Below are 69,888 nucleotides of genomic sequence, written 5' to 3' on the forward strand. Positions count from 1 at the left end.
CGTGGCAAATCAATCGATTCTCAAGTATAATTTGTTATTAATGAATCTAGTTCACTCTTGGTTGCTTCTTTCCAAAAAATAGAATCTAGAGATGTAATGACTTCCTTATATGATAAAGGATCTTTGTCTACAATATAGACAAGTCAATCATCTTCTATATATTTAGCCTTCTTTTATCTTTTTACCATTTTCTAATTGATTTTCATCAAAGTTGGTAGGTAAAGGATCATCATCATTTGATATTTCATTTTTCAGATAAGAATTATCAAAACCAACTTGATTATCAATTAAAGTAGATTTAAAGGGAAAAATATTCCCAAAAATTCAGCATCCCTTGATTCTGTAATATTATATTCTTCAAATACACCTTCTGTCACACCCCATTCACATAGAACTGGACCGGTGATCGGGTTCCCTTTGGGTAACACAAAACCACCAAGATCATCTGATACAATAACCACAACACAGCAAGCACAAGCAATCATGGGATATAATAATATAATACATCGGAAATCTTGTCGTATATGAATACCTGTAAATTTTCCTATATACTCTTGATACACAAATTGTTATACATAATATAATTACATGTGGGATTGTAGGCATGATATTTACACAAGAAATAGCTATTTAACTATCGAGAGCACAAAAGAGAAAATATACCAAAAGAATAAAAAGGAGTATTTCATGAAGAGTTATCCACTGTTGCCCTACAACACAACATTCACACGGGCAACCATCACTGTGATTAAATACTTTGGCGACCCACCAATCCCCCACTGGGGTTTCATCAATGGGACCCGGCACTGGTTCCTCTACTGAATAGCCTACAAAATCATCCAAAAATGAGTGTACATGAGGGGCGAGCTCACTAGCTCAATAAATGGAAAGAAAGATGCATACAAACAATTTCAATTCAAATAATACTATATGCATGAGATTTATTTTAATCCTATTTCACCTAAACAATCATTACTAAGTCATAGGTAATGTGCTACTCACAATCACAGTGCGCGTATGCCCCGGGTTCGAGACGCGTTCTCTATCTCGTGATATGCCCATAGAGTTGTCGAAGAAGGCCCAATGTGGGCACTTAAAAAAATAAATCATGGCCGAACCACAGCAGAAATGTAAATCGTAGTCGAACCACAACAGAAAAGTAAATCGTGGCCGAACCATAGTAGAAATTAAAAGCAGTACGATTGGCCCTCTGAATATATCACCAAGGTTTCCAACTGTCCTAATGATCATCCAGGCATACTTCTAACCACCACGGCAGTCTGCGACTAATGCTTCCCCCCAGTGATAACCCAACACGTAAAACCCCTATTGGGAAGGCTCGTAGCACGAGGGAATGTGAAATCCTAACCACATGCTTCTGCATGAGATAGTACAATTACATAGTACTTTCATGTCCCATTCCACGGTGTACCAATGCATTTGTTTCCAAGCCGACTACGGCATATAATCTAGAAATCCCACACATGTTCGGTAAATCATCACCATAACACAACATATGTTAATTCCATTCTCATGATTCCAAGCAAGTAACAAGCATTTAGAAATTTAAGATACAACATAGTCATTTCTCAATGCATCATTCATACATCAAGCATATGCATGTGAATGGTAATCGAAATGTCAATATAGTCTATGAATACATGGGATGCTAAAACATTCCGAAAATAAGATCAAAGTCCTCTCTCCACTTACTTATTCTTGTGGAGGAATCTACAGTCGCGGTACGGGTAAGATCTAGAGTGAAGACGAGAGTCTCAAAACCTAATATAGATAAGGAGGTTAGAATGCATCCAATTTGGGATCACAAATGACGTAGGATATGGTCATGACGCGTATAATAGCGTGAAGAATGTTATCGGTGAGTTTGAGTTCCATCGGAGCTCATTTGGGCTACAGGTGGGTCATACAGGTGGATAGAGAACCCACCTATGCAAGCTGTTTAGACCGGCTCATTTTAGTGGGTCTGGCACTTGTCGGTCTTGCCTGTTGGTAGACCCAGAGAAGACAGGTGGGTCACACTAGTAGATGTGGCACCCATCGATCTTACCCGTCGGTAAACCCAAACAAAATAGGCAGGTCACACTGGTAGGTGTGGCACCCGTTAGTTTTATCCATTGGTTTAATCATAATCTCAGGAAAGACTTAGGGGTCACACTGGTAGGTGTGGCACCCGCCGGTCCTACCCACTAGTATTCCGTGGGTTTTGCTATTTTTCTTATTTTCTTCATTCCACCTCTTTGAAACCTAATAGGTGGTTCCTACTTCATTTTCCACATATTCTAAGTCTCATCTACTTGATTGTTCCATGGATCTAAACCATTAACAAGATTTGGGGAAAGAAATCATACCTTAACTTGAAAACCTCAAAATCTTGGGATCCTCTCCCTAAACTCAAATGCCACTTTAATAGCTCCCAAATCTTTGTTTCCCTTCTTAAATCCTTCAAGGAAATCACACAATGGTTTCATTATTCCCTAGATTCAACCACATACAAAAATGGTTTCATCATATCTCGAGGGTTTATGGCGTTACTTACCTCAAAACGTAGATCTCAAGACACTGGTGACAATACCAGCGACGAAAAGGTAAAACGTGATTATAGAATCTAAGGGGATAGCCTTCTCCCTAGTCTTCTTCTTCTTCCTCCTCTTTTCTCCCTCCTCTTTACTCCTTTCACCAACTTGCTGAAACCATAAATGAGAAAGAGAGAGATAATAAGGCTATTTATACCCTAGCCAATAAATATCTCCTAAGGTCCATTTGGTTTTGCTTATTTATGAACCAAAACATATTAAATAGCATTTTCGGGCAAAGTAGCTGACATCTTCAGGTATACAAGACCTCATTACAAGGAGGAGGTCAAAATACATGTGCTCACCCAAGTTGGGCATGTTGGGGTCAATGTTACCCATACAGGTGGGTTTCACACTTACTAGTGACACCCACATGTTGGCCAAACAAGCTAACCTTTCTGTATTTTCAAGGAAAACGGAGTCTTAACACGTACCTCACTCTTGCCACGTGTTGTGGGCCAAGTTTCTATCATTCAAATATGATAATGCACCTTTCCTATTCGTACATAGCCTTGTAATATGTGTAAGGGCACGACTTAGGCGTGCGGATCACTTCGGGTACTGACTCAATCTTATCCGGTCACCCCGCATTTGACATCACCCTTGCGGTCATGTACCATAAGGCACCAGCATCAACCCATTCCCATTCGGATCCTGTAAGACCAAACCGAACCAACTGGTCAATAAATTGGGTTTAAAGAGCAGGGCTTTACATCTATCCCCCCTCTTTAAAAATTTGGTCCTCAAAATTGAAGTTACCTAGTTGTTCGAATAGATGAGGATATTTAGCCTGGATATCATCTTCTTTCTCCCAGGATGCTTCCTCAAGTGAATGGTTGGCCCTTTGCACCTTTACAAAAGCAATATATTGGTTGTGAAGAGTCTTTATCTTTCGGTCCAGGATTTCAGCAGGCTGCTCCTCATAAGTCATATTAGCCTCTAAGTACTTTGGTTCCATGGTTAGCATATGTGTTGGATTATGTACATACTGCTTCAACATTAAAAAGTGGAATACATTGTGTACGTTGCTGAAAGATGGAGGAAGGGCCAACATATATGCTACTGAGCCAACCCGTTTCAAGATCTCAAACGGGCCAATATATCTTGGACTCAACTTTTTCTTCCTATGGACTTGTGTAAGCCCTTGGTAGGATAGATTTTCAGAAATACCTTCTCCCCTTCTTGGAATTCAATATCTTTTCTACAGTTGTCACATAACTCTTTTGACAGGATTGGGCCGTCTTGATTTTCTCGTGGATGACATCAACCTTATCAGAAGTCATCTGTATCATTTTCGGCCCAAGCATTCATTGTTCTCCTACATCATCCAAATATAAGGGAGTCTTGCACCTTCTGCCATACAATGCCTCATATGAAACCATTCCGATCGTGGCTTGATAACTATTATTATAAGCAAACTCCATAAGAGGTATGTTTTCTTCCCAACTACCACTCATTTCCATTGCACAGGCTCTGAGGATGCAAAGCTATGCTTAGGTTCACCTATGTCCCCATGACACGCTGGAGGCTTTTCTAAAATTTAGATGTGAACCTTGGGTCTCGGTCCGACACAATATTCACTGGTACTGTTAGGAAACATGTTCACACTCCTTGTCATGTTTTAGTGTTAACAAACAAACATACATCTTTAACTTGATTGATAAAGTGTGGTTAGCTTGAAGAAACCCTTAGAAGGTCGAATCAAGACATAAAGCTTAAAGACATGAAACAACAAACAAGAAGGAAAGAAGATGAAGGGCCAAAGAATGGAAGATTCAAGTGAAGAAGAAGACCACTAGGATAGACTAGTTATTTTTAATGTGATTTGTAATTTCCACATACTTATATGCACTCACCTCATGCATGTGCATTGCATCATATTAAAATGACCATAGAGCATACCTTGACCAGGTATGGAAAGTTTCTAAGTGGTGTGGAACACACAGTAACCTGACTCAAGGGTATTTTAGAAAATATTAAGATTAGTATTAGGAGATGGATCTTTTATAGAAGTTGTAGGAAATTGAGTTGTGATTCCAAAGCAACTTATCTCAGTTCATTCTGAAGTCGGACCGAAAAGTTATGGTCAAAACACTGATGACTGGTCAGTATGACAACATTCTGTCAAAACAGAGCATGTCATGTTGGCGGTCGACCGGCTGGAAGCCCCGGTCGATCGGAACCACCCGAGACCATAGGCGATCGATCGGATGAAAATCCCGATCGATCGGTAACTGCCTAGAAGTGCCCCAACGGCTATGTTTTGCCTACAACGGCTCTTGGCGATCGACCGGCTACTGATGGCGGTCGACCGGTGGACCAAGAATATGTCCGTTAGAGCTTGATTCCCTGCCTAAAATGCTTCACTAAGTTCACCTATAAATACCCAAATCACTCTTAATTAATTATTCATTAAGAAAGAGCTTTAAGAGCATTGTTGCAAGCATTAAAGAAGTTTATTTTCTACTTGAGTTATTCTATTACACAAATCCCAAACAAGAGGCTCAAGTCTCAATCAAAGTTCTCTACTCTCTCCTGTGCAAGTCAAAGCCGTAAGAGAGGACTTTACAAAAGGTGTATCACTCATCATTTATTATTCATTCTCATTTGCACCACACTTGAGGTATTCCTCTTATTCCACTATCTCTTATTAATCTTTGTTTTTACAATTCTAGACTGTACTTAGGATTGTAAGGATACTCTTATCCTAAAAAAAGAAAGGTCTCTCTCTACCTCTAAAAGATATTGAAAAGGCATCTCTTTGCCTGGAAAGGAGATTTGTAAGGATACTCTTATCCATAAAAGGATTGTAAAGGTTTTCTTCCCTACTTACTGTATTAAAAGGGAGAACTAGTGGAATACCTTACAAGAGAATTCTTGTAGGGAGTGGACTAGACTCGAATTGAGTCGAACCACTATAAATCTTGTGTTGTGGTTGTTCTTATTTTATTTATTCAGCATCATTTTTAACTTACAGTCACACTTGTGATTTATACATCGAAAAGAGTTAAATTCCACTAGTATAACCTATTCACCCCCCTCTAGGTTATTTCAGGTACCCCATATAAGCGAACTATATTCTCCATGTAGAGTTGTGCTAGCTTTTCCATGGAGTAGGTAGTCTTGATTAGAATGAAATGGGTAGTCTTAGTGAGTCTGTCAACTATCACCCAAATTGCATCCATTCCCTTGGGTGAACAGGGTAGCCCGGTGAAAAAGCCCATAGTAATCATGTTCCATTTCCACTCTGGTACTGGGAGTGGCTGAAGAGTGCCATATGGTCAGTGTCGCTTTGCCTTGACCTTCTGACACGTGAGACACTGAGCAACATATAAGGCTACTGTAATTTTCATCCCTGGCCACCAATAACTTTGCTTAAGATCTTTGTACATCTTGGTGCTTCTAGGGTGAAGCGTGTACTCAAAACTTTGTGCTTCCTTAATTATCTTATCTTGTATCCTCTTGTCATAGGGTACACACAATCTGCCCCAAAACAGTAGTGTTCCATCATTGGCTATTGTGAAATCAGGATCATCCATCCTTTACTCATGGATTTTAACTACGATTTTCTGCAACTCAGGATCTATGAGTTGTTTCATGATTATTTCATACCTGATGGATGGGTGTACTTGTAAGACCACCAGAGATATGGTTAACTACTTGATATTTTCTGATTACTGATCAAGCTCTAAGGTCGATCCTTCATTCAAAATGATTTCATCCATCAACATGGCTTCTTGCTTAAATTATGGGCTAGTGGCTAAATAAGCAAGTGATACAGTCTGAGCTTTCCGGCTCAATGCATCCGCCACCATATTGGCCTTACCTGTATTGTACTATATATCACAGTCATAATCTTTCATGAGTTCCAGCCATCTCCTCTGTCTCATGTTCAGATCCCTCTGGGTAAAGAAGTACTTGAGACTTTTGTGATCACTGAATAGCACTTTTCCCCATACAAGTAATGGCGCCAGACCTTTAAGGCAAAGATAACTACCACCAACTCTAGATCATGAGTGGGATAGTTCTTCTCATACTCCTTCAACTGTCTAGATGCATATGCCACTACCTTGCCTTGTTGCATAAGAACACAACCCAGCCCAATTCTGGAGGCATATATGTAGACTGTCATTCCACCAGTACCTTCTGGTATCGCCAGCACTGGGGCTGACACCAATCATTTCTGTAGCTTCTGAAAACTATTTTCACACTCCTTTGACCATTTAAACCTCACCCCTTTTTTGGTCAAATTGGTCATTGGGGTGGTGATTTCAAGAAAAGTTTTCAATGAACCGTTGGTAGTAGCCTGCCACTTCCTAGAAACTTCTGATCTCAATAGCATTCTTGGGAGCTTCCCACTCTAGTATTGCTTTTACTTTTCCCCGGTCAACTGCGATCCCATCCTCAGACACTATGTGCCCAAGGAATCTAACTTGCTTCAACCAAAATTCACACTTGCTAGAAAGATTGACATAACACCCAAGGCTCAAGAAAGTAAATTAATTGTTAGCACACATACGGGCAAGGTGGCCCAATTAAATGAAGTGTATGGGCCCTGTCCTGTTAAAATAGGTGGAAAAGAGCTGGATGCTTAGCTTATCAAGTTTAACATGCAGAATTTTGAGGTTACATTGGGCATGGATTGGTTATCTACTCACCGGGCAAATGTCATGTGTGCCGAGAAGAAAATTAAGGTGGTGAGTGATGATGGTGAAGAGCTTGTGTATCAAGCAGATATGATAAAATGACCTAGAGAGGTTCTCATTTCAGCCTTACATGCGGTAAAGTTATTAGAAGATGTGGAAGCAAAGGTCACACCATTAGAAGAATTGAATGTAGTTAGGGAGTTTTCCGATGTCTTCCCAGATGATCTAACCTGGCTTTCGCCTGACAGGGAGTTAGAATTTGCCATTGATTTGATTCTCGGAGCAGCAGTATTATCTAAATCTCCATACAGAATCAAATAATACATAAGCTGGTATACTCAAGATAACTAGGTACTTGCTACGATAACCGGGCTTGGCTAAACCTTTTTAGCTAATAATGCATACATTCTTCCTTGAGGTGGACCACCTTGAGTCAAGGCAGGTCTATGAACAGACGATTGATTCTGTACCACTGCCAGTTTGTACGGGCAATCATTTACAAAATTCCTGAGTGAATGGCAAACATAGCACCTATTCTAAGAGGCTAGCACTGGTATTGGTGCCCTCTGTATCTGGCCCTGTGCAGTAGGAGGACAAGGTGGTCATAGGGCAGTAGGCACTATGCTAGTATTTGGGCAAAAAGAGGTAGTACCCAATCTACTGATCGACCGGGGCATATATCCCGATGACCTGTAAGGTTGCTGATATAATAGACCATAATTATATGGTCTATGGAAACTCTTATTCGGGCTGCCAGAATATGCATAGGGATTTGATCTCTTCCAAAGTCCAGGTTTGGTGGTAGACTCTCCCTTTTGCTTGTCTTCTATAGTCTTGACCTTCTGGACAATTTGACCAAAATCAGTCAAGTCCATAGCCCCCAAAATTATGGCAATAGATACTTTCAGCCCCTTCAGAAATTTCGTTGCCTCTTCCTCTGTTGTTTTCATGTGTGGAGGGGCAAAGTAAAATAACTCCTCAAACTACTGCTGGTACTCAAGGATAGACTTGTTTCCCTAGGTTAAAGCTGAGAATTCAGTTTCTTTTCGATCTCTAAAGCTGATGGGGTAATAATTCGATAAGAACAATTCCTTGAGCTATTCCCATATTGGTTCTGAATGGGTTGCCACTAAAATAAGCTTTTGATGTTTTGTACATTCTACCACCTCAAATATCTTTTCCATTTCTTGGATCCACCGATCTGGCTCTAATGGATCACTTTCCACCTTAGTGAAGATAGGTGGTAAGTGTCTCTTAAATGACTCCACCACCTTTGCAGTAGTGGCTACTAGTGGATAGTATGGAGGATATGCTGGATAATATTGGTATGGGGGTGGCACCATATATGGAGGAGTGGCATAAGGAGGGAACCGTGGAGTGGCCACATGTGGAGTACCCCCTGGTTGGTCCTGTGGTGGGACAGAAGGTGGTGCACTCCCTTGTGTCTCAACAGGTGGTGCTCGAGGAGAAACACCCCTCGCTTGAACTCTGACACCTAACACCATGTGAGGATCTAGTGGGAAAGGTACCCCACGAGGGTGTTGACCCATTTGCATAGGGTGCAACTATTGGTGCACAACATTTTTGAAAGTTTGCTGTTGTTGGAGTAACTGTTGTTGGAATGCATGTTGCGACTGTTGAATAAGAGCCTACAACATCATTAGGAGTAACAACAGGAGGAGGATCCAGAATTTTCAGTGTAGCTGAGTTCTCAACTATATCTTATTATCTAAGACTAACCTGTGGCTCGAGGGTTAGGTGGTTGTCCAACAGGATGGGAACCATGTGGGGCCCCTCTTGCACTACTGCTGGATCTAGTTCGTACTATGATGCTTTGTACCTGGATTGTATTAAGATTTGGTACAATTAAGTGCCACATTTATTTCATGTAAGTACAAAATCAACGCATATCATACCTCCCATTATGTATTCATAGTGCATTCCATCATCACGGCATGCATTCCACACAGTGAGTTCCATATGGTATCGTAATTATTTCACGTAAGTATGTATGCAGACTAATTGTGCAACAGCCTATAATTTACGCAAAAATAGGTTCTACAAGGCTTGAAAATCAAATCCCCAAAATTTGGGATTTTTCTGCCAAAAATTCCACACTAGCGGGTTATACCGCGGGTGGGTTGTCTTTAGGACCCACCGGTCCTTCGCGCGGTTCTGTTTTAAGGGCAGAAAAGCCCTTATTTTTAAAAACTCTTCACTTCTCTCTTTTCCCTCTCTTCTCAAATCGTCTAAGGCATCCAAGAGAAGGATCTAGGAGCCCTTACAAGCCCTACTCACGCCTCTATTCGGACTCAAAGCCTCTCAACTTTATTCTCAATCTCAAGTAAGTAGGTTTTACCTCTTCTCTTTGGGATTTTGGTTGCTTTTGCTCAATAATCTCAAAAACTCCATTTTCTTTTGATTTCTTCCAAATGAATTAAATTTAGTATGTGGGTTTATCATTCCTTTGATGTTTCTTATCTCTAAACATCACATATGTCATCTCTATGGATTGTTTAACCCTATTTTCTCGAAATTTTGCTGTTTTAGTTTTTCTCCCATTTCCTCTTTTATTTCTTACAAAATGTTTAATTCAATGAGTCCATGTATTCACATTTGATTGCATAATAGTGGTAGGAGTGCAACATTGCACATATGCATCACTTTTCCCTCTTTGGTATGAATTCTCCCCATTTCTAGGTTAGTGTTCTTGGGAAAATTTGGGGCTTTCACATACCTTGTCATCAATATGCCAAATTACACACATTTTCATGAAATTGAATCTTTCCTCATATGTTATTGCCAACAATTTACTCAATGCTTTGGATATACTAGGTTTATGCTCCTCTCTGTGAAATTTGAAAATTTCCCTCACCCTTTAGAAAATCTATCAATTTCCTTAAATGGTTACTAACTTGGTATTTACATGTACCCACGCATTACCTAATTGCTTTCCTCTCTTATATCATACTTGCATGAGGCTTCAAGTATTATGACTCCATGACATTCATTTGTCAATGCGTGGTTTTGTCAATCTACCACTTATATATAATTACATTGTGACTATAGGCTTTCACTAAAGGCCCTTTCTTCTACTTGTCATGCTACATACATTGCTCCCATTGTATGTTTTTTTTTTTCTTGAATGTCATTCCATTTTCTTTCTTCTAAATGCACTTATCTTTTTTATTATGCTCTTTTCCCACTTTTACAATTCTCTATCAGAAACTTATCTGTTTTCTTATGTCTTCTTCCCAACTTTTACAAGATGTCTTCTAGCAAAGGCAAGGGAACTGCTTCTTCATCTAGAAGTGGGCATGCTTCTAGTAGGAAAAAGAAGGGTGCTACCTCCAGTTCTTTTGTCTCTCGGACCCTACCTGTCAGAGATCGTTTTGAGGATCTTGAGGATTATGATAAAAATGTCTTTTGCAGCCTTGAGGCCTCACTCTCTTGGAGCACCTTCTCCAAAAGACCAGTTTTGATGGAGAAGTTAGTAGTGATGCAGGACTTCACTCGGGTTCAGTTGCTTGAGAGGTTCACAACCCTTGGTTGGGAGGCTATGCTATTAGTCGACTATCTATGCTACCCCAATCTCGTCCATCTATTTTATTGCAATCTAAAGGTGATGTACGACAATAGGATGTATACCCTCACCAATCAGGTAAAGGGTTGAGACATTAGGCTACCAATCGACTTACTGGCGAGGATTTTGGGCATCTCCATTGAGAGTACTTGGTATTATTATACCTCCTAGGGGTAAGGCTTTGGGTCCCTACATGAGCGAGGCCCTCCAGAAGCACATCTACCAGACCATTTGTGGCAGAACTATCCGTCCCAAGTCTGAGACATCCTTTATTACTGAGGTCCGAGTCTTCAGCCGTTTGGTGCAGTTCAACCTGTTTCCCCAGGCCGGGCACCAGAACCAGGTGAACTTCATGGCTGCATATGTAGCATATTGCCTCTACACTGCTTTGGGGAATCCCCCTCGTTTGTGCCTTCCATACCTGATTATGAAGACCATGGAGTACCATGCAGCCCATTCTGTTGATGGTAAGTACCTATATGCTCGGTCACTCACCAAAATCTTTGAGCACTTCTAGGTAGCGCTTGAGGGTAAGGTGGGTAGTGCCCCCTCGGACAGATTCGATCGGGGCGTCTTACATAAGATGAAGTTGTTTCATCTAATGGAGCCTGCAGTGGGGGAGGTAGCTAGGAGGAGGGTGATGAGGATTATATCCCTGAGGAGGAGGATGTGGTGATGGAAGATGAGGTTCCCATAAATGTGGTCCCACCATCTCTAGGTGGCCCCTTTGATTTTCAAGGTATGACGGCCAGATTGAAAGCACTCCAAGATGGTCAGAAGAAACTCCTGATAGGACAGAAGACCATCCAGGAAACCCAAGGAAGCATGGTGATGGACATTGATGATTTGGATAACACTATGTACTCCACTTCTAGAGACATGGCGGGGAGCCTAAGACACCTTCAGGGGGAGGAGGATTTGGTGAACCACCGATTCGTCTACTACAACAACCACTTGGGTATCAATTCAAGATCTCAGTTAAAGGAGGTCACTGACATTGATGATGATTGAGTAGGGCATAGCTTGTCTGAGAGGATTTTCTTTTCTTCTCTTTTGGAATTGTAAACATGGGAATTATATATTCTTTTCTCCTTTCCTAATTATTCTCTTATTGGTTGTACTTTTGGGAATTCACCCAAACATGTGAAAAATTTCTGTTGAGTTTATATAATTTATTTCTCTAGTGTTTGGTAAATTTTCTATGACTATGTAATCTTTCTTCTTCTGTGAAATTTTTGGTACCCCCAACTTATGAATGCATCACAGAAAAATTTTCAAGTTTTATATACTTTCAGATTTTCAAGTTTTATATACTTTCAGATTTTCAAGTTATAAGAAGTCTTTTATGTTTTTCCCAATCGCTTGTCCTATTTTGGGTTTCTAAGAATTTAATTCTTACAAGTTATGTGTGATTAGAGCATCGTGGCTCTGATACCACTGTTGTCACACCTTGTTCATATAAAATCGGATCGGTGACCGGGTTCCCTCCGGGTAACCCAAAACCACTAGGATTATCTGATACAATAACCACAACACAGCAAGCACAAGCAATCATGGGATATAATAATGTAATACAGTAGAAGTCTTGTCATAAATGAATACCTGTAAATTCCTCATATACTCTTGATACCTAAATTATTATACATAGTATAATTACATATGGGCCCATAGGTATGATATTTACACAAGAAATAAATATTTAACTATCGAGAGCACAAAAGGAGAAATATACCAAAAGAATAAAAAAGAGTACTGCATGAAGAATCAGCTACCGTCGCCCTGCAACACAACCCTCACACGGGCAAACGTCACCGTGATCAAATACTTTAGGGACCCACCAATCCCCCACTAGGGTTTTGTCAGTGGGACTTGGCACGAGTTCCTCTACTGAATAGCCTATAAAATCATCTAAAACGGTGTGTACATGAGGGGTGGGCTCACTGCTCAGTAAATGAAAAGAAAGACGCACACAAGCAATTTCAATTCAAATGATACTATATGTATGAGATTCATTTTAATCATATTTCACCTAAACAATCATTACTAAGTCATAGGTAATGTGCTACTCACAACCACAGTGTGTGTATGCCTCAGGTTCGAGACGCAATCTCCATCCCATGAAACACCCATAGAGTTGTCGGAGAAGGCCACCGTGAGCATTCAAAAAAGTAAATTGTGGCCAAACCACAGCAAAAATTAAAAGCAGTACGATTGGCCCTCTGAATATATCACTAGGGTTTTCAACTGTCCTAATGATCAGCCAAGCGTACTTCTAACCACCACTGCGGTCCACGACCGACGCTTCCCCCCGGTGATAACCCAACACGTAAACCCTGTTAGGAAGGGTCGTAGCATGAGGGAATGTGAAATCCTAACCGCATGTTCCTACATAAGATTATACAATTACATAGTACTTTCGTGTCCCATTCCATGGTGTACCAATGCATTTGTTTCCAAGCTGACTACGACATATAATCTAGAAATCCCACACATGTTTGATAAATCGTCACCATACAACATATGTTAATTCCATTCTCATGATTCCAAGTAAGTAACAAGCATTTAGAAATTTAAGATACAACATATTCAGTTCTAAATGCATCAATCATACATCAAGTATATGCATGAGAATGGCAATCGGAATGTCAATATAGTCTATGAATGTATAGGATGCTAAAAAAACTTCGAAAATAAATCAAAGTCCTCTCCTCACTTACCTATTCTTATGGAGGAATTTACAGTTATAGTACGAGTAAGATCTCAAGTGAAGACGAGTTTCTCGAAACCTAAGACAGATAAGGAGTTTAGAATGCATCCAATTCGGGACCATAAATGATGTAGGATATAGTCATGACGTGTATAATAGCGTGAAGAAGGTTATCAGTAAGCTTGAGTTCCATTGGAGCTCATTTGGGCTACAGGTGGGTAGGAGAACCCACCTGTGCAAACTGTCTAGACAGGTGAGTCATACTGGTAGGTCTGGCAGCCGTCGATAGGCCCAGAGAAGACAAGCGGGTCACACTGGTAGGTGTAGCACCCGTTAGTCTTATCTACCGGTAGACCCAGAGAAGACAGGTGGGTCACACTGGTAAGTGTGGCACCCATTGGTCTTACCGTCGGTTGAGTCAGAATCCTAGGCAAGACTGGCAGGTCACACTGGTAGGTGTGGCACCCGCTGGTATTCTATGGGTTTTGTTGTTTTCATTCTTTTCTTCATTCCACCTCTTGAAAACCCAATAGGGTGGTTCCCACTTCATTTTCCATGCATTCTAAGCCTCACCTACTTGATTGTTCCTTGGATTTAAGCCATTAAAAAGATTTGGGGAAAGAAATCATACCTTAACTTGAAAAACCCCAAATCTTAGGATCCTCTTCCCAAACTCAAATGCCACTTCAATAACTCCCAAATCTTTGTTTTTCTTTTTAAATCCTTCAAGGAACTCACACAATGGTTTCATTATTCCCTAGATACATCTCAACGGTTTATAGTGTTACTTACCTCAAAACATAGATCTCAAGACACCGGTGACAATACCGGTGGCGAAAAGGTAAAATGTGGCTACGGAATCCAGAGGGATAGCCTTCTCCCTAGTCTTCTTCTTCTTTTTCCTCTTTTCTCCCTCCTCTTTACTCCTCTCACCAACTTACTGAAACCATAAATGAGGGAGACAAAGATAATAAGTCTATTTATACCCTAGCCAATAAATATCTCCTAAGGTCTGTTTGGTTTTGCCTACTTATGGACCAAAACACATTAAATAGCATTTTTGGGTGAAGTAGCTGATATCTTTGGGCATACAATACCTCATTACAACAAGTAGGTCAAAATACACGTGCTCACCCAAGCTGGACATGCTGGGGTCTACATTACTTATACAGGTGGGTCACACTGGTGGGTCTCGCACCTACTACTGACACCCACTAGTTGGCCAAACAAGTCAACCTTGCTGTATTTTGGAGGAAAACAGAGTCTTAACACGTACCTCACTCTTGCCACATGTTGTGGACTAAGTTTCTATCATTCAAATATGATAACGCACCTTTTCTTCATACATGGCCTTTTGATATGTGCAAGGGCATGGCTTAGGCGTGCAGATCACTTCAGATATTGACTCAATCTTATCCGATCACCCCGCATTTGATGTCACTCATGCGGTCATGTGCCATAAGGCACCGACATCAACCAGTTCCAGTTCGGATCTTGTAAGACCAAATCGAACCAATCGATCAATAAAACGGTTTTAAAGAGCAAGGCTCTACACCTTCGATAGTTTTAATAACTAAGAATCAACATATACAAAACTATGCACAACATAGCCAATAAAAACACAATTAACTATTTTAGGTCATAATTTTCTCTTTTTAGGTTCTGGTATTGCAATTTTTGCCATACAACCTCATATCTTTAAATATTTAAGATTTGATTTTCTCTTAAACCATAACTTAAATGCTAATAAATTGGTATTTTTATGAGATACTCTATTTAAAATATAGCAAGCAGTCCTCATGTCATCAGGTAACCTTGAATTTATCATTAAAGAGTTCAATATTTCTTTTAGAGTTCTATTCTCCTTTCAGCCACTCCATTGGATTCTAGTTGATAAGGGGTTGTAGTTCATGTATTATACCATTGTCTTCATAAAATTTTGTGAGACAATAATATTCAAAACCTCTATCAGTCCTTAGTTTTTTAATTGTTCTCCTTAATTGATTTTTCATCTCAGTTTTGAAGATTGTAAAAGCATTTTCTGCTTCATCTTTAGTCTGAAGTAAGTAAATCATAGTAAATCTGGAATGGTCATCAATAAAGGTTACTACATATTTCTTACCACCTCTAGATTTAGTAGATTTAAAGTCACATAGGTCATTATGTATGGAATCAAGAAGTTCACTATATCTTTCAACTGTCCTATGAGGTTTTTTACTGAATGTTGCTTCAACACAAATAGGACATTTATGTAAAAGTTTTTTAAAATTATAATTAATTAAACTCGTTTTACACATTTTAAATATGTAAGCAAAATTGCAGTGACCTAATCTATCATGTCATATATCATAAGAGTCAACAAAATAAACCAAAGAACTATTAAGATTTTCGTTCATAATTTCAGAAATGCTGATTACAAAGAGGCCCTCATTGAGGTAGCCATTTCCAATTAATACATCATTCTTAAGAATAATAACTTTTTCAGAAAAAAATAACATCTTCATTTCTGCCTTGATAAGAAGTGGACCAGAAACTAAGTTGCGACGAATTTCTGGAATATGGAGCACATTGTTCAAGATGAGTTTCTTCCCTGGACTAAGCTTTAAAAAGATATCACCTTTACAGATAACGCTTGAGGTTTGTAAGTTGCCCATATAGACTTTATCACCAGTATTGATAGTAGAATACTTACCAAAAGAACTGTGGTCTTCACAAATATGTCTAGTACCAGTATCAATGACCAAATCCATTGGTTTTTCTACCAAATTAACTTAGTAACTATAGCTGAAAAATGTCTTCCTCAATCAGGTTTGCCTTCGTCTTCTCAGATTTCAAAAACTTCTTATTCCCCCAATTCTTCTTGAAAGGTCCTAGTTTGCCACAAGCAAAACAAATACCCTTTTGTTTTTTGAAGTTTTTTTCCTTCTTCATTTGAAGTGTCCTCTTGAATGAACTGTGTTTCTTTGTCTCAACAAGATTAGCCTTGGCTCTTGTATATCCAAGAGGTTTCCCTCCTTTATCTTTGGCCCTATTCCTTTCCTTGATTTCAATTCTGATAACCACTTGCTTAAATGCTCATTCCTTCCTCTTGTGTTTTATATTCAATTTAAATGTATTATTCTAAGAGGTTGGAAGTTTATCAAGTAGTGTTCCAATCACAAATGCATCAAGCAATATAATATTTTCCTTAGACAAAATTTCAACTAAAATTTAGAATTTATTTATTTTGAAATAAATATTTTTTCCATCTTGCATTTAAAAATTAAGGAAATTAGCCACCACATACTTTCTTTGTCCCACATCATCAAGTGTGTATTTGTTACACAATGCAGTCCATATCATAGATGCATACTCTAAGGAATTATACACACTATAAAGATTATTGGGGAGTACATTAAGAATGCAATTCTTACATTGGAAGCCTACTTGTACCCAAGCAATCCTCTTTGCATCCAGAACAAGATCCTCACTTGGATCTGGTTTCGGTTCATACAATGCAAAAACAACTCTCAATTGAGTGAGAGCAAGGAACATCATTTGCTTTCACTGCTTAAAATTTTTTCCATCAAACTAAGTTATATGATCAAATTCAGAATTGATTCTCAGTTTCTCCATTCCATGTTGAATGGATATTAGTTACCTCAAGATTGATTTATGATGCAAGTACACCAACATTTTTTTGTATTTCTTTGCCAGCCATATCGAATAGATAAGAAAATTTAACACCTTAAGCTTGTAATAAAAGAATAATTAAATAGGGAGTATTAGACTTATCTAAAATATAATATAATGTACAGACCTTATCTTTTAGTCCTTGTTTGTTGCTGAGAACAAGTACACTAGTATAGTAATAGTTGATGTAGAAGATTCCGTATTCAAAGTGAAGTCATCTGTAGATACTCTCCTTAAGGTGTTAAAGAGCCCCTAATTTGTGCATACAGGATTGATCCGCTCTTTTACTCCAAGATAAAATCTCCTTCTAATCACAAAGGTTGCATTTCTAAATGTGATTACGTAGGGAGCTGCAAGCTATACTAAGAACTCAAAAGATGAAGAAAGTAGAAGAACTCGACAGTAATAAGAGAATAGCAAAACATATTTTACTAACAATATACAGAGAAGACATTTTGACAAGAAGAAATACTTTGTGGTTTTGTTGCAAGTTTATTGCCTATAGCATTAGGTATTTATAAGCCTAACATACCTATATAGATGTACCTGTACGTCTACAGGTACCTGTATGTACAGGTATGTCCTTTAACAGATAAGATGTATCTGTATCTGTATCTACTCTCTACAGTACATTTATATACGCATAAGTACCTCCATACGTATAGGTGTGTATTGATACAAGGTATGTAAGAAGCTTCCATACGTGTGAGTGAACTGATACAAGGTATGTACAAGTACATGTGCCATACATGTTTAGTGCACCAAATATGCCTCACATATATTCATAGTATTTGATTTTGGAGCCAAAACTATAATTTGAAATTTCAGATTTTTTGAGCCAAAACTTTTGACTAAAAAATAAGGCAAAGGAGCTTCCACTCTAACCCAAACCTCAACCTCGGCAACCCCCACACATGACAGGGTTGACCCGCTCTTTTACTCTGAGATAAAATCTCCCTGTAATTACAAAGGTTGCATTCTTAAATGTAATTACGTAGGGAGCTGCAAGCTATAATAAGAACTCAAAAGGAAGAAGAAAGTAGAAGAATTGGACAGTAAGAAGAGAATAACATAACGTATTTTACTAACAGTATATAGAGAAGACATTTTGACTAGATGAAATACTCTCTGATTTTGTTGCAAATTTATTGCCAATGGCACTAGGTATTTATAGGCCTAAACATACCTATATAGATGTACCTGTACGTCTACAAGTACCTGTATGTATAGGTATGTCCTTTAACAGATAAGATGTATTTGTATCTACTCTCTACAGTACATGTATACACATATAGGTACCTCCATATATATAGGGGTGTATTGATACAAGGTATGTAAGGTGCCTCCATACGTATGATGTGAATAGATACAAGGTATGTGTCACACCCCATTCTCACAGAAATGGACCGGTGACCAAGTTAACTCTTGTTAACCCAAAACCTACGATGATCATCTGATGTTGTAACTACAACATAGCACACACACAACTAAGGAATGCAAATTCTGTATTTCAGTGGAAGTCTTATATATATATATATATACCTATAAATACCCCACTACTCTTGATACCCAAATTGTATTACATAACACATTTACATGTGGGCCATAGGCGTGATATATACAGAAAGAATACAACTTAAATATTCAGAGCACAAAAAGGAGTAACATAACAAAATAATCAAAAAGAATCTCAGGACGGTATCAATATTGCTGCCTCGCAATGCAACTTTCGCACGGGCACTCGACACCATGCCCAAGATCCTCGAGGACCCACCAGTCCTTGGCTAGAAATTCTACGGTGGGCCTTAGCTCTAGCTCTTCGGCTGGATAACTTGCAAGATCATCTAAAAATGGTGTACATGTGGGATGAGCTCACTAACCAGTAAGTGGAAAGAAAGACCAAGTAATCTTTCGCAATACAAATGAGTGTATACGTATGCAAGTCCATTTTTAATAACCTAGATCGCCTAAGCATCATTTCTAAGTCATAGGTTATGTGCTACTCACAACAATAGTGCACGTATACCCTGAGTACGAGTTGAGAACTCCATCTCGCTATACGCCCATAGGACTGTCGGAGAAGGCCAACGGTGGATACCAGAAAAGTAAATTGCTGATCCTCAATGACATTAAAGTAAAATAGGCTTTGCCTGCATTAAAGTAAAAATAGTACGATTGGCCCTCTAATTATATTACCAAAGTTACCGACCATCCTAGTGAACAGCCAAGCGTACTTCTAACCACCATCGTTGGTATACAACCTCGGGCTTCCCCCAGTGATATACCTAACACCTAAACCCTTGCTGGGAAGGGTTGTAGCACAGGAAAATGTCATTCCTAATCTTATGCTTCTATATGAGATAGTACGACTGCATAGTACCACTGCGTCCCATTCCATGGGCCACCAATGCATTTGTTTCCAAGCTATCTACGACATTTAGTCTAGCAGTGCATCATATTCAATAATTTAAAATCATCTATTTCATAACTCATAGCAAGAATAAGCAATTAACAATTAAAGTCATAACATAACAAATCATAAATGAATTTCATAATGCACAAGACAATGCATGCAAATGGCATTCATGGATGACTAGTCTACAGACAGAAATAAAGTAATAACATGGCTAGTCTACAACAATAATGGGATGACGCAAAAATAAAGTCAACATCCTCTCCCCACTTACCTAAATATATGTACAATGGCTAACGCCCAATACGAGCGAGATCCAACGCGAGAAGATACGAGTTCCTATCATAAAAAGGTTATGTTTAGTATATCTCTACTTTAGGCTCATAACTAATGAGGTACGATAATCTCAACATGTTTAAAATCACTATTGGAGGTTGCTCGACAAATTTGGGCCCTATCGGAGTTCAAACTGTCGGACTGGTAGGTCAACCGGCGGACCAGACACCCGTCAATCCTTGCCCACTGCTCAACCCAGGGGTTTTGTCTAGACCAACTGGCCAGGAGTGACGGGCCAAGTGCCCACCAATCCTTACCCGCCAGTCGGGCCAGAAACCCAACTAGGACAGGCAAGCTCCAGATTGGTGGGTCTAACCACTCCCCAGGTCACCCACCAGTCAGAATCAAGATTTTGCTGTTCACTTTCATTCTTCATCCCGCCTTGAGAAAACCACAAGAGGTCGATTCGACTTCATATTACACACATCTAAGGTCCCATATTGTGATTCTAACCTAGAGCTAAGGTCGATTCAAAGTTTTAAGATTGGATTTTACCTCTTTGCTCAAGAACACCTTCAAAACCCCAAATCCCTTTTCAACTTAAGAAATCACCAAATGCTTTTCAAATCTTACGATTTCTTCCTCTAAAACCTTCAAAATCAACATGTAAGTCTTTTATTAAGCCTTAGATTCATATTCTCAAGTGGGATTAACAAGATCTAAAGGAGTTCTACCTGAATCATAGGGTTTCACTTAGGGTTTCTTGAGGGTTTAAGAAATATAGGTTTTACTCACCTCAAATCATAGATCTTGAGATGAGGATCACTATTCTGGCGCCGAAATCAAAAGATCTAACCTCGACATCACACAACAAGCATCTCCTTCCCTTTTTCTGTTGTTTTATGGTTGTCCTTGTTGGCAACTCGGCCACGTGGCGGTGATGACGTGGCCAGTTTGGGTGACGTGGATGAAAATGATGACATGGCAGTATCCAGTGTCACCGATGAGATAACAGAGCAGCTTGGTATGCATGGAGTGGTTTAATACATCATTAATAGGTGGTGCGGGTTTCTGGGTCAAAACTGGCAAAATTGGCAAGCCTATTTACGATCGAGGGCATTTTCGGCAATGAAAATGACATTTTTGGAAGATCAGTTCTTCATGAAAAAGATAGATTGTAATTTTCCTAGTCCAGTGCATTTGATTTCGTCACATTCCGATACCGTATGAAGAAGTTACGGCATTTATGGCAGTCAAGGGCAGTTTCGGCATTGAAGATGAATTTTTTAAAGGAAGTGTTCTACATGTAACAATACGACAAAAATACAATCTTTCCAACGGTTCTGATTTCATCGTATTCCGATTCCATATGAGAAAGATACGTCATTGGAAAGGTGTAGGGGCATTTTGGTCTTTTTACATGGATGATTCAGATGATTGAGTCTTCTGAAAAGTCGTAGAGCATCCAGTTACGATTCCAACGCACTTCATTTCATATCGATTGGATATTATATGAAAAAGTTATAAGCGTTTCCGTAAAGTCGGTTCGAAAATCCAAACCGAAAATCCATCAGTTGCTCTCGGTGTTGGGTGGATTTTTCGGATTTTATTTTTGAAATTCGAAGGGCTTTTGTGTAATTTAAATATTTTGAAGGTCTGAGTTGCAAGGAGTCTTTAAGCACTGAAACATTTGAAGGCAGGGGCTTGATTGTAATAAAGAGGAGTCAAGGGAAGTGAAATGGACGGCCAAGATTCGACCACGTATGCTTGATGCCCATCCAAAGGCTGCTGAGATTTTGGTGTGATATGGACGAGATAGATGCTTGCGCGTAGGATTTTATTGGTTAGATCCATAATTCTTGATGCACTGGCGCTACACTATATCAAGGTATGTTATTGTGTTTCGCGCGTGTACAGAAGGTATAAAAAAGATTCCGATCTTAATGATCTCATGAAATCTGATTAAAGCCATCATGGAAGATTCGGATCCAACGGTCAATATGCATTTTCACTTTTGTGAGTGGAAGACAAGCTCCGTTAAAATCCGGAAAAGCAACCAATCATAGATCGACAACACTTCTGACGATGTCAGCGCTTACGTCATGATGACGTCATCGAGATTCAAATCTAACGGTTTAGATCTGTTGTCCGTTGGTTTAATCGGACGGTTTGGATTATAAGATCTCTTATATGAGATCTACGGTCAGATTTCGCCCCTGTTGCGCGCGCCGCCGGTGTAGCCTACGCCACCCGTACGAAGATTCCATTTCAAGCTATCTCATTGCTCCAACTTCAAAAGGTCATATCTCCCTCATTTTAAGTCGGATTTGAGTGATTCAAGTTGGGGATTCTTCATCTCTCCGAGTTCTACACATCAGAGGGAAGAAATCAGGCAGAGGGCTTGCTGAGGTGGTCGGAAAAACGAGTTGAAGCTCGTGGAAGGCTAAAGGTTTGAATGAAAGACTTCCATCCTCTTGCACTTCATTCATAGCCACCATTAGAGGCTTAGGAAGCTGCTGGAAACCAAGGTAGCAAGTCATATTGGTTGTTGCCAAGAGAAAAGAAAAGAAAAGAGAAGAGAAGAGAAGAAGAGGGAAATAGAGAAGAAGTTGTTTCCTCTCTTTGTGTGTGTGAATGTGAATGTGAATGCCATTGTTGCTCCATGAAAGTAAAGACAAGGAGAAAAGAAAGAAGAAGAACCTAGAATTTGGTTCTTGTGAGTTGCTTCAAGAAACCCAAGTGCCAACCGGGGTTGAAGCATTGGCGGCACTGAGACAACGTGGTTGTGGTCCGCATCAAGTGGAGATTGACATTATTGCATCTCCGACGGTTACTCCTTGCCAAGGTAACCTCAATTTTGCCAAATTTCCATTATTATAAATCATTGTAGGCAAGATGTTTGATAAAATGCCTAAGTGATAGTTGTAGTCTATTTGGGGGAAATTTGCATGTATGAGTGCTTCACTATAGGGCATTGTTATAAGCCCAATTTGATTGTATTATTTATTGTGTGCTTAGTGGGTGCTAAGCACCGGGAGTGGGTGCTCCCGTGTAGTGGGTGCTACACATTGTATCGGCACTACGAGTGCCATCTCAGCTTCGGCTTGAGAAAATTGGGTGTGGGTGCTCCCGACTGTGGGTGCAGTCAAAAGTAGTGTATTGAGTAGGTACGAAGCCTTTACAGGCACTACTCCGGGGATGTAGGCAAATTGCCGAACCTCGTAAAAACCTGTGTTGTGGGTGCTTGTTGTTTGCATTTGATATTGAAGTGCGTGGAATGTGGAATGGGTGTGCATACTTGGAAGTGCCTATGAGAGGCTGAGTGTGCATACGACTGTGTGCAAACAGGGACATGTATATCAGGTTCTTCTTGGCCAGACATCGGACAGGTTTTTAGGTATCAGAATTGAACTCACTGATTCACCCCCCTCTCAGTGACTGCCGGGTTACAACAATTGGTATCAGAGCCGATACTCAGTGATAGTTTGATCAACAACTGAGTGATCCAAAGGCAGCGGCAGTGACAGTATGGCAAGTGAAGGTTATTCAGGACATGCACCAAAGTTTGATGGATCTGATTTTATCTTGTGGAAGAGGAGAATGCAGTCGTACCTAGGTTCACTAGGTTATGATGTTTGGGTATCAGTTCTGAATGGATACACAGAGCCTGAAGGAGGTCCGGTTGACAGTGAAGCTAAAAAGGCTTATTGTTACAATCAGAAGGCTGTGAATGCAATATTCTCAGCATTGGATAAAAGTGTGATGGCTAAGGTGATGGATTGTGACTCAGCCAAGGATATCTGGGGAAGACTGAAGAACATTTATGAAGGAGATGAAAAGATAAGGAAAGCAAAGCTTCAGACCTTCAGAGGCCAGTTTGAAAGTCTACTAATGCAAGAAGGAGAAAATATTGACACCTATATGACCAGGGTAAATGAAGTGGTCAACTCCATTAGGGGTCTGGGAGCCAATCTAGAAGATTCAGTTGTTTGTCAAAAAATCCTGAGATCTTTGTTGCCCAAGTATGACTCCAAGGTGTCAGCTATTGAAGAGGCAAAGGACCTAGACACTATCACTCTTGATCAANTACGATCGAGGGAATTTTCGGCAATGAAAATGACATTTTTGGAAGATCGGTTCTTCATGAAAAAGATAGATTGTAATTTTCCTAGTCCAGTGCATTTGATTTCGTCACATTCCGATACCGTATGAAGAAGTTACGGCATTTATGGCAGTCGAGGGCAGTTTCGGCATTGAAGATGATTTTTTTAAAGGAAGTGTTCTACATGTAACAATACGAAAAAAATACAATCTTTCCAACGGGTTTGATTTCATCGCATTCCGATTGCGTATGAGAAAGATACGTCATTGGAAATGTGTAGGGGCATTTTGGTCTTTTTACATGGATGATTCAGATGATTGAGTCTTCTGAAAAGTCGTAGAGCATCCAGTTACGATTCCAACTCACTTCGTTTCATATCGATCGGATATCGTATGAAAAAGTTATAAGCGTTTCCGTAAAGTCGGTTCGAAAATCCAAACCGAAAATCCATCAGTTGCTCTCGGTGTTGGGTGGGTTTTTCGGAATTTATTTTTGAAATTCGAAGGGCTTTTGTGTAATTTAAAGATTTTGAAGGTCTGAGTTGCAAGGGGTCTTTCAGCACTGAAACATTTGAAGGCAGGGGCTTGATTGTAATAAAGAGGAGTCAAGGGAAGTGAAATGGACGGCCAAGATTTGACCACGTATGTTTGATGCCCATCCAAAGGCTGCTGAGATTTTGGTGTGATATGGACGAGATAGATGCTTGCGCGTGGGATTTTATTGGTTAGATGCATAATTCTTGATGCACTGGCGCTACACTATATCAAGCTATGTTATTGTGTTTCGCACGTGTACAGAAGGTATAAAAAGGATTCCGATCTTAATGATCTCATGAAATCTGATTAAAGCCATCATGGAAGATTCGGATCCAACGGTCAATATGCATTTTCACTTTTGTGAATGGAAGACAAGCTCCCTTAAAATCCGGAAAAGCAACCAATCATAGATCGACAACACTTCTGACGATGTCAGCGCTTACGTCATGATGACGTCATCGAGATTCAAATCTAACGGTTTGGATCTGTTGTCCGTTGGTTTAATCGGACGGTTTGGATTATAAGATCTCTTATATGAGATCTACGGTCAGATTTCGCCCCTGTTGCGCGCGCCGCCGGTGTAGCCTACGCCACCCGTACGAAGATTCCATTTCAAGCTATCTCATTGCTCCAACTTCAAAAGGTCATATCTCCCTCATTTTAAGTCGGATTTGAGTGATTCAAGTTGGGGATTCTTCATCTCTCCGAGCTCTACACATCAGAGGGAAGAAATCAGGCAGAGGGCTTGCTGAGGTGGTCGGAAAAACGAGTTGAAGCTCGTGGAAGGCTAAAGGTTTGAATGAAAGACTTCCATCCTCTTGCACTTCATTCATAGCCACCATTAGAGGCTTAGGAAGCTGCTGGAAACCAAGGTAGCAAGTCATATTGGTTGTTGCCAAGAGAAAAGAAAAGAAAAGAGAAGAGAAGAGAAGAAGAGGGAAATAGAGAAGAAGTTGTTTCCTCTCTTTGTGTGTGTGTGAATGTGAATGTGAATGCCATTGTTGCTCCATGAAAGTAAAGACAAGGAGAAAAGAAAGAAGAAGAACCTAGAATTTGGTTCTTGTGAGTTGCTTCAAGAAACCCAAGTGCCAACCGGGGTTGAAGCATTGGCGGCACCGAGACAACGTGGTTGTGGTCCGCATCAAGTGGAGATTGACATTATTGCATCTCCGACGGTTACTCCTTGCCAAGGGACAGGTATATCAGGTTCTTCTTGGCCAGACATCGGACAGGTTTTTAGGTATCAGAATTGAACTCACTGATTCACCCCCCCTCTCAGTGACTGCCGGGTTACAACAATTGGTATCAGAGCCGATACTCAGTGATAGTTTGATCAACAACTGAGTGATCCAGAGGCAGCGGCAGTGACAGTATGGCAAATGAAGGTTATTCAGGACATGCACCAAAGTTTGATGGATCTGATTTTATCTTGTGGAAGAGGAGAATGCAGTCATACCTAGGTTCACTAGGTTATGATGTTTGGGTATCAGTTCTGAATGGATACATAGAGCCTGAAGGAGGTCCGGTTGACAGTGAAGCTAAAAAGGCTTATTGTTACAATCAGAAGGCTGTGAATGCAATATTCTCAGCATTGGATAAAAGTGTGATGGCTAAGGTAATGGATTGTGACTCAGCCAAGGATATCTGGGGAAGACTGAAGAACATTTATGAAGGAGATGAAAAGATAAGGAAAGCAAAGCTTCAGACTTTCAGAGGCCAGTTTGAAAGTCTACTAATGCAAGAAGGAGAAAATATTGACACCTATATGACCAGGGTAAATGAAGTGGTCAACTCCATTAGGGGTCTGGGATCCAATCTAGAAGATTCAGTTGTTTGTCAAAAAATCCTGAGATCTTAGTTGCCCAAGTATGACTCCAAGGTGTCAGCTATTGAAGAGGCAAAGGACCTAGACACTATCACTCTTGATCAAGTGCATGGCACTTTCACAGCTCTTGAAATGAGATGGAAAAAGGGCAAGTCCATTGACAAACAAGCTGCTTTCAAGGCAATGAAAAACTTGAAAATTAATGAGAAGAAGAAGAAGCAGTCTGTGGAGGATACTGATGAGAGTGAAGATGAGGTTACAGCTCATTTCACCAGAAAGTTGAAAAGGGGAACAGGAAAATATAAAGACAAGTTGCCTTTCAAATGCTTCAACTGTGGAAGGGTTGGACATTTTGCAGCCAAGTGTCCTAACCAAGGAAAAATAGAAAGTGATGAAGATGAAAGTGAAAAGAAAATTCATTTCAAGGGAAAGAAGAAATTCTTCTCAAACAGATACAAGAAAGGCAAGGACAAGAAGAAAAGTTTGGTTTCTAAGAAATGCAGTGACACATCTGATGAAGAGTCTGAAGAATCATCTAATGATGAAGATAATGAGGCTATGTTCATGGCCTCAATAGATATGGAAGAAAACAAAGAAGATTCTTCTAATAAGGAAGATTTTACAGAAGAAGAAGAGGAAGATGAAAAATCACATCTAGAGGCTGAACTCACATTTGCCCTTAGAGAGCTTAAAAGAGAAAGGAAGAAAGTGAAAAAGGTCACTCAAGACCTTAAGGGGCAAGAACAATTAGTTCTTGAGTTGAGAGATCAAGCCAATAAGTCAAGGAAGACCTTAGATGATCTTGAGTATCAACTCTCACAGAAGACCATTGACTGCAACACTCTTGAGTTAGAGAAAGTGGCTTTGAAAGCACAACTAGAGGAGCAATATGAGATTCTTGCACAATTTGATGGTTATGCAGATGAGCTAGCCTTATTAAAGGCTAAGGTTGAAGAATATGGGAGAACTGAGATTGAAAGAGAAGACATAAAAAATGAAGATGTTGAAGATGACTCTACTCCAAAAGAGCATCCTAGTAGTAAGAAGCTCAATGACATTATCAATGCTCAAAGATCGACTCACATCAAATTTGGACTTGGATTTGTTGGGGAGTCTTCCAAAAATACCAAGGCAAATGGTAAGGGAACAGTACATAATCCTATCAAAGTCAATGATAGGAATGCTCAAAGAGGAAAGACACATGTTACTACTGCTGGCAATGTCAAGAGAGCAGTACAAAAAGATAAAGTGCAGACTGGTCCAACTAGAAGAAGAAATCCATCTATATTCCATAAGACTAACCATGCTAGACAACCACAGTTGGCAAGGCCAAGCAGGAGAGCAGAGACCTATGGATACAGTCAAGGTCCTCAACAGAGGCCTAGAGCATTTGACAACTTCAGAGCTCCTTACAGATGGCAGATGGAACCTGTGATGCAGAGGCACACATTTCAAGGTTATTGTTACAAATGCAACACTTTTGGACACAAGATCTCAGATTGCAAGTTCAACATTGGTCCAAGGAGTTATGTGGACAGAAATCCTTTTACACCCCTTATGGAGGAAACAGTTGAATGTTACAGATGCAACAACCTTGGACATATTGCAAGGAATTGTAGAACTGTGTTTCCCCCACAAAGACAGGAGAACAGAGTTAAGCAGAGAGTTTTCAGAAACACAGAAGATGATGAGATGGAGAGACAATTCTCAAGACAGAAGAAAGCAAAGAAATCTAAATCTGTCAAGAAAGTTTGGGTTAAGAGAGATAGAGTAGAAGATGAAGAAGATGCAGCAGCATTTGTTATTCATAGAGCTTTTAAGGCTCAAGGAGACTCTAATCCATGGATTCTTGATAGTGGTTGCTCAAGCCACATGACAGGAGATAAGGAAAGGTTTGAACAATTACATGACTTTGAAGGTGGATCCGTGAAGTTTGGCAACAACAATGGTGCCAGAATTACAGGGAAGGGGTCCATAAGTTTGAACCATGGGAAGGTGAAATCCCTTGATGTCTTGTATGTTGAAGGACTCAAACACAATCTTCTCAGCATCAGTAAAATTTGTGACAAAGGGCATGAAGTAACTTTCACTAGTAAAGGGTGTGAGATAAGAAGATCAAGTAGTGGAAAGGTTGTAGCTACTGGACAGAGAACTTCAGGGAATTTGTACACCTTGACAGAGTTAGAGAAAGATTCTTGTATGGTCAGCATAGATGAGGAGACATGGTTGTGGCACAGAAGACTTGGGCATATTGGTTTCAAGAACCTTGCCAAGATTTCTTCGAAGAAGGCAGTGAGAGATGTTCCTAAGTTGAAGAAGCTCTCCAATCCTATATGTGCATCTTGTCAAAAGGGAAAGCAAACCAGAATCTCCTACAAGTCTAAGGAGTATTATTCCAGTTCTCCATTGCAGTTGATTCACACAGACCTATGTGGTCCTATGAGGACACCTAGCACCTCAGGAGAGAGATACATCATGTTGTTTGTTGATGATCATTCAAGAATGGTGTGGGTGATGTTCTTGAAACATAAGTCAGAGGCTTTAGAAAGATTTAAGATCTTTAAGAAGCAAGTTGAGAATCAGACAGGGAAGAAGATAAAGTGTCTGAGATCTGACAGAGGAGGTGAGTACAGTTGGGATGATTTTGAAGAATACTGCTATGAGCATGGTATCAGAAAACAAACTTCAGCTCCAAGAACACCCCAACAGAATGGTGTTGCAGAGAGAAAGAATAGAACAGTGCAAGACATGGCTAGAACAATGTTGGCAGAGAATGACATGGGTAAAAAGTTCTGGAAGGAGGCAGTTCTAACTGCAGTGTACATCCATAACAGATGTATGTTGAGACCTCATGAAAGTAAGACTCCATATGAAATCTGGTTTGGAAGAAGGGCTACAGCAAGACACTTCAAGGTCTTTGGTAGCAAGTGTTATATCAAGAACACAACCCAAGATTTGGGTAAGTTTGATGATAGGGCTGATGAAGGTATATTTTTAGGTTATTCTACTTCAAGTAAGGCCTATAGATGCTATAACAACAGACTTGGAAAAATTGTAGAGAGTGCTGATGTCACAGTTGATGAAAAAAGGGATATTCCTTCAGGCTCAGGAAATGAACTTCTAGAATTTGAAGATCTTGATGATGAGAATGATCTGGTTGATAGTAGACTCAAAAGCAAAGATGAGGTTGATGTTGAACAGGATGAGGTAGATTCAGATGAGCAGAGGAGACACAACAGAGTTGATCAACAGAAAACAGATGAGTTAATCATTGGTGACCCCACTGTAGGTGTTCAGACTAGAAGAATGAAGACCAACACATACTCTCTTCTTTCGAAGATTGAACCAAAAACTGTTGATGAGGCAAGCAATGATGAGAGTTGGATGAAGGCCATGAATGAAGAACTTGATCAGATAGAGAGGAATCACACTTGGGATCTAGTCCCTAGGCCAGTTGACAAGAATGTGATTGGTACTAAATGGGTTTTCAGAAATAAACTCAATGAAGATGGTCAAGTGGTGAGGAACAAAGCAAGACTTGTATGCAAAGGATATGCTCAAGTGGAAGGCATTGATTTTGAGGAAACTTTTGCTCCAGTGGCAAGACTTGAGGCTATCAGAATGTTCTTGGCTTTGTCAGTGTACAAGGGGTTCAAGGTCTATCAAATGGATGTCAAATCAGCTTTTCTAAATGGAAACTTGGAAGAGGAGGTTTACATAGAGCAGCCTGATGGGTTTCAGCTGAGCGAGGACCCCACTCTTGTGTGCAGATTAAAGAAGGCATTGTATGGTTTGAAACAAGCTCCAAGGGCATGGTACTCCAGATTGGACTCTTACTTGTGCAAGTTGGGTTTCAAGAAAGGCTTAGTGGACAGTAATCTCTACATCAGAACTGAAGAAAGCAGTCAGCTTGTGGTGGTTGTGTATGTAGATGATATCATCTTTGGGGGTCACAAAGATGAGTTGTGCAAAGATTTTGCAATGAGGATGCAAGATGAGTTTGAAATGTCCATGTTGGGTGAACTATCATTCTTCTTGGGTTTGCAGATCAATCAAAAGAAAGAAGGTATCTTCATATCTCAGTCCAAATATGTGAGGGAGATGTTAAAGAGATTCACCATGGAGGATTGCAAGCCAGTTAGTACACCTATGATGACTGGGTGTAAGTTGAGCAAGGAAGATGACTCTCCATCAGTTGACCACACCTCGTATAGGTCAATGATTGGTAGCCTATTATATCTGACAGCTAGTAGGCCTGACATCTTACAAGCTGTGTGCATGGTAGCCAGATTTCAAGCAGGACCAAAAGAGACACATGTGGCAGCAGTGAAGAGAATTTTCAGATATCTGAAAGGGACTAGTGAGTTTGGGTTATGGTATCCGAAAGTCAAGAGCTTTAGTTTGTCAGCTTTTTCAGATGCAGATTGGGCCGGATGTGTAGATGACAGGAAGAGCACCAGTGGTGGTGCATTCTATTTGGGGAGCAGCTTGGTGGCATGGCATAGTAAGAAGCAAGAGTCAGTCTCTCTTTCAACTGCAGAGGCAGAATACATTGCAGCTACATCTTGTTGTACACAAGTGTTGTGGATGAAGCAGATGTTGAAGGATTTGAGTGTGGAGGTTGAGCAGGCAGTGCCACTATATTGTGACAATACTAGTGCAATCAATATCTCCAAGAACCCGGTGATGCATTCTAGAACGAAGCACATTGCTATCCGGTATCATTTCTTAAGAGACAAGGTGATGGAAGGTGAAGTAAGGATGGAGTTTGTTCCCACAGCAGAGCAGGTGGCTGATATCTTCACTAAACCGCTTCCCAAAGATCAGTTTGAGTTCCTCAGACAGAAGCTGGGAGTGGTGATTCTTCCAAAACACTAGTAGCATTGGGAGAGGGGGAGCAAGTTGCTTGATGTTGCTACCCCCATATTGGACTCAGGGGGAGTCCATTGGTTCCACCCTTTGTACTTGTTGTCAAAGGGGGAGAGAGTTACTCATCGGAGCTTTAGAGTGTATTAGTGATGAGGTGGTTGCCAACAACTCCAAAGGGGGAGATTGTTGTTTTATGGTTGTCCTTGTTGGCAACTCGGCCACGTGGCGGTGATGACGTGGCCAGTTTGGGTGACGTGGATGAAAATGATGACATGGCAGTATCCAGTGTCACCGATGAGATAACAGAGCAGCTTGGTATGAATGGAGTGGTTTAATACATCATTAATAGGTGGTGCGGGTTTCTGGGTCAAAACTGGCAAAATTGGCCTATTTACGATCGAGGGCATATTCGGCAATGAAAATGACATTTTTGGAAGATTGGTTCTTCATGAAAAAGATAGATTGTAATTTTCCTAGTCCAGTGCATTTGATTTCGTCACATTCCGATACCGTATGAAGAAGTTACGGCATTTATGGCAGTCGAGGGCAGTTTCGGCATTGAAGATGATTTTTTTAAAGGAAGTGTTCTACATGTAACAATACGACAAAAATACAATCTTTCCAACGGTTCTGATTTCATCGCATTCCGATTGCGTATGAGAAAGATACGTCATTGGAAATGTGTAGGGGCATTTTGGTCTTTTTACATGGATGATTCAGATGATTGAGTCTTCTGAAAAGTCGTAGAGCATCCAGTTACGATTCCAACGCACTTTGTTTCATATCGATCGGATATCGTATGAAAAAGTTATAAGCGTTTCCGTAAAGTCGGTTCGAAAATCCAAACCGAAAATCCATCAGTTGCTCTCGGTGTTGGGTGGGTTTTTCGGAATTTATTTTTGAAATTCGAAGGGCTTTTGTGTAATTTAAAGATTTTGAAGGTCTTAGTTGCAAGGGGTCTTTAAGCACTGAAACATATGGAGGCAGGGGCTTGATTGTAATAAAGAGGAGTCAAGGGAAGTGAAATGGACGGCCAAGATTCGACCACGTATGCTTGATGCCCATCCAAAGGCTGCTGAGATTTTGGTGTGATATGGACGAGATAGATGCTTGCGCGTGGGATTTTATTGGTTAGATGCATAATTCTTGATGCACTGGCGCTACACTATATCAAGGTATGTTATTGTGTTTCGCGCGTGTACAGAAGGTATAAAAAGGATTCCGATCTTAATGATCTCAATGAAATCTGATTAAAGCCATCATGGAAGATTCGGATCCAACGGTCAATATGCATTTTCACTTTTGTGAGTGGAAGACAAGCTCCCTTAAAATCCGGAAAAGCAACCAATCATAGATCGACAACACTTCTGACGATGTCAGCGCTTACGTCATGATGACGTCATCGAGATTCAAATCTAACGGTTTGGATCTGTTGTCCGTTGGTTTAATCGGACGGTTTGGATTATAAGATCTCTTATATGAGATCTACGGTCAGATTTCGCCCCTGTTGCTCGCGCCGCCGGTGTAGCCTACGCCACTCGTACGAAGATTCCATTTCAGGCTATCTCATTGCTCCAACTTAAAAAGGTCATATCTCCCTCATTTTAAGTCGGATTTGAGTGATTCAAGTTGGAGATTCTTCATCTCTCCGAGCTCTACACATCAGAGGGAAGAAATCAGGCAGAGGGCTTGCTGAGGTGGTCGGAAAAACGAGTTGAAGCTCGTGGAAGGCTAAAGGTTTGAATGAAAGACTTCCATCCTCTTGCACTTCATTCATAGCCACCATTAGAGGCTTAGGAAGCTGCTGGAAACCAAGGTAGCAAGTCATATTGGTTGTTGCCAAGAGAAAAGAAAAGAAAAGAGAAAAGAAGAGAAGAAGAGGGAAATAGAGAAGAAGTTGTTTCCTCTCTTTGTGTGTGTGTGAATGTGAATGTGAATGCCATTGTTGCTCCATGAAAGTAAAGACAAGGAGAAAAGAAAGAAGAAGAACCTAGAATTTGGTTCTTGTGAGTTGCTTCAAGAAACCCAAGTGCCAACCGGGGTTGAAGCATTGGCGGCACCGAGACAACGTGGTTGTGGTCCGCATCAAGTGGAGATTGACATTATTGCATCTCCGACGGTTACTCCTTGCCAAGGGACAGGTATATCAGGTTCTTCTTGGCCAGACATCGGACAGGTTTTTAGGTATCAGAATTGAACTCACTGATTCACCCCCCCTCTCAGTGACTGCCGGGTTACAACAATACGGACTATCCGCACTAACTTTTTGAGAATCCTTAGGATCACAACCGAGCACCATTGTTGATCCCAGTTGAGCACCGCTGTGCGAGGACGATCATCCCCTGCAGAGAATCCCAAGGTTCATAGTCTTGCACGACTGCCAATACGGACTATCCACACCAACTTTTTGAGAATCCTTAGGATCACAACCGAGCACCGTTGTTGATCCCAGCTGAGCACCGCTGTACGAGGATGATCATCCCCTGCAGAGAATCCTAAGGTTCATAGTCTCGAACGACTGCCAATACAGACTATCCGCACCAAATTTTTGAGAATCCTTAGGATCACAACCAAGCACCGTTGTTGATCCCAGCTGAGCACCGCTGTGCGAGGACAATCACCCCTGCAGAGAATCCCAAAGTTGACAGCCACACGGCTAGAAACTCAAACTTTCAACGTCACGCAGTGTGGGCATTACCTCTATATTGACCAACCGTGGCAGGTTTTCAATCATAGTAACATCCACACGCTACCTGATTTCGCATGTGTTATCAATCGACATTTCCTACCTTTGGTCTTATCGCTCGTTTTGCATTTGCATTTGCACCTCCGCCATCCTTGAGACGGATGTCGGCAGTACATTGCTTTGGGTGACAAAATGGTGTGTTCTTTTCTTTGCCTTTCTACCGCTACACAGGTCTTGGTTAAAGAGGGGTAATCTGTAGACACCGAATTTTGTCACCCCCCGGCAATGATGACAATATGAAGGATTACATGTTGGATATTTTAGACTTGGAGAATTTTCAAACCTAGAGTAGAAAATGACCATATTTTGCTATAAACTTTCAAGAGAAAATGTTTTCCAAAAATTAGAATTTGATGTTGTGGATTATTGTTGCTTGTCCCCTCAACCCCAAATCTCAAACACCGTGCTCCACCTTGGCCTCCAATAGGTCGTGCTTCACCTTGGCCTCCAACAAGCCGTGCTGCACCTCGGCCTCCAATAGCCCGTGCTCCACCTCGGCCTATACCAAGCCATGCTGCACCTCGGCCTACACCAGGCCGTGCTCCACCTCGGCCTCCGACAGGCCGTGCTTCACCTTGGCCTCAAACAAGCCGTGCTGCACCGGCCTCCGACAGGCCGTGCTTCACCTTGGCCTCAAACAAGCCGTGCTGCACCTCGGCCTCCATCAGGCCGTGCTCCACCTCGGCCTCCATCAGCCTTGCTCCACTTCGGCCTCCAACAGGCCGTGCTCCTCCTCGGCCTCAATCAGGCCGTGCTGTACCTCGGCCTCCAACAGGCCGTGCTCCACGTCGGTCTACACCAGGCCGTGCTGCACCTCGGCCTACATCAGGCCGTGCTCCACCTCGGCCTCCATCAGGCCCAAACCCCTTTGTCCAAAAGCAAGGCTTTTTGGACAATCCTCTCTAGTTTTAGTCCCACATCGGAAATTTGAGAAAATTGTCCCAAGTCTCAAGGCTATAAAAATGGCCCTTCCCCTTTTCCAAAGGGGAGGAGAAAAATTGAGAATTTGGGAGAGAGGATGGCCCCATTAAGGTTTTTGGCTAACTTCTTCCCTCTAAAATCAAACATTCTCCAAGTTTAAAAGTTTAATACATTAATCCTTCATTGAGCCGGGATATCTTATCCGGTTCGGTTCGATTTGGGGGCTCAAAGCACAAGGGTTATCTCCCCTTGTTCCTTGATTAAAGCTGGCTTAAGGTATTTTTCTTCTCCTAATTGCAGTTTAGAACTAGCTTATCTAATGTAATAAATTAATTCCTAATTTATTTGTTTAGATTAATTATGTTTAATTAGTCTCATTTGGGTTCAATACGGTTCGTTAGATACGAATTGATTTATTTCGGTCCAATTAAAGGTATTTAGGTAATTGATTTTTTATTAAGTTTAAATTTTTTATGTCTACCTTTGATCTGGTTTAGTTTTTTTTAAGTTACTTTTTGTTCTTTTGATCTAGACCCTTAGATTAGGATCTCAAGCCCTAATTTCTTCCTCATCTTTTCTTCCTTTATTTTTCCTTTTCCCTATAGCAGAACCGCAGCCACACTAACTCCTCCTCCATCTTCTTCTTCTTCTTTTCTTCTTCTCTTTTCCTTCCCTGCTGCTGCAACCCCTAACCGGCAGCAACCGAACCGCAGCCGCACCTAATCCTCCTCTCTTCTTCTTCTTCCTTTTCCCTATAGCAGAACCGCAGCCACACTAACTCCTCCTCCATCTTCTTCTTCTTCTTTTCTTCTTCTCTTTTCCTTCCCTGCTGCTGCAACCCCTAACCGGCAGCAACCGAACCGCAGCCCTTTCCTTCCCTGCTACTGTAACTGGCGGCAACCGAACGCCGCACCTAATCCTCCTCTCTTCTTCTTCTTCTTCTTCTTCTTCTTCTTCTTCTTCTTTTCTCCTTTCCTTCCCTGCTACTGTAACTGGCGGCAACCGAACTTTCTTCTTCTTCTTAGGGGTTGCAGCAGCAGGGAAGGAAAAGAGAAGAAGAGAAGAAGAAGAAGAAAAAGAGGAGGAGAAGCAGGTTTGGTTGCTGCCGGTTAGGGGTTGCAGCAGCAGGGAAGGAAAAGAGAAGAAGAGAAGAAGAAGAAGGAGTTAGTGCGGCTGCGGTTCTGCTATAGGGAAAAGAAGAAATAAAGGAAGAAAAGATGGGGAAGAAATTAGGGCTTGAGATCCTAATCTAAGGGTCTAGATCAAAAGAACAAAAAGTAACTTAAAAAAAACTAAACCAGATCAAAGGTAAACATAAAAAACAATTAAACTTAATTAATCTAAAAAATCAATTACCTAAATACCTTTAATTGGACCGAAACAAATCAATTCATATCTAACGAACCGTATTGAACCCAAATGAGACTAATTAAACATAATTAATCTAAACAAATAAATTAGGAATTAATTTATTACATTAGATAAGCTAGTTCTAAACTGCAATTAGGAGAAGAAAAATATCTTAAGCCGGCTTTAATCAAGGAACAAGGGGAGATAACCCTTGTGCTTTGAGCCCCCAAATCGAACCGAACCGGATAAGATCTCCCGGCTCAATGAAGGATTAATGTATTAAACTTTTAAACTTGGAGAATGTTTGATTTTAGAGGGAAGAAGTTAGCCAAAAACCTTAATGGGGCCATCCTCTCTCCCAAATTCTCAATTTTTCTCCTCCCCTTTGAAAGAGGGGAAGGGCTATTTTTATAGCCCTGGGACTTAAGAACAATTCTCTCAAATTTTCGATGTGTGACTAAAACTAGAGAGAATTGTCCAAAACGCCTTGCTTTTGGACAAAGGAGTTTGGGCCTGATGGAGGCCAAGGTGCAGCATGGCCTGATGTAGGCCGAGGTGGAGCACGGCTTGATGGAGGCCGAGGTGCAGCACGGCCTGTTGGAGGCCGAGGTGCAGCACGGCCTGTTGGAGGCCGAGGTGCAGCACGGCCTGATGGAGGCCGAGGTGCAGCACGGTCTGATTGAGGCCGAGGAGGAGCACGGCCTGATGGATGCCGAGGTGGAGCACGACCTGTTGAAGGCCGAGGTACAGCACGGCCTGATGGATGCCGAGGTGGAGCACGGCCTGATGGAGGCCGAGGTGCAGCACGGCCTGTTTGAGGCCGAGGTGAAGCACGGCCTGATGGAGGCCGAGGTGGAGTACGGCCAGTCCGAGGTGGAGCACGGCCTGATGGAGGCCGAGGTGCAGCACGGCCTGATGGAGGCCGAGGTGGAGCACGGCCTGTTTGAGGCCGAGACGGCCTGATGGAGGCCGAGGTGGAGCACGGCCTGTTGGAGGCCGAGGTGCAGCATGGCCTGAGGGAGGCCGAGGTGGAGCACGGCCTGATGGAGGCCGAGGTGCAGCACGGCCTGATTGAGGCCGAGGAGGAGCACGACCTGTTGGAGGCCGAGGTAGAGCACGGCCTGATGGAGGCCGAGGTGGAGCACGGCCTGATGGAGGCCGAGGTGGAGCATGGCCTGAGATGGCCTGTTTGAGGCCGAGGTGAAGCACAGCCTGATGGAGGCCGAGGTGGAGCATGGCCTGAGGAGGCGAGGTGCAGCACGGCCTGATGGAGGCCGAGGTGTAGCACGGCCTGATTGAGGCCGAGGTGGAGCACGGCCTGATTGAGGCCGAGGTCCTATGAGATTTGGGGTTGAGGGGACAAGCAACAATAATCCACAACATCAAATTCTAATTTTTGGAAAACATTTTATCTTGAAAGTTTATAGCAAAATATGGTCATTTTCTACTCTAGGTTTGAAAATTCTCCAAGTCTAAAATATCCAACATGTAATCCTTCATATTGTCATCATTGCCGGGGGGAGACAAAATTCGGTGTCTACACAACATCAATAATATCCACCTCTTTATGTTTCCCAATGTCAAGCATAAAAGGAGAGATAGGCAATGGGGATAGAAAAGGGATCTCATCAGTAGCTTTTTCACCTCCATTATGCTCCCCCTGAAAAGGATGCTGAGGAGAAGTAAAAAAAGGAGCAGACTCAAGGAAGGTGACATCTTTAGAGAGAAGCCTTTGTCTGGAAGAAGGATGATAGCACTTGCATCCCTTAGTAGTGGAGGAGTAGCCAAGAAAGATACATTTAAGGGCCTTGGGGTCCAGTTTAGTCTGAGAAGACTTATTAATATGGATATAACAGATACACCCAAACACTTTAGGTGGAAGAGAGAAAGAAGAAGACTGAGAAGACAAGATGTCCAAGGGAGTTTTGGAGCCAAGGAGTGGTGTTGGCATACGGTTGATAAAAAAAGCAGCAGTAAAAAGAGCATCAGACAAAAAAGTTTTAGGAACATGCATGCCAAAGAGAAGACTCCTACTGACCTCCAACAGATGACGATTTTTTCTCTCAGCTACCCCATTTTGTTGGGGTGTGTCAACACAAGCTAGCTGATGGATAATGCCATGGTCAGTAAAAAAGTCTTGAAGACCACCATACATATACTCCCTCCCTTCGTCAAAACGAACAATTTTAATTTTGGGGTCAAATTGTGTACATACCATATGACAAAAATTTTTGAAGGCATCATACACATCGCTCTTGTGCTTCATCAGAACAGTCCAAGTAGCATGGGAAAAATCATCAACAAAAGAAACAAAGTAACGAAAATCAAGTAAAGAAGTAGTAGTAGAAGGGCCCCAAACATCAGAGTGCACAATATGAAAAGGAACAGTCAATCTATTACCATAATAAGGATAAGAGGAACGATAATGTTTAGTAAAAATACACGGTTTACAATGAAAGACATGGGAACTAGGAAAAGAAGTAAATAAATGAGGTAATTATTTCCTCATAACAACAAAAGATGGATGCTCCAAACGCTGGTGCCACAGCATCACAAAATCCACAAAACTGCTATCGTACATCCACACACATAGGATTGAGTTGTAGCCAGAAAAGGTGAGAGGTTCAAGTAGGTAGAGTCCTTTCTCCTCACGCCCATTGCCAATAATCCTCTTCGTCACCAAGTCCTGAAAGTGAAAATGAGAAGGAAAAAAAGTGACACAACACTTTAAGGATTTTTTCAGATGGCTCACAGATAAGAGATTACGGATAAGGTCAGGAGCGTGAAGAACATAATCAAGAGAAATGGAAGAAGTAACAGGAATGCTACCTTTACCAGAAATGGAGGAAAGGGAGCCATCGGTAACCCTAACCTTATCTCTACCGGAACAAATAGAGTATGTATCATAATAATGAGACGTACCAGTCATATAATCCGTAGCACCTGAATCAATAACCCAAGATGGAACTGTGGAAGGAGCAGATGAGGAAACTCACAAAGCAGAAGCTGAGGACTGGCATTATAAGGGAAAAAGATGATGAGCCTCCCAATTAAGACATGACCCTGCGGAATGCTGCAATATCCTCCCTACTAAGGGAACTGTGCTCTGGATGTGGGCTAGGAGCAGACCCTGTAGTAGCATGCTCAGTCTCAACACTGTGAGCTCTAGCTCCCCCACTACAACAACCACGAGCACCACTAGAACCGCCACGAGGAGGTCGATCATGAAGAGCCCAACATCTATCTTTGGTGTGCCCAGACTTCCCACAATGATCACAATGTCTATCCTCTCCACGAGATAGGCCTTGGCCTCGGCCACCACCACGTCAATCTTTCTGAGAGCTAGTAGTAAGAGCGGACCACTCAAGAGGAGGAGCATGTGCCATGGCCACCCGCCTGGTCTCCTCACTCTGCAAATAACTACACACTTCATCAAGGGATGGAAGTGGAGACCGGCCCAATATTTGTATCCGGGACGGCTTATACTTAGGATTCAACCCACCAAGCAACAGAAGAACCATCTCCTTCTCAAGTGTCTGGTAAACCTTAGCTTCATCCTCAGGGTTGGACAATTGGAGGTCTCTGTAGTCATCATACTCCTCTCAGAGACTAATGACAGTGTTGTAGTACTCAGAAATGGTTTTATCTCCTTGTTTCATGCCAATAACCTTCTGAAGTAATTGATAAACTTTGGCCGAATCACCCACACGGTCAAAGGTCTTAGTAACACTATCTCAAATATCCTTGGCAATTTCTTTCCTCATAAACCTTCTTCCAATTTCAGGTTTCATGGAGAAAATCAGCCATGTCATAACAGTGGAGTTTTCAATCTCCCACTTTAGATATGTCAGGTCATCTGGTTGAGGAGCCTTAATGGAACCTGCAATATACCCTAGCTTTCCCCTACTCCACAAGGAAAGCTTCACATAATGGGCCCAATCCAAATAGTTGGTGGTGTCCAACTTCACAATAGAAATCTAAAAGGGGGTTATCAAAAAACATAGAAGTAGGAGGGGCACTACTTGATGCAGTGGCTGAAAATCACCAAAGAGGGCTCCAAGGCATCTTCAGACATATTGCAGATAAAGGGTCACACACAAGGTGGGGAGTGCAAACTCTACCCAAAAAATTGCTTTCCCTGAACCAGAAAAAAAAATCCAGCCACCAATCCAAGCATACACTTCAAAGGAATTTACAACATTTACCTCCTTCAAGGTGTAGGATCATAACATAGGAGCTAAATACCCCTAAACATCGTACCTCACAAGAAAATGGCAATCGGAAGCATCACAAACAATTTTTAGGAGTAAAAACACCAAAAAATAGGGCAGGCGGTACCCTATTTGGACTGATAACTTTGAGCTGTGGCTGCCCAACTCAAAGAGGCTTGTAGCGAGACCAATAGGGTTGAAAGTACACCCTAGGGTGATCCAAATGGGCTTGGTTTCAGCTCCATAGCTGACCAAATGAGAGAGGAATGGAAAAAACAATCTAGGGCTGGTGGTAACTTTACCTAGGCCTGGTTTCGGTTCTTGCAACCTGCAAGTGTCCCTTCCTTCAAAGAAAAACTCTCATTGGTGTCTCCATGGTCTCCTTGCATGCCTCCCTCAAGGTTTCTTCAATCTTCTTACATGAAATACCCTTTCCTTGGAACCCCTTTGTAACCTAGGGTGCCAAAGAGCAGAGAAGAAGGAAGAAGACAAGTAGTTCGACTCTCAAACCAACCTTACAATAAGGAGCTCTGATACCAAGTTGAAATATGTGAATGGAGAGGAACAATGAGATGTGAGATGAGGAAGAAGATGGAAAAGTAGAAGAGGGAGGAGAGAGAATCGATGGATGTTAGAATAGTGTATTGTGAGAGATAACCTCACCTACACTAATATATCCTTTTCTAATATATTTAAAAGGTGTTACATAAACCTCCCAAAAGAGGAAAAGGAAAATAAAACATAATGAGATAAATTACAATACTGCCCTTAGACTAACATAACTAATATCTCTAACAAATGGCGTGATCTATAACCCTCTTTGGGGTAGCTCATCGGGAAGTCTTCATGCACTAGGTTTTTAAAATCAGAGAGAATTTCCCTTATAGGTTTAAGAAAATTAGTATCTTTTACAGCGAAATATATTTTTGTCACTAGTGCAAAGATAAGACCCATTTCTGCACTAGTAGCGAGGAACCGCCGATGCGGTTAGGCTAGAAGCAGCTTTTCTATTAGCTCCCTTAGCTTGTACTAGTACCATTTCTTCGTGGCCTTGTTTGGGAAGTCTACTTAGACTGTGGTGGTTTAAATACAGACTCAAGAATCTGTTGCCTCTCTGGTTAAGCGACAGATAGCTTCGGCTTCATCAAGGGTACACTTAATTGATTCAGTGCAAAGGGTTTTCCCTTGAGAAGTCGAAGAATCACTAGCTATTGATTCCTTCAACCATGGGATTATTCAGAAATCCAAGGCCGTTCAAGTATGGTGTCCTTCAAAATCCTCGAGATGATGTCACACCACACCACATCTCATAAAAATCTGATGATCACCTTTATGAAGAAATCTTGGCAATATGGCTCGCATGAAATGTCTTCCAACAAAGTATAACGTGAGACATTTTAGAGAACATATCCACCACCACAAATATAGTGTCGTGTCACTCCCGTGTCCGGTGGTAAACCAAAGATAAAGTTCATTGTAATATGCAGCCAAGGAGCATGTGGTACAGGCAATGGTGTATATCGTTTATCTCCTTCGGTAAGCTCACATATACGACACCATTGGATTACATGTTGAATGTCCTGCTATAGGCGAGACCAATACGACAAATTAACAACTAAAGAGTGCATTTTAAACTTGCCAAAGGGTCCTCCCATTCCACCTCTATGTAGCTCTCTAACTAGGTGTTGCCTCATTGATATGTCTAGGATGCATAATCAAGTTTCCAAGAAATCAAGTAATTAGTTTTTATCATCGGTATAACCCTGCGGTAAATTTTCAAAGACCTCGGAGAAATCAGTATCTAAGATATACTCATCCTTAATAGGTTCAATACCAGTGCTTTGGGCAGTGAAGGTGTTCATCAGCACCACTTTACAATTCAATGCATCAACCAAATGATTCTCTTTTCCAGCTTTGTACTTGAGAGTAAAAATAAACTCTTACAGTTATCAAATCCACTTGGGATGGCAATGGTTAATAGACCTTTAATAGTGTAGATACTTGAAAGCTTAATGATCCGAATAAAGAATAAATTCTTTCCTGATAAAATAATCCCTCCAATGTTCAAGAATTTGGATCATGGCATATAGTTTTAGATCATTGGTGGAATACCCTTTGTTTGCAACCATGAGCTTATCACTGTAGAGGGCAATGGGGTGCTTGGTTGCATCAATACCCCACCATCCCAAATATGGGATGCATATGTGGTAAGATCAAAGTTGGGAAGATGAAGTATAGGGGGCTTCCGTCATCGTCATTTTGATCAAATTGAAGGCTTAAGTGGCAATCAGGGTCCATTGCTATGTGCCTGATAAAAGGTAAGAATGTCATCGAAGTAGACCACAAAGAATTTATTGATCAGGACTTGAGTCATCATTCTCATAAAGGTTCTCGAGGGCGTTTCTAAGACAGAAGGACATAATTTTTTACTCGATAGTCCATCTTTGATCCAAAAGGCCTCTAGCATTCATCACCGAGGGAGATGCGAATATGATGATACCACTCTTCCATTCAATTTTTGAGAATAATAGTGGCACCCGACAATATATCTAACATATCGTCAAGACGAGGTAATGAAAACCTATACTTGACTGTGATTTTATTATTGACAAGACTGTCAATACACAGTCCATGATCCATCTTCGGAGTCATCAAAGGTGGTATGGCGCAAGGGCTCATTCTTTTAACAATAAAACTTCACAATGAAGATCACCCAATTGTCTGTATAGCTCGTCATCCAAGGGAGGGTTGGGACGATATGTGGACTGATTTGGTAGCATAGACCCTGGCACTAAGTTAGTGGAGTGATCTATATCCCTCTTTGGAGGCAGCTAAACCGGGAAGTCTTAATGCACTAGGAAAGAGAATTTCCCTTATAGGTTAAAAAATTAGTATCTTTATAGGTCTTCCAGAAACTGGTCCGACCTAGGCTGGTTTGAACTATTTCAAAAGTTGTTCGTCCTTTTGGATTCTTCCTTTGGCAGTCTTAAAGAGTGAATTTTATACTCGCCAAAGGGTCCTCCCATTCCACCTCTGTGTAGCTCTCTAACTAGGTGTTACCTCAATGATGTATCTGGGATGCATAATCAGGTTTCCAAGAAATCATGTAATCAACTTTTATCATCGGTATCACCTTGCAGTAAATTTTCAAAGACCTCGGAGAAATCAGCATCTAAGATATCCTCATCCTTAATAGGTTCAATACCGGTGCTTTCGGCAATAAAGGTGTTCATCAGCGCCACTTTACGATTCAATGCATCAACTAAATGATTCTCTTTTCCAGCTTTGTACTTGAGACCAAAAATAAACTCTAACAGTTATCAAATCCACTTGGGATGGCAATGGTTAATATACCTTTAATAGTGTAGATACTGGAAAGCTTAATGATCCAAATAAAAAATAAATTCTTTCTTGATAAAATAACCCTTCCAAATTCAAATGTTCGAGAATTTGGATCATGGCATATAGTTCTAGATCATAGGTGGAATACCCTTTGTTTGCAACCTTAAGCTTATCACTATAGAAGGCAATGAGGTTCTTGGTTGCATCAATACCCCACCATTCCAAACATAGGATGCATATGTGGCAAGATCAACGTTGGGAAGACAAAGTATAGGGGGGTTCTGTCATCTTCATTTTGATAAAATTGAAGGCTTGAGTGGCAATCGGGGTCCATTGCTATGTGCCTTACGATAAAAGGTAAGAATGTCATCGAAGTAGACCACAAATAATTTACTGATAAAGGGCGCAGGACTTGAGTCATCATTCTCATAAAGGTTCTCGAGGCTTTCTAAGACAAAAGGACATAACTTTACACTCGTATAGCCCATCTTTGTTACAAAAGGCCTCTTGCATTCATTGCCGAGGCGGATGCGAATATGATGATACCACTCTTCAAGTCAATCTTTAAGAATAATAGTGGAACCAGACAACATATCTAATATATCGTCAAGACGAGGTAATGGAAACCTATGCTTGACTGTGATTTTATTATTGACACGACTGTCAATACACAATCCATGATCCATCTTCGGAGTCATCAAAGGTGGTATAGCGCAAGGACTCACTCTTTCAACAATAAAACCTTACAATGAAGATCACCCAATTTTCTATTTAGCTCGCCATACCAGGGAGGGTTGGGACAATATGTGGACTGATTTGGTAGCATAGACCCTGGTACTAAGTTAGTGGAGTGATCTGTATCCCTCTTTGGAGTCAGCTCAATCAGGAAGTCTTAATGCACTAGGATAGAGAATTTCCCTTATACGTTAAAAAATTAGTATCTTTACAGGTCTTCCAGAAACTGGTCCGACCAAGGTCGGTTTGAAGTGTTTCAAAAGTTGTTGGTTCTTTTGGTTCTTCCTTTGGCAGTAGTTCTGTCCATCCATTTGATCTACATCAAAGAAGGTATAGTCCTCGGCCAATTGTGAAGCACTAATAGGTAACCAGTCTCTACGATGATCTTATTCTTCAAATTCCAATAGATTATGTTATTGAAAGTGGCTCTTTAATTACTCCAAGGACCACAGCCATTGATCCTTCTCTGTAAAGACCAACTTAAATGGTTGAACAATTATTCTTCTCTATTTCCTAAACTTAGGCCCTTTTTTTGCTATGTCGCACTAATGGTTTAAAAGATGGAGTTTTAGTGCCAAGGCCATGTCATTGCTTGATATGGTAATTGTAGCATCAATTGTCGCCTTACTTCTCAAAACCTTCCGAATACATATAGCTCAGATCTCTTGCATATGAGACCATCAAATCTCGTATTAAAGAGAGATCTTCAGCTAGATTTTGGTTTGACTACTGGCACTCCTTCACTACGTGGGAGATGGAGCTGTTTAAACTGTTCCAAAAGCTGTTGGTTCTTTTGGGTTCTTCCTTCGGCAGTCTTAAAGAGTGCATTTTATACTAGCCAAAGGGTCCTCCCATTCCACCTTTGTGTAGTTCTCTAACTAGGTGTTACCTCAATGATGTATCTGGGATGCATAATCAGGTTTCCAAGAAATCATGTAATCAACTTTTATCATCGGTATCACCTTGCAGTAAATTTTCAAAGACCTCGGAGAAATCAGCATCTAAGATATCCTCATCCTTAATAGGTTCAATACCGGTGCTTTCGGCAATAAAGGTGTTCATCAGCGCCACTTTACGATTCAATGCATCAACTAAATGATTCTCTTTTCCAGCTTTGTACTTGAGACCAAAAATAAACTCTAACAGTTATCAAATCCACTTGGGATGGCAATGGTTAATATACCTTTAATAGTGTAGATACTTGAAAGCTTAATGATCCGAATAAAAAATAAATTCTTTCCTGATAAAATAACCCTTCCAAATTCAAATGTTCAAGAATTTGGATCATGACATATAGTTCTAGATCATAGGTGGAATACCCTTTGTTTGCAACCTTAAGCTTATCACTATAGAAGGCAATGAGGTTCTTGGTTGCATCAATACCCCACCATTCCAAACATAGGATGCATATGTGGCAAGCTCAACATTGGGAAGACAAAGTAGAGGGGGGTTCCACCATCTTCATTTTGATAAAATTGAAGGCTTAAGTGCAGTCGGGGTCCATTGCTATGTGCCTTACGATAAAAGGTAAGAATGTCATCGAAGTAGACCACAACTAATTTATTGATAAAGGGCGCAAGACTTGAGTCATCATTCTCATAAAGGTTCTCGAGGCATTTCTAAGACAGAAGGACATAAATTTACACTTATATATTCCATCTTTGTTACAAAAGGCAACTTGCATTCATCGCCGAGGCGAATGCGAATATGATGATACCACTCTTCAAGTCAATCTTTAGGAATAATAGTGGCACCATACAACGTATCTAACATATCGTCAAGACGAGGTAATGAAAACCTATACTTGACTGTGATTTTATTATTGACATGACTGTCAATTCACAATCCATGATCCATCTTCAGAGTCATCAAAGGTGGTATGGCGCAAGGGCTCATTCTTTCAACAATAAAACCTTACAATGAAGATCACCCATTTGTTTGTTTAGCTCGTCATGCTAGGGAGGGTTGGAACGATATGTGGACTGATTTGGTAGCATAGACCCTGGCACTAAGTTAGTGAAGTGATCTGTATCCCTCTTTGGAGTCAGCTCAATCAGGAAGTCTCAATGCACTAGGATAGAGAATTTCCCTTATACGTTAAAAAATTAGTATCTTTACAGGTCTTCCAGAAACTGGTCTGACCAAGGCTGGTTTGAACTGTTTCAAAAGTTGTTGGTTCTTTTGGTTCTTCCTTTGGCAGTAGTTCTGTCCATCCATTTGATCTACATCAAAGAAGGTATAGTCCTCGGCCAATTTTGAAGCACTAATAGGTAACCAGTCTCTACGATGATCTTATTCTTCAAATTCTAGTAGATTATGGCATTGAAAGTGGCTCTTTAATTACTCCAAGGACCACAGCCATTGATCCTCCTATTTAAAGACCAACTTAAATGGTTGAACAATTATTCTTCTCTATTTCCTAAACTTAGGCCCTTTTTTTGCTATGTTGCACTAATGGTTTAAAAGATGGAGTTTTAGTGCCAAGGCCATGTCATTGCTTGATATGGTAATATAGCTCAGATCTCTTGCGTATGAGACCATCAAATCTCGTATTAAAGAGAGATCTTCAGCTAGATTTTGGTTTGACTACTGGCACTCCTTCACTACGTGGGAGATGAAGCTGTTTATAGTTCATGTTTCAATAGATTAGACATGGTCTCTCACACCATTCGGCAGGATGGTTGTCCTTCCACCCCCTCTACCCCTTTGTCTCCCATTCGGAGTGCTTTTCTAAGCATCCCCAGGCGACCTATTGGTAGTGGAGAGTCTGGTGACATTGTCTCTTTTGGTCTGCTTTCTCATCAAATATCTTTAATGCCAAATCTGCTTGGGACCTCATCAAGGCTCATGGTTGCAACGCAATTTGGTTTTGTTCAAGAGCCACAACTTCACTATCTAGAGGGTTCTCACTCGCTGCTTCCCTACGTAGTCTTTCCTTCCCACAGTAGGTTCTAGCCACCATTGTGGTCTTTGCAGGAATGCCTCTGAAGAATTGGATCATCTCTTCTTCATATGCCCCTTCTCTATAGTTCGGTATATGGTTTTCTAGCAAAATGATGGCCGAGGAGAAGGAGAATCTTGCCCTTTAATAGAGAATGGATATAGGTCGACATGACTTTTGTTGGGAAATCTTGTTGGACAAGGTGCGGGAATTAGCTTTCTGGTGTTGTTATCTCTCACATCTAGCTTGAGCATAAGCTCAAAAGGTGGACCTATAAAGCTATATCCTTCCAGGAATTTGGAACTCTGTTCTATTTGTAGTCAAATCAAAGATTTTGGGTCTCCTGGTCAGTGACCTAATTCCCCCAAGAAAATGCTTATTTTAAATTCTTAAGGCCTCTCCGCTTCTATTTTACAAGCCTATGCCTGCCCTCCCCACCCCCCAATGTAAGGTTAAGTTTGTTTTGTTGTATATTATATGTTCTTCTCTTTGGTAATGAATATATTATTCACTAATATATATGTGTGTGTCTTTTGGTTGGAAGAGATAACGTTGATAATTTGTATTTTTGGAACTAATGGGTGTGTCATGGTGAGCCCCATTGTGAGTTTGAGGTTTCTAATGGTGAGTGTCCCACACTTGGGTTGAGAACGTCTCCAAGAGACCAAGAGTTAAGTGGTCCTCTCTGATTCAAATAAGAAAAAGATTAATCGCATATTAGTCACTTTCCTATTCGAAGTCCTTTCAGACGCTCTTTAACTTCATTTGTTTGCATAATCACATTATCATTCTATTTGACACTTCACTCTCAGGTTGGAAACTTGGAGCGTTCCTCCTTTCAGTGTGTGTTTTATCTACTAAAATGACTTCAACAAAGGAATTTAGTGCCTTGACGTCATGTTAGACATCTATAGATTTCACTTATGTTTTTCATGAAGACTCTTCTGGTTCTAAATGTCATATGGCTCTTATGATTGTGACCACCTTGTCCACACCACCTACATCTTCTCTGTTGGTGCCCAAGGATCCTAACTAAAACTATAAGAGTCCATGCACCTATCAAAAAGACAATAAGGGTCATTCTGAGATTAGATCAGCTTCATGCTTTTCAGCTCCTACTACACCAAATGCATGTCTCACCCCCCACAGGTGCAATCCTTTCTTGATAACCTAATTACATCAGATGTGTTGCAAAACCATTAGGTACTCTTGATCTGCACCAATGTAAGGTCATCTGGCGATTGCACATCCTCCAAATTATATTTCATCTTCTACACTAACTCCTTAATTGTTGGACAAGGCAGGGTTGCTTGACTATTCCACCTTGCACTCCATTCAGCCATCAAAATCTCACAAGACAATTAGGTCCAAATATGGCACCCCTCGGTTAAGGTGCCCGTGTTTCTTGTTTCCATTCAACACCCAATACTATTTTGTTTCCCTCGCTTCTGAGCCCATGTGCTTTTCTGTTGCCTATAGAGATTCTCAACGGTGTGAAGAAGCCAATAGTTAGGGAATTCAATGGTTTCCTCAAAAGTGGCATGTGGAACTTGTAAGCAATACTCTGTGAATGCCATATTCCCTCTTCTTTACTCTCTTTAAGTCTAATTTTTCTAATTCAATGAGCCCCAAATTATTCTTATATTCCTCAAACAAAATGTTGTTAACCATTTGCAGCCCCTAGTTATTTCTAAAATCCTAAACCTCCTCCACAACTAGTGAAGTTATTGCACATGTGAAATATTTTACCATAATAAAAAATAAATGAAGCCCTACACAGAATCGTACAGTCCATAACTCAGCTAATCTAACATTGTCCAACACTTTATCTGGTGCCATATTTTCATTAAATCACGAGCACAACAATGTATATGTGAAGTGTTTAACTACAACATTCTTTGTTTAAATGTTTTCCACTAAGGTTCATCTTGTATGGCTTATCTACTGAACAGAAGAAGAGCGAAAGAGAGCAACAAGCGCTTACAAGAAAGGGCTTACCGGATTCTTTATTTAACAAAAGGCACATGAAGCAAGAAAGAGGCATTGAGTTGCAGGGAATTCAGTTCTGAAGTGAGTGAATCCAAGCTCCAATGTGGCTGTGGATCTACTGCTACTCCATTAATGTTTTTAGGACACTGGAGTTCCAATTTAACAGCTCCCCTGCATCAGCAGAACCGATAATGAGATATATGGATCAAAAGCCGGAGTTAAGAATCAATACTCTTAGAAAAAATAAATAAATAAACACAATCTTTCAGCGCACCAAAAGAACCTTAAAGAAGAGAGAGAGAGAGAGAGAGAGAGAGAGAGAGAGAGAGAGAGAGAGAGAGAGACCAATAACCTATAACTTACATGTATCACAAATGGCCATTCTATAAGGGTTTATCCTAGATGAAGGAATACAAACTTTCCTTGACAGAGAGGCTGACGAGCTTCATCATTCATGCATCAAAAGGATATAGGCACTAATTAATACACCCTTACGGTTCCAAATCCATAATTAAAAGTAAGTCATGAAATACAAGCTCAGAAAGTTTCAGCGACCATATAGCTGGGCCAAGAATGACATACTAACTTTTCTATTGACTAATAACCCCAAAACTAATCATAACCTTCTGAAAGAAAATGAATCATCCAAGAACAAGCAGAAAGTGATCTATCATCCATCCAAGAGAATGATGGCTATTTAAGTCATGTTTGGTATTACCTGATTTTCCAGAGTGATTCATCTCGAAGTACTTTGACCCTTCCTAAAAACAATACTCCAAATCATACCCACAGGATGAGGAAGTGATTTGCTTACACGAACCACCCCACAAGCACAAAAAATAAAAAGAATCAAACAAATGTATGCCGAGCACTATTCCGGTAGGAGGTCTAAAGAACTGAAAAGAACCCTCTGAATAACTCCAAAGAAGTGGGATTAAATGCACCCTACATTAGACACTCAGAAAACCATCAAAGAGAATCATATGGTCATGAAACGTTAAAGCTAGTATTCAGTGATGCATAAACTCTTCAAACAGGATGAATTATCTATGCCACATCACTGAGACACTGACACTCCATGGGCTCTGGCAACCAATAAATCATCATGACCACCACCTTTTCTATAGTAAATTCTGATGGTGCAAAGACAACAATTTCAAATTCCAACCCTAGAAAAGCAGACCAAAACTCGAAAAGAATTAGGATAGCCAGAGTAATTAATAAAGAGGCAAAACTCACAGTAAAGATTCATCCATAACCACATCAGTGTTGGCATCAATATCTCTAACTCCCTTGCCTTTAGAAGGGGCATGATCAGTGCTCATTGGAACTACATTCCTCTCTTGCTTCATTTTCCAGCCCTCAATCTCTTTCCAAGCAACATTTCCAACTCGTCCAAACTCCCTTGATGGATTAGCTGCAAGGAATAATATTCCCATGAGCCACAATCACCACTGAAGTAGGACCCCAAAGAAAATGAATCTTAAAAAAAAAGAGATAGATTTAGTACGTGATTGATTGGTGTCAAATGAATAACACAGTGGATGCACACGCTTTCCAACACCACTAGGAGATTCCACAGAAAGTTCTCCTGAAACCTGAAAAGCACAAGAGGTAAAAGGTTCATTCTGGTGTATTTTCATAAGGAGCAAAGAAACAAAAGGGCATGAAATGCTTGACATACCGCCTGGCCATTTGTGAGCAGAGGGATATGGTTTGGAGGGACCTCCTTATCATACTTTTGGAGCACTAACATCCTCCCCTCAGCCATAGGTCAGCTGCCAACTCAGCATGCATTCAACAATCTTCTGCTTCTGGTCTTGAGTCCCAGACGAATAATTGATATCACTGGCCACATTATCAACATCATAATCATCTGCTTCATCACCACGAATAGGAGTGCTTCCTGCAAGCGAACAAAAGAAATAAAAATCACAACTCCATATCAATTGAAGTCCGAACTCCCCAAGGCTAGAAAGCATGCAGAGGCTCACATCTGACAAACCTGTATGTCTCTTATATCTAATCTTGCACTGGGGGCAAGACTGAGTTCCGTCTTTCCTCTCATACTCGTAGCAAGGCCTGCAAACAGGAAATGCACAAACATAGCAAGCGACAAAGAGATTGCCATTCACCATCGTGCCCACTGTGTCACCACAAATCTGGCAGACCTGATCGCAATGGTGCTTTGAAGGCTTCGGCTGATTGAAAAAATGATTCAGAATCTTCAGGGAAATGAAGTATGCAATCCCAAGAAACACATACGAACATACAACATATAAGCCAAACATTCAGGGTACATACAAATCAAAATGAAGAGGAGATTGAGACGCAATTGATGTGCAATTAAGATGTACTTCATTAACCAAAAAAGAAAGTGACAGAATTTATCATACAAAGATGGGGAAAAAAATATGATTTCAAGAAGGTAAGGAGCAAGGTTATGTTTACATCAAGCATATAGAGCAATTCGATCAAATACCAACTCTTACCTCTCCTTCTTCCATCGACATTGCTTATGTTTACTTGGATAGTGAAAGATGGACTTATATGCTGCGTAAATCTTAGTTAAATATATGGCAAATGCCACTAGTTGACAATTTGACATGCCAAGAAAGCGCAATTCCTCTTTCACCATAAGCACAAAAGCTCAGGATTCTGCTTTTCCACTCACTTATAAAAAAGATCTTCCATAAATGCTCCAATTACAGTTCAGATCCACCTAGCAACAATTGAAAAAAGAGACCAATAATCAGCTCTTCTCCTTCAGCAAGCTTTCTTTTGCAGTCACTCTCAGATAGTTTAAGTTTACCAAAGCTATCCGAGGCTACGCAGATCCACTCAAATCAGAGAAGACTTTTAACAAGAATTACACCACAAATCAGTGGGATCTACACGAGATCTACTCCAATTCCTTAAAAGTTTAACCTTTTCATTCTTTTTTAATCATAATTCACCAGAATCAGACCAAATGCCAAACTAAAAAACTAAAAGTAAAACCAACATAAATGCAAATATCCACACCATGAATTGAAAAGTGATGGAGACAATCCCCAAAGACGAAGAACAACGGGTCGATCGATCCAAGAGCTCATACCATGGATACCTCCAGAGCTCCCAGACCTCTCTCTCTCACTCTCGCTCTCCATCTCTGTCTCTTGAAGAACAAGGAGCCGTCACAAGATAAATGGAAGAAAATAGGATGAAAGTTATGGGACAGCAATCAAAAGTAGCTGTAACTGGTGTTTAAAAACCCCACCAACAGTGAGACTAAGCCAACAAATACACTCCAATTATTTCCCTTATTTTTTTTCTCTCAATGATATCTGAATTAAAAAAGAGAAAAAAACGTGAAATGTGATTTAGAGAGAGAGAATGAGTTGAAGATGTTAAACTTACTGTAAATGCCACTGGGTTGTACACTTGTACACTGTAAAGGGATTGAGTGTGGACTAGATTTCTAGTGAAGATTGTCTTCTTTCTTTTAGCTTCTTCTTCTTTAATTTAATTATATTTGGTTAATTTTACTAAGGACGAACATGGCAAAAGTTGGAAGAAAGGAACCCTAACTTTCCTGGGATGGGTCCAAGGGAGGAGGATTTACAAAGTATACACTCGAGTCTCGACAGCCAATGGATGTTGAGCCGGCAACTGCAGTGATAAGACGACACAGTCTAGTAACTTCCTATTTTGCCTTCTGAGCTCATGTGCTTTTCTGTCGCCTATAGAGATTCTCAATGTTGTGAAGAAGCCAATAGTTAGGGAATTCAACGGTTTCCTCAAAAGTGGAATGTGACACTTGTAAGTAGTACTCTGTGAATACCATCTTCCTCTTCTTTACTCTCTTAAGTCTAATTTTTCTAATTCAATGAGCCCAAATTTTTCTTATATTCCTTAAACAAAATGCTGTTAACCATTTGCATCTCCTAGTTATTTCTAAAATCTTAAACCTCCACAACTGGTGAAGTTATTGCACGTGTGAAATATTTTACCATAATCAACAATAAATGAAGCCCTATATACTCGTATGGTCCATAACTCAGCTAATCTAAACCTGTCCAGCACTTTATCTAGTGCCAGTTTTCATTAAATCATGAACACAACAATGTATATGTGAAGTGTTCAACTACAGCATTCTTTATTTAAATGTTTTCCACTAAGGTTCATCTTGTATGGCTTATCTACTGAACGGAAGAAGAGCGAAAGAGAGCAACAAGCGCTTACGAAAAAGGGCTTACCGGATTCTTGATTTAACAAAAGGCACATGACGCAAGAAAGAGGCATTGAGTTGCAGGGAATTCGGTTCTGAAGTGAGTGAATCCAAGCTCCAATCTGGCTGTGGATCTACTGCTACTCCATTAATGTTTTTAGGACAACGTTCCAATTTAACAGCTCCCCTGCATCAGCAAAACCCACAATGAGATATATGGACCAAAATCCAGAGTTAAGAAATCAACACTCTTAGAACAAATATATAAATAAGTAAATAAACACAAACTTTCACAGCACCAAAAGAACCTTAAAGAAGACAGAGAGAGAGAGACCAATAACATATAACTTACATGTATCACAAATGGATGACTAATACTTCAGCTTGGTACACTGCCTATCACGATTTCTTCAATGAACAAACATGCAGTATGTTGACCTAAATGAGAGAGGCATTTTAATAGAAAGTTTTGCATAATTTTAATTCATAAGGAATTAAGGGAGGATGAACTACAAATAAAAATTCCTACTGATGCATCTGATAAAACAGATAAATCTCAATATCCAAGTGAGTGAATGTGTGTGTGTGAGTGAGTGAGTGAGAGAGAGAGAGAGATGGGTCTTCTTGATTGATCTCCAGAAGATTAGATGGTCAAGCTATCAAAGAATTGGGAGAGTAGAAAAAGTGAAACAGATTATGTTTGGGTCAAAGACGCTTCACTAGCTGATAGATTGAAAAAGTGGAGTAAAATAGTTATATTTTTTTCTATATAAGTATACTAGTTACTGTCAGATACTAATAACGAGAGAGAGAGAGAGGATGAACTCTGTAATTCTTTGTGCACAGATATCAACACTCTTAGAAAAAATATATAAATCAGTAAATAAACACAAACTTTCACAGTATCAAAAGAACCTCAAAGAAGAGAGAGAGAGAGACCAATAACATATTACTCACATGTCTCACAAATGGATGATTATTACTTCAGCTTGGTACACTGCCTATCACGATTTCTTTGATGAACAAACATGCAGTAAGTTGACCTAAACGAGAGAGACATTTTACTAGAATTTTTTGCAAAATTTTAATTCATAAGGAATTAAGAGAGGATGAACTACGTATAAAATTCCTACTGATGCATCTGATAAAACAGATAAATCTCAACATCCGAGTGAGTGAGTGAAAGAGAGATGGGTCTTCTTGATTGATATGCAGAAGATTAGATGGTCAAGCTGTCAAAGAATCGGGAGAGTAGAAAAAGTGAAACAGATTATGCTTGGATCAAAGACGCTTCACTAGCTGATAGATTGAGAGAAAGAGTGGAGTAAAATAGTTATAATTGTTTCTATATTATAGTATACTAGTTACTGTCAGATACTAATAACGATAGAGAGAGAGAGGATGAACTCTGTATTTCTTTGTGCACAGATATCAACACCGTCCATGGAAACCTAAGACGCCTTTGGACCCTGAAAAGCCAGCTTGCTTTTGACGACTTACCCAACTCCTCCTCCTCGGATCAGGATCAATGCAAAAATACCTATGCAAAACCCATTGGATCACCGGGGAAGAAGGAGAAGAGGAGGAAAAGGAAAGAAAGGGGGAACCGGAGAAGAAGAGAAGGAAGAGCAATAAAAAAAAAACGGTGGGAATAACCGGAGGAGAAAGAAAAAGAAAAGAAGAGAGGAAAAAACCTTACCGGAATCAATGGTTTCGCCGGAGGAAGAGGTGCCGCTTAGGGTTTCTCTCGGATCTCTTCTTCGCTTTCAGTCTTGCGAGTTCTTTTCCTTGCAGAGCACAATTTCTCTTTGTTTGTTTCTGGTCCTTCTTTTATTACCGTTGCAACTTTATCCTACGCCTCCACAACGAGACCGCCTTTTGAATTTTGAATCACAACTTAACGGCGTTTAGTAATCGACCCGTATCTATTTAGAAAAACTAATTACATTTTTTTTAAATAAAAAACGTTATAAAAATGAAAAAAAAAATGTATAAATGGAAATGAGATACAACTTCGAAACAATGATTAGTGAAATATTGGACAAAATAATAAATTTACAAAAAAAAAAAACTTACAATAAATGTGCAAACTATTCTTAAAAAAAGAGATACAAGTATTAAGATGATATTAATCAAAATAATACTACAAAAAAAAAAAATTGTTTCATCAATAATTAAAAGGAAAATGATAGAAATTTGTGGAATTTTTTTTTTATCAAATTTGTAATAAAAATGTGAAAATAAATATATCTAAAAAATCAAGTAGATATATTAATGGAAAATAAAATAAAAACTATGACATAAAGTTTTCTACTCACATAAATTAGGTAATGTAACATAGAAGGACAAAAAAAGGACAAAGTTGTGGAGAAAAAAAAGATTGATGCAATCGATAGTACAGAATATCATTCATTCATTCCATGAGTATGGAATTAATGATATTACAATTACCCTTCACTCATGTCATCATCAATAATCTCATGTTAACGTCTTCCGTCAACTTATAATTTGCAACAACAAATAAAGTAAGAGTTTATTTGTTGGGAACAGTAATCTTGTAATTTTACTGTAGAGTAAAATGAGAATGGAGTAATATATTGGGTAGTTTTGTAAACTTAAATCTAATATTGCGTAATCTTGCGAAGTGATGTTGGAAGAAGGTAATTTGGTAAGAGCAAACTCAAAAGTCAGTAATTTTGTTTTTTTTTTTTTTTCTATATTTTATGGGGACAAGATTCCCTCCGACACCCGTGTACAATTTTTATAGTTGAAAAGGACATTATGAAAAACCTATAAATAGAGAGCATATTTTAGGACGCCTTAGGGAGTGTGCTACAGTGAGGGGAGGATGGTGCATGTGCAATTTCATTTTTGGAATACCATTCTGCAAATATTTTTCTCATATTTTATTTAGGATGGACATGTTTCCAATTTGTTTGCTTCCACTTACTTGGTGTACTTTCCTTGGCATCTCATGGTTGCGTGGCCTCTATGTGCCTAGACGTGGAGGACAGCAAAAATTACACTTTTTTTCGTAAACTTATTTTGTTTTCATTTTTCCATTGAATAAGGTTATTTCACTTTGTTCACTTCATCTTAAAAGAAACAATAAATCATTTTACTTTAGTTTCAATAAAAAGAAACATCGCTCTCTTTTGCGAACTAACAAATTATAAGTTGATTCGTCAAACACACGTTTTGAAGAATCCACAAGTAAGGAGATTATGAGCATGTATTTAGCAGCCAATACAATTCCACTTGTCAAGTTGGTGGCAGATTTTTTTTTTTTTTTTTTTTTTCAATAATGGTTATTCAGGCCTTTGACCCCACAATCACATACATAGACTAGGTTATACCATGATTGGATGAAAATCATTCAACTTTCATTGAAAGCAATGAAAAACACTATACACCCCATGTGAATGACCTTAAGGAGGTAAGAGAAATCAAACTTAGAATCACTCTTGAGGCTAAGGTCCCTTGTCAACTCTTGACTATCCCCTTGGGGTTAATAACTTAAGTAAATATGGTACATAAGTGAATTGAATCGAAAACCCCCTACAAGCAAAGTAGCTTCCAACCAACAAGCTACAACTTTATATACAAAAATTACACCCCCCCCACCCCATGTGAAATCCAACAAAACCCATCCCATGTTTACGCCCATGTACATTCCCTTCATTGACGGGGCAGTGTGGCCTGAGAGCATTCATTTTCATAAGGGTAATTTACAGCGCCATCCCCTGGAGAATACCATTAGTCCATTATTATAAGAACACCCCCTCTATTTCACCAAATTAGACTCAGACCCTACCGTCAATCGTTGTTAAAGAATATACCTTATATACTGATGTCAACAACTATATTTTATTTTAAATACCAATATACCCTTATTAAATTGAAGTACCTAAAATACCCATTCCAAGACCTAATTTCCATTTCGCCCAAATCGTTATTTTTGGATCACCGGCGATCGTTCAGAGCAGCGGTAGCGACATCGGCGATGAACAGCGTGGAGCCTCAACACTTCGATTTGTAGGAGTGAATAGGAATTGACTAAGAGCCTGAGATTCACAGAACTACCGTTTGCGACTACCCAACCCGAAAAGAATCCGATCATCATCTTCTTCTCCAGAGAAGAAATCATCGTCTAAGGTTCCAACATAGCTGAGTTGAAGGAAAGGGCGGCGGCGTCGATTCACGGCGACCTGAGATTTAAAACCTTCTGATGATCTGACATTCTTGCCTGCAAGATCGAGGCAAGATAAAAGGGCTTTCAGAGATGGATCCCTATCAATGAAAGATGTGAAGTGTAGGGTTCCAGTCTCGACAACAGTACGAAAGGAGAGAAGAAGAAATGTGTAGAAGCTCGATAGGAAAAAACCAGTGGACTGCTTGAGGACCTCACCCGTAGTGCGTAAGTTTAGACGAGTAAAGGACATGACCGTCTTCTCTTGCTCAGCAACTTTTGAATTCATCCAGATATAGATATACACCAAAGACCAGAGAAAAGGTCTTTTCTTCCAAATTTCAACACTCCCAACCCAATCCAGACCCTTCACCACCTGTTCGAACTCTTTTTTTTATTTAAATATCTTGGTTTCTAGGCATTTATCCTATGGGCGAGTTGGTCTGTCTAATTGTGGGAAGGAATTGCTTACTTTCCTGTAAATTTTTAAAATTTCTTAGTTTGTCTGGGCAGTATACCGCAAAACCTTGCCGACTTTAACACTGGGTTTTTGTGTTTGTTCTATAAATGGATGGTTTTTACTTTCCTTGGAATTTTTTTTTGTGCTTGGTCAGTGATCTGGTTTGGCTGATATTAGAACTTAAAACTTCTTGGTGGATCATTTGGGTTGGTGCCTTGTTCAGTGGTCATGTTTCATGAATGCTTTATCAGTTTCTGGCATGTCACCAAAAACCAAGGGGAAATGATGTAAAGGTTTGTTGATGGGTTGCATAATACAGATGAGTTTACGATGATTCTTCTAGCTCTTGCACAGAGCACCACCCTTTGATCGGAGAAGAATCCGCCATTAATCCATTTCCACTCTTGTTCTGAGTCTTCAGTGAAGTGAGAATAGGTAAGGGTGAATAGGAATTGGATTGTTTATCCCAAAAAAAAAAAAAAAAGTATAATAGTCATTTTAACTCTTGACTTAACATTGATTGACGGTAGGGGTTTGAGTCTAATTTGGTGAAACAAATGAAGTGTTTTTATAATAGTGACATTATTCAGGGGTGACACTGTAAATTGCCCTTTTCATATAAAGAAAAATAAAAAGAATGCTGTCTACTACGGACACAGCCTTTGAGTTCAGGCATAGGCCATAAAAAGAGGCCCCTACCCTGAAAAACTGTTACTTCTTTTATATGTTGTAGAACTTCATGAAATCATTGTGCTAAGTGAGTAGGTGATTATTGGGTTTCATCTCATGTATGCATTTCAAATATTCAAGCAGATCTACGCTAGAAATGCAATAAAATGACAAGAATTCAAGGAAAAATAATTCTCAACGTGATCGGAAACCCAGAGCAAAGAAGTCAGAAAATGTTCTTTCTCACGGTAACCAAAGAATCAAAATTGGTTGGTCATGGGCTCATGAGCTCATGAGCTCATGGCTTCATGTGTTGAGGGGGCACGCAAGAAAGAGGCATTCACGTCAACAAAACAAGACGCGTCCACATCCTCTGCAATGAGCAGTGAGGTGCAGTGAGCATCGGACGACTGAGAACATCTGGGCACATGCTCCAAGAGGCTCCCAGCAACCCGATGCTCATTGCACCAACGTAGTGGCTGCAGACAATTTTCACACCAACAAGACCTGCTTACAAAAACCAACATTAGTTTACATCATTGGAACGTTATTTCATCACATCAAGACCGTCTGATTGGTAGCTATGACAACGTTTCCTCTCTCAGACCTGCATCTCGTTCTCTTCCCTCCCTCTGATTCATTCGGTCTCTGCAGCTTTACCTTCTCTGGGTTGTCCTCTTCTAATCCTTTTTCTCTACTGCTCCCTTTGCTTCCACTTCGGACGTTGTTCCCCTCGTCTTGGGCTAGATGAAACCTTCCTCCTCAAGGTAGTGCAGAGAGTATAATGCTCTCTTTGGGTAACAACTCTGTCAAGTTTACATAATTCTCAACCAGATTTCGTTTGTTGTGGTTGTTGTCATTTTTTTTTTCATACTTAAAACAAGATTTTTCAACTATTTAGCTCATGTATCAAGCATTCCCCTTCATAGTTCAGCACAAAAAGAAACACCATTAAGAAGCAGGTCTTAAAGGTCCCATTTAACAACATAATTTACCTGAACTACAATAATCAGTTCAAGCTTAAAAATTCTTTTCCCCTAATCCATATTTCCCTCCTGGCCTCCTCTATATCATCACAAGCAAACTAATTGTTTCCTGGCCAAAATTTTCCCCATTCAATGAATGGGTAAATAAAACGCACCTCGCAAATTTTTACCTGCGCCTTTTACCATGCTGCTTTTTGCCTCCTTTCTTCTTTCCAGCCCCTTTACTCTTCTTCCCCTTATTGATTTGTGCTGTTTTATCATCATTCTCTCTAGACGAACTGCCTCGCAACATATGGCTCACATTCAGTACACCATTTCTGAAATTGCCTACACTTGATTTCAGCACCCTGTCCTCTGGCCCCCGCTTCTCTGCTACTCTGGTAGTACTACTTTGAAGCTTACCTCCAAATCGTCCAAGAACCAACCCCTGAAACAGCAATAATCATCAGCACTGCCCATTTGAAGCATAAGTAAGAATCAAAGACAGAAGGTCCACCAGTCACCTCTTGTAACATTTTCTGTTCTCTTTCTTTCCGTTTCTTCATGCAACATCTTGCTACACTTAGTGGTACTCTCTGTTTCTTGTGGGTCTGCGCCAAGAGTGAGCATGGTCCAAATATAAGAGAAGGAAGTTCAGTCACAGCACAATATTTACATATGGGCATCTAGAGCACAGAGGAAGATGGTCATAAAGTTCTCACCTTTCCACCCAAAGCTTCAACCCTCCGGTCCTCCAATTGCTTCCTCTCCTTCCATGTCATGTTTGAGGAGCCTAAACCGATGCAAAATTGAAAGTCAAAAGAATCAGGAATCAAACAAGAAGAAAACATTGTAAAATTCTGACAAGAAAACCCACAGTAGGAACTGCAGTGCATTTGGTAAAGCGAATGTAACAAAGATTGGAGAATGTAAGCAAAAGCAAGATATTTTTTTATTTTTTTATTTTGGTGGGTTGGGGGGTTGTCTTTCTTTTCCTTTCTTCTGCTTTATTTACTTGCTAGTGTACAATATTGGAATTTACAACAAAACAAAAGAAAAATTACAGAGTCCACATCCAACCACGGAATGGTTGGTTGGCAGTATGCCACCAACTTTCTGCCGCACGGACATTGAATAGATATGGAATTCCATGTAGGAAATAGATGTCAAATATGGCGGCTTGTCTCAACTGTATCACCCACCAAGTATGGGGTTTTCTCCCTATATCTCCAATGTCCCTGTTTCTCCAAACAGAACTCACTTCTTCAAACAATCTCCAAACTCCAAAGCATTACAATAATAACACATGGATAGCCAAATTGGCATGAAATTTAACTCATGACTAGATGATGACAAAGACATGATGTCCACTAAACATAGTAGTCATGGTGCTAAGGCGAGCCAGGCTGGTCATAAGTCGTGGAGCCCGGGTGCCAAGGAGAGGTCTTATTGGAAAGACATGATGTCCACTAAACATAGTTGTCATGGTGCTAAGGCGAGCCAGGCTGGTCAGAAGTCATGGAGCCCGGGTGCCAAGGAGAGGTCTTATTGGTCAACATGGGCATAAAACAAGGCTTAGCTAAGGACCTTTCAAGATATTATTAGTACTTACCATTTACTAATTATCCTAACCAAGTTTTTCTGTTAATATTTGGTCCACTCCATGGTAATATAAAGGTTCTTTTCAAATGTGGACGATATACCCACAGATCCCTACGTGGAGTACCCTTAGATGTGCCACGTGGAAGATCACATGAGCATGAAATTTGGTGGACAGGTAGACCCCAGTATCCCCTGCTGACATGTCAAGTTTCAGCAAAGTGGAATTTGCCACACAACAAAATAAAGCTCTGATCAATTCAGGACTACAAGGGAGGGTATCCATTGCATTAGAGAGTAAACGATTGAATTAGACTTCAAAATTTGACATGCTGCTAAACCAGACCATCCCTAGATATCCAACAGCCAAAGTTAACACATCATCTTTCCATAAGGCACATCTAGGTACGTCATCAGTGCAAGGATCTGTAGGTGGGCTGTCCACACATCTTTCTGCCAGAGTATAAACTAAAGGGGAGACATGAAGCATTCACAAATAAAATAATGATCGTTCAACAATCAACACAAATCAAACAAGCAATAAACGATCAAGGAATTTTATTTTTTTTCCTTTTAATTACCACAATGTTATGGTTGAGTTTATACCCATCTTTCCACTTTTAACCCCTTAGTTTTACTTTTTTTCCAGTTCTAACCCCCCTTCAAGATATGATACACTACAAAATTGCAATAAGGTGCAACATGAATGCTTACAACCATACATGATGAGTTTAGAAAAATAATCAAACAAATAAAAAATAACACACCTAGGTCAAACCTGGCCAAAGCAGCGTCTAGGCCAGGCCTTGGTGAACCATGAAAATGCAGTTGTGAAAAACTATGCAAGTGCTAACTATTCTCACTGTGAAGTGCCATGGGGCCTAGGTTAGGCCTTGAAAACTTTGCCATTGAACTTTTGTGGGCGCCAACAAACTGCCAAATGGAACTTACAGCATGCTGAAATTCTTTCCAGATTTTGGCATGGCTTAAGCCACCCCTCAAAATAAAGAAAAATGAATACAAAAGCCACTGAATGAGGAAGAATGCTTATCAGAGATGGCAAGAACTACATACAAAACGGTCATCGTCAGTAAATATCTCTCACCATCACATAATACCTAGAATCAAATCCCTTTGAAGTCGGCCAAAATGGAAAACCAGTAAAAGAAACAATTCATGAATGCCCCCAAATAACCAAAATAATCTCAGTGGTTTAGTCTAATCGTCAAAAAAAAATACTATTGTCATCATCTCGATTCAGACAAGACCCAGTTTCAACATATTCTTTTGAATAGTATAATGCTTGTAAGAAGGCTTGCTATCTATTTTGCAGACTCTGTGGGTGACAACAGTGGCCATCTTTGTTCCATCATTCATCTCTCTTTCTCTTTCTGTTCCCAAAGCAACTCTCTTTATCCATCACCAATAGTGTTCAAGTCTGTCTTGACATAGCATACTTTACCACCTGCAGTGTACTGTGTTTGGAAAATATTGGATCACAATCAATTATCTTCATCGGACAAGCGAGAAGTGATCAACGTCCTTCTAACAATCAGGCTTCCTCCTTCATCTGTTTCTATCTCTTCTTCGATATCTTCACCTTCCACTGTTTTGGGATCTTCTTCTTCCACGCCATTCCCTTCTTCATCCTCACCTCCCATACCTTCTACATCTGTCCCTCATTTCTCTTCTCATATATCCCATCTTTGCCCATCTATCCCTCGTCTTGCTCTCTATCCATCCATCCCTCACTCTCAGCTTTCCCTCATCTCTATGCAAGTTACCCCCCCCCCCAACAATTTTCTTGCAGGACAACCAAAAATCAATTGGGAAATGCTGCCCATATTCTCTCACTTCACTTCCCTACACCCTCTTATGCTCTCACTTGAATACACTCTAACCCAAAATGTAAATGACATACAAACGTATAGATTGCCAAGAAAAATGGGTAATGGCGATTAAAACAGATTCTTTGGACCTTATACATCCTACACCCTATTTATTTTGTTTCTTTTTTCCCCATTTTTTTTGGTAGAATTCTACATTATAAATTGTCTTAGAATTTCCTAGTAATTTACAATAATGTCCATTAGGAAAAATCACACTGCTACCCATGTCCATGAAGATGCTGGGGAAGGAAGATTAGCAGTTTTGGTGTTTTGGCTCGGTGTAAACTTTATGAAATGAGAGGCTGAGGAGAAAAGATAATGGCCAAGAAACAAGGCTTCAAAATAATGGTCAAATTGGCAAGAGCAAAGGAGGAGTGCCCACAAGTGAAAATCTTAATCTCGATGGAGATTCACAACATTTATACTTGGTTCCCTATGACTTAAGTATATAAGGTAAGCAGGCAATGATAGAATCCAATGTGGGTACCACGAGAAATTAAATGCTCGATTTAAAAGGAAATAAGCAAATCGATATCGCAATTATTTTTAGACAACAACAAAAACTCAGCCTTATCCCAATTAAATGGTTTCAGCTACATGGATCATTGCCCTACCTTCCAATCAGCTCTATTCGACGTCATACTTAATACAAGGCCTATGTTATGCATATCTTTCCTCACCACTTCTCCTACTGGCATTTTGGTCTATCCCTAGCTCTTTTAGTTCCGTCAATCTAAATCAAATCACTCCATACTAGAGCATCCAAAAGCCACCGTGGAAATGGCCAAGCCACCTCAAACTACTTTCTCATAGCCTATCATGTATCAGAGCTACTCCCGAACCAGCTTTATTCATATTCTTTACTTTATCTTTTCCATTTGTATAACTCATACATCTCAACATCCTCATCTCCACTACAATGAGATTATCTACATGATGCTTCTTAACTCCCAACATTCCGCACCATACATCATAGTCGATTGTATGACTGCCCTATAAAATTTTCCTTTAAGTTTTAAAGGAACACATCGATAACACAACATACCGGACACACTTCTCCACTTCATCCATTCTATTTTAATTCTTTGTGAAATATCATTCTCTACATCACCTTCTTTATCTATGATTGAGCCCTAAAGCCTAAAATAATCACTTTGTGAACCCTCCCTCTCATCTATTTTCGCTACCTCATTATCCGTCCTCGTGTAACTTTAGTTACACACCATACACTCCATCTTTGTTCTACTTATCTTAAAACCTCTTGAGATGCAATAAAAAATTTCTTCTTCCTACATGTCCAACATAGCCTTAACTTTACCTATGCAAGATAACAATCAAGGGCCAAAAGGTCCCACGTTTTCTTAATTCTAGGCTCCCCTACTGCATCCATAGCTAGTGAATACGTGAATAAAGCACAAACAATTCACATACTGAACAGATTTTTAAAGGAAAAAATGTTTCTCTGTATATGTACAAAGATTCGAATAATCATGTGCATTTTACGCCAACCCGCATTGAACACGTATAATTCGTAGAAAAACACTGATGTAATCAATAAATAAATAAAAAATTGTTGAACATTCCTTAGACAACGTCTGCTCATTGTTTTAAAGAGGTGAAAACTCTCGCAAAGTTCCCACAGCGAAACCTTGAGATACTTTTCACTTATCTTTTGCGAGTATGAGACCTAACTTCTCCAACTACTTGACTTTTGCAAGTCCTTATCTCGACCAAACTGGCATTTTATACCAACCAGTATTGAACATGCAATACGTATAAAAATTGTTGAACATTCCCTAGATTGGTTCTCAAACAAAAACCCTAAAGAAAGAGCAGTGAAGAACTTACGCTAGGTTAGACAAAGCAATTAATTGTATGTAGGCAGGGATCTAAAATGTCAAGAAAAAATGTCTGGAAACACCTTCAGACCTGGAAAATGTGTTTCCTGAGCGAAACAAAGACGATTCATCTTTAAATTATGGGAAAAAAATTAAGTTCTGATGGAGATTAGTCTGGACAGTGCTGTGTCTAGAAGAAAGGGGAAACAGGAAAAAGGCAAAACTGAGCATTTATGTGGTTTGTATGGACCTATTGCTTGTTTGCCATGGATAAATTGATCATACTGTTTTTGTTGAATAATGTACATGTATGCTGCATATTAAATATATGCCCATATTTTTGTTTCAGATTTTTTAAACAGAAACCATATTATACATGTACCGCTTTGTTACCATGCCCTTCTTTATGCCAAATTCTTAAAGGTATTATAGAAGTCCAGGCCAGTTAAAACCCATACATATTTGTACCCTTATTAGCCATACTTGCATTTACTATTATGGATGCACCTCTTAAGCCTGTTCTCTTTTCCCTTCGATGCACCCAAAAGCAGTCAGTTCTTGATAAATGCACCTCAAGGATGAAGAGAGCATCAACTCAAACTAATCCTTCAACAGGACAAATTAGGCCAAACAAGCATTCTAGGGGTGCAAATTAAGAAGGCAACTACATATTAGGGATGAAATTAGGTTAGAACGATGTAGTTAAAGAGAAGATTCACGTAAGTGAACAGGGGAAACCCCTGCTATAATCTATGAACTCAAAGTAACACAAATTTCGGGCAGTAACCTTCATTTCGTGGTTAATGGGTTGCTATAGGAGGCTCATTGACTAGTCTATACTGTGTCGAAACTAAATGAAAATAGGTTAGGTTCGAATGGGGCTAATTATTTTTGCAAATCCTACTTGACTACTTCCATATTAGAAACCCAGCCCCAAAAAAATAAAACAAAACCAGAAGATTTTTCATTCCTCGCTAATGATGTCATGAAAATTTTCAGGGAAATCCTATGATTTATTGGACATTTCAACCTGCAGATTTCTTGCATAGTCAACAGAAGTATTGATAGTGAAAGTAAAGATAAAAATGAGTACATCATGATGGTGGTGAGCCACAGGGTCGTCATTAAGTAAACTTGCAGTCTAGAGAAAGATCCAATCATAACAGGATTGAATTGTATGCTTTTGCCCCTAAATATACTTTTTGTCACTTGGATTCATTTATTAGGAATCCCATAAATAATTGAATCACACCTACAAGCAGATCAGTAACATCAATTATTTATTTTCAATAGTGCTTAAATTTTCTTATTGAAAGTTTCACTTCAATGTAATGTAGAACTAGAATCGGCAAAACCAACCTAGTCCCAAAACAGCAGGATGCTCTCGAAGAACAAACACAAGTCAAATTAGGATAATAGCACAACAGATCAGATTACAAGAGAAATTAGATCCGAAACAGTTGAAGCTATTGAACCAAATACTAGGGTTTCTCTGATCAGATTAGGATCGATAACAAGGGCTTACAAGACTTCAAATAGGTCCAAATCAACTTAATACCATGAACCAAAGTCCACGAGAACAGTAGGAACTGAACTAGATCTGTCAATTTCAGTTCTGCTTTGTCACAGGTCACTAAAAGACAAGAAAAGGGAGAATTTTTAAATCTCTCAAACCACTGGTCAGAAAGAGCTCCCCTTTGGGTCGAGTTCTTCCCCAGGTAGGACCTATCTTTGATCCAAATTTCAGCCCAAACTGATGGCTGAAAGTGTTTCTGGCAGCAAGGGATCAAATAGGAAAAATATGAAGATTTTCTAGACAGAATTGAGAGAAAAGTGATTTAATTAAATACATATAACAGTAGATCAGATTTGGGTCACCTTGAGTATGGAAGAAAAGAGGGAGATAACTAGAAGAGAACCTCTTGTGCTTCACACCGCAAAGAGTTAATTGAATCAAACACCAATTCCATCAGCCTTGATCAAACACAAGACAAATCTCCATGTAGAAGACAATAGCAACAACCATTAATTTGTTTATTAAATCATCTAGGCCTTTAGGAGCCTCCTCTTCTTTATTTATAATGTTAATGGGGGAGGGAATTACAAAATAGAAGGTTCCTCAAAAAGGAAACCAGATATTCTCCTAATACAATAGCTACTAAAAACTGAAATTAGAAACTAACTGAAATTAGAAACTAGTTGAAAAAGGAAATTAACTACTAAGGACTTGACTCAATTAATAACTTGACTCATAAGGAAACAAATATAACTCAAATCAAGCCCAACTAGAAAGGAAACTAATGAAAATGGAAACTAACTAGTAATCCCGTACTCAATCTTAGAGCCCCCTTTTTAGACCAATAAAAGTGGTCTATTACACTCAAAACACATGGGATCAAAAGCCTAACATGTATGGAACCCAACCCTAGGCTTATTCCTAATAAAATAAGCCTATTTTGGTAATTAATCTGCATCAACTCTCCCGGTCTTAAAAGAACTCGACTCCGTCGAGTTAGGTCGTGCTCCCAAGATTCCCTTGTAAATCGCTCGCCGATGAGGTGGCACATATCTCGAAATAGAAGGGAGCATAACTCCAAAAGGAGGGAGAGTAGGTTGATGTGTCACCGGAGCAGGAGTCAGTCGACGACGTGGCATGTCTGATAATGCATGTGGCCTCATTAAGTACATACGACCTCCTTGCTTCACCTTTATAGTGTTCCGTGCACCATCATAGAGAATGCCTGCATGTCGCTGCCAAGGTCGCCCTAGAAGAATGTCGCAGTGTGCCAATGGGGTGACCAAACAGGTGACATGGTACTGTAACGGCCCAAACTGTAAGTGTACTCGAACAACTGCAGTTGCCTCTTCTCGAGCTGTGGGTCCAAAACCTCACACATGAATCTTCTTGAAAAGTTGCTTCTGTGGAAAGTTGTGTGCTCGAACAAATTCAGCAGATATGAAGTTTGCTTCTGCCCCAGTATCAACAACTGTATGAACATCAATAGGGTTGGAGCCGTGCAGGAGAGTACCCTTCTGTCTGAAGAGAGGAGCCTTATCAACTAGTTTATTCGAAAAAGATGAAAGGCTAGCTGAATGAGCTTCTACATCCTCATCTTCATCAACAATAATATCATCGTCCTCGAGGGGATAAGAATATAAATGAGATTCATCTTCACTCTTCTCTGTTGGCTGCTTCTCTGCTACGTTCACAGAACGAGTCCTTTTGGGACACTTGTTAGAATAGTGACCCTTCTCGCCACAACTATGGCATATGATATTCTTCACCCCAACACTATCCTTGTTGAACTCTGACCTTTTTTCTTCAACTCTGCGAGCTTCAGGCTTCTTTTCCTCCATACGTGGTGGAGGTCTATAAACTGAAGAAGTCTTGAGCATACCCTTCCAATAAAGGGACTTCTCTTCAGCTGTCTTGGCATGAGCCGCTGCCACATCAACAGACATGAAATCAGTGTTAGCCAACTCAAGTCGAATCTCAGTACTTAACCCACTGATATATCGCATCACCCGTTGTTGGTCTGTTTCCTGAAGTCGACACCTTGAAGACAGTTTGTGGAATTCGAGGGTGTATGAATCCACATCTTTGTTCCCTTGTTGCAAGTTAAGTAATTTATGGAACATTACCTTTTCATAATTAAGAGGAACAAATTTTTCAGTCAGGATTTGCTTCATGACCTCCCAATTGGTAACGGGTCCAAGTCTTCTGACAAACCCTGCATGTAGTACATCATCCCACCATGAACATGCATACCCAATAAACTTGGTGATGATGAGTTCACACTTCTTCACGTCTAGAAGAGATTTATACGCAAAAATTCTCTCCACTTTGGTAAGCCAGTCAAGAAATTCCTCAGGTCCCTTTTCACCACTGAACTCGGGAACCTCAACTTTGATGCCATAATCTCTGTCAAAAAATTGCCGAGTAACATCTTAGGGAACAACTGGATCAAGTTGCTGCCTCTGAGGTGTATCTTCGATCCGCAAAGTGTTGAGCTGAGGAGGTAATGTAGAGGGTCCTTCTTCAGCTCGCTTGTCGGACCTCTTCATAAAGGCAATCATCTCTTCCATAAACTTATCAAACTTGGCTTCAGTCCTCTCAAGCCTAGCATCAGTATTCTGTTGGTTCTCGGCTAACTCACGATACAATTTGTGCAACTCAGCATTAGTGATGTGACTTGCCATGGTTAGAAAATTGCAGGAAAATTTGCTCTGATACCACTTAATGTAGAACTAGAATCGGCAAAACCAACCTAGTCCCAAAACAGCAGGATGCTCTCAAAGAACAAACACAAGTCAAATTAGGATAATAGCACAACAGATCAGATTACAAGAGAAATCAGATCCGAAACAGTTGAAGCTATTGAACCAAATACTAGGGTTTCTCTGATCAGATTAGGATCGATAACAAGGGCTTACAAGACTTCAAATAGGTCCAAATCAACTTAATACCATGAACCAAAGTCCACGAGAACAGTAGGAACTGAACCAGATCTGTCAATTTCAGTTCTGCTTTGTCACAGGTCACTAAAAGACAAGAAAAGGGAGAATTTTTAAATCTCTCAAACCACTGGTCAGAAAGAGCTCCCCTTTGGG

At 40.2% G+C, this 69,888-nt stretch overlaps 1 protein-coding gene and 1 pseudogene across 1 annotated transcript; both read right to left on the reverse strand.

The window, feature by feature from the left end:
- Positions 1-49,302: 49,302 nt before the first annotated feature.
- LOC122058617 lies at positions 49,303-55,489 on the reverse strand (annotated as a pseudogene).
- Positions 55,490-59,915: 4,426 nt separating this feature from the next.
- On the reverse strand, positions 59,916-60,744 carry LOC122059285 (the record flags this gene model as incomplete). Its single annotated transcript, XM_042621993.1, is given in 3 exon segments — positions 59,916-60,399; positions 60,476-60,562; positions 60,674-60,744. Coding segments are annotated over 3 exon segments (419 nt in total), but the record flags the coding sequence as incomplete, so codon positions are not given.
- Positions 60,745-69,888: the final 9,144 nt, after the last annotated feature.

This window comes from Macadamia integrifolia, chromosome 13 (genome assembly GCF_013358625.1).
Source record: "Macadamia integrifolia cultivar HAES 741 chromosome 13, SCU_Mint_v3, whole genome shotgun sequence".
Lineage (NCBI taxonomy): Eukaryota > Viridiplantae > Streptophyta > Magnoliopsida > Proteales > Proteaceae > Macadamia > Macadamia integrifolia.